We start from the raw sequence: 72089 nt of genomic DNA, 5'->3' as shown, positions 1-72089 counted from the left end.
CTTTTCATTTCTTGAACTCAAATTTTTTGAACGATTTCTTTTTGTGCCCATTCCCTTTGATGACAAAAATATGGTAGAACATGGATGAATGATGGTTGCATGGTTTCAAGGGTCACCTTGGAATAAACGGTAGCCAAGGAGTTATCACACCATAAAGTACTCTTGACTAGGCCTTAATCCATGGGTCAAAGGATACTAGAATGACACATCCTAGGGTGTTTTACAAGTATTCTAACAAGCAAAGTCTTAAGAAGAAAACGTATCTACAAGGGCCTTATATAAACTTGTCATGTTTCCCAAATAGATGCTTTCACAAAGTTTTTCTAACATGCAACTATATGCCATGATGCAACTAACATTTATAGATCCTAATGCATATGTTTCTACCAACTAGTATGCCAAATAATCTAAATGCAATCCTAAATTCACATTGTTTATACCGCATCAATCAAAATAAAGCCACATAGTCATTAACATAAAGGGAAAAAAGGAGATTGGAAAGATCATACCATGCTGTCTTCAATATCCTCATGTCTCGGATGTGGCGTAGTTAATCAATGTGAAAAAGGATGAAAAAACACTATATATACAAAACAATATATACAAAACTATACTATAAAGGAAATGAACCTATTTTTGGGTTTTTCAATTTTTCAAATTTTTATGGTTTTTATGTTTATGAAACAAAAAGACATGTTTTTGAAATTTTCAAAAAATTTCAATTTTTATGTGTTTTTGGAATATAAATTCCCATCCCCCACTTTATTTTGGACATTGTCCTCAATGTACATGTAGGAGTAGTAATGAAAAAGAAAAACAGGTTTTTGGATTTTTTTGATTTTATGGAAATTGAAGTACAAATGCAATGATATGATATGAATGAATGCATGCTCTAACTAAATGCAATTCATTCTATATGACATATATAACAAATGAATGCAATCCAAACTATACTAGATGATGCATGATTTCTATTAAACTATGGTCACCTATGATCAAACCTCCCCAAACCTAGTTAAACACTATTTCTAGTGTAGAAAAGAATAGGATTGGTCATTAGTGACTATGCATGAATTATAGTCTATATGCAACTATCTATATGAGGTATATCACAATGCAAATTATACTACATGAAGATGCAATATGAAATATAATACAAGTGCATGTGAAGACTAAACTAAATGTAATGCATTATACAAAAGAGAGGGGGAGAGAAGAGTATCATATAAATGGAGGTGGTGAGGTAGGCATCTCTCACTCGTCATCATCATCTTGGGGGTATCCATACCTACTAGAGGTTCCTCCTTGGTCATACCCTCCTCCTTGACCAGAGTATCCTCCACCTTGACCAGAGTATCCTTCACCTTGACCACCAAAGTTCCCGTCTTGGTTCCCTTGATTAGAGAACAAAAGATGTGGTTGAGCCCAAGATGGGTGAGGGTCATTAGGGTCGATGTACCCTTGTTGTGCCATTTGATAATACTGAGGATAAAGGGCCATGTAGTTGTCGACCCTCCCTTCATGCACCCCAAGATCAAGTCTATTCATAAGGTTCATCAAGTCATGAATACCCGGGGTATTGGGGATTTGTGGTTCGAATTGCGTATGTGGAGTAGGGTACGGTGGGATAGGCACATAAGATAGTGGGGGAATGGGCCTTGCCGGTATATTGTGGTGGTTGGCGGGGTGCTTCCTCTCTTAGAGGGGGGTTGCCGATGATTTGGATGTCGAGAAGGTAACTCGGCCTAGGAGAATATGGGCTCAACCTTGGGTCGGTACCGGGTATATTCCACCCCGAAAGAACAATAGAAGTGCACCCTTTTGTGAACCATTCTACACTCCCTTCTTGAGTGTAGGCACACCACCGGTGGTGGTTGAAGACGGCGTCTTCATCAATCAAAGTACTCCCCTCAAGGGGTGTATAAGTCCCATACTGGTTGAACCCGGGACAAAGGTAGTTTGCCAAGATAGTAATTAGACCTCCCATCACGAAGGTCTTAAGTTAGGTGTTTCCTTGAGAGAAATCAAAGAATCCCGTAAGCATCTCAAGGGGGGTATTGAAGTTGTACCTCCTTGTCCCCCGGACATTTAGATAGGACTCAAGGTATGTCAAATCGAGGAGAGTGCACCTATCTTGCTCATATCTCCCATTAATTGCGCCGGCTACGAAACGTTCAGTGATCTGAATCACCGGGTGTTGAATAGCAAAGGTGTAGCATTGTTTTTGGTGAATGAAATCCCTCCCGGAAATAGCCTTCCATAATAGGTGCACATCAAAATCGGAGGATTTGTTGATGTTGTTTGTTGGCACAACAAGACCAAAAATTTAAGCAAATTGGTCAAGTGATAGGCTATGGTCAATGTTGCACAACCTAAACTCCATACCAACATTCACCCTCGTGTTCGAGACAATACGAAGGCTACTCAAAAATTCCAAGGTGAGGCTAAGGTACGTCTCTTCATGGGCATGGAATAATTTCCCTATCCCTAGAGCGTCAAAGAACATTTCGGTCTGGTACATTATCCCTAGGGTTTCTAGCACCCTAGTATCAATAAACTGAGTTGGTTCGTAATGCTAACTAACAAACTTACAAACTTGGTACGGTGGGCATCGGATGTGAAGAGTACCTTCGGATAGTACTCAAGTTGCTCCACCCCTCCTCTTATCACGGGATGAGGGTTTCTTGGTATCACCATTTGTTGAGGGGCTGAAGATGATGAGCCCTTGCGTTTCTTGGTATTGGCTTCAACAAGTCTTGGCCTTTCCCTTGATGTTCATCATTTACGATTTGGGAAAGTTAGGGTTTTGTTGTTTTTGTTGAGAAGGGAGTGTTTTGGATGAAGATGAGTAGATTGTGTTTAGATAAGATGAGGAAATGAGGGATGGTGGGGGTAGTTTTATAGAAAAGAGGGTAGGAGGAGCGGCTTCGGGTCGGTCCCGGGCGGATAATCTGAAAAATTGTAGGAATCTGAGCGTCTTTACGTGTGGGACGAGCGTCTTCTCTTAAGTGGTCCGAGCGTCTTGCAAGAAATCCATTCGGATTTCGTTACAGGGTCTTTGCTTTTTCTGGGAGCAGCAAAAGACAAGCGTCTTTGGTTTGAGACGAGCGGCTTAATCTGGACGGGCGTCTTCTCCAAAAATCCGCTTGGATTTTGTCATAGTCCCAAAATTTTCTTCTGGTGTCAAGCAGGCCGAGCGTCCTACAAGGAATACGGCCTTCTTTTTCAAGACGAGCGTCTTCTCCTACAATCCGCTTGGATTCTGCTACAGAAGTGGACACCACATTAAGGGAGGCTCAGGACGAGCGTCCAGGCCTCGGGACGAGCGTCTTCCTCTGTTCTTCCAAATTTTCTTTCTTTTCTTTTGCAAGATCGTACCCTTGTACCCTTTTGATATTCCTCCTTATCTTTTTCTGAAATTTTGCTCAATAATAATGTAAGAAAACTCTCTCTCACTACTCTCATGTAATAAAATGCGAAACTGTGCAATATTATACAAGGTAAAGGTCCTAGAAATATCTTACAAATGGTGGTTTGAGATAGGACTCCACCAAACTAATTCAAATTGTAGAGGTTCTTGTCCATAGAGCTCAAGGCTCTTAGTAGAAGATCAAAAGCTTGTGAACAAGCTCCAAATAAGCATAAGTATGGTTTGCTTAACATCAAGACGAAGCTTGGCCAAGGGAATTTGTCATTCATTCTTCTTTTCTTCCTCTTCTTGGCACTTGGATATTCACGATGCTTCAAATCAATTAGCCCATGATTCTTGTCATTATAAGGTAAGAAGTATGGTTCATGGTTGTTCGGAGACTTCCACTCACTACCTTCTTTTTCAACTTTGGTGACGATGATATCATTTGAATCTATCAATCCTTCAAGAGTAGAAGGAGAATTCTCATAACTTTGATGACTGAGTTCCTTAGAAGTAGACATTGTGGGTGCCAAATTTCCACAAGTAGCTTCACGTGCAAGTTTTTCTTTGAGCTTTTCCACCAAGTACCCTTTGTATGATACTTTGACCTTTTGAAGAAGGTCCACCATATCCTCTCCAACAATCATTGGCTCCATGGTAGGTGTCAAGTAGTCTTCATGAGAAATAGGGAAAGGACATTAATCTTCATGATAAGATATCTCGAATGTCTCAAGGATAGGCTCCTCAAGCAAGGTGATATCACAAGTCCATTCCTCTCCCTTATTCCAAAGGTCCTTGTAAGACACGTATTCTTCATAAAGGCTAAGAGTATTTGGCTTAATCAACATCCCAATGTTCACATCAAAAGACACACCCTCATACTCATAAAGGCTAAGAGTATTTGGCTTACTCAACCTCGTGTCTTCTTTATCAAATATCACACTTTCATACTCATAAGAGCTCAATGAAATTGGTTCTTCCCACTTTTCATCAAAGGTAACTCCTTCAAACTCGCATTCACGATCAATGTCTAAGGAATGGTGAGGAGTAGTTACTTGGGTTTCTTTTATTTGGGCAATTTGAATTTCCAACTCCTCAACTTGGGTAACAATGCCTTGAAGAACAATGTCCCTTCTTTGGCTCTCTTCTAGTATTTTTTTTGAAGATGTTTTGTTGATCTCCCATCATTTGGAGAATCACATTTTGAATGGGCTCATCTTCTTGTTGTGGGTAAGTGTGACAGTGGTTCTATTGTGGCAATTGAAATTCATTGTGAAGTGGGTATTGGGTGGTTGGTTGTTGTGGATATTGGGTGTGGTGATTTTGGTGAGAAAATTTGGGGTAGTAGTTAGGATTTTCATTGTATGAATAGTAAAGTAGGTTTGTGTTGACTTGCTCCTCAAACTCCCCATACCCATAATCATACTCAAAAGATCCACCACATACTCCATATGTAAAGTCTTGAGCCATCATAGCTAAGACAAGGAAACAACTACAAGCATGGAAACTACACAAAAACAGTAAGAACAATCCTTGAGGAACAAGATCCTCAAGATGAAAGCAAAATCAAAATAGACAAACAAGTAAGAACTTAATCACATAGCACCATCCCCGGCAACTGCGCCATTTTGATCGTGAGCGTGTCGTTGTACACCCAATCAAACACATTTATAATACTCAACAAACAACTAGTTAGTGGTAAGTCGAGGTCGATCCATGGGACGGTGTGCTTTGGGTTCTAAGTCTATCTATCTCAATTTATGCTAGTGTCACAATTTGTTTGGGTTTGTAGTTGTGTCCTAGAATAATGCAAGCAATAAAGTAAAACAAGCAAGATGATTAAAAAGAGATGTAAACAATTGATTAAAAGCACTAGGATGTCATGGGGCCATATGGGATTCTTGGTGTTGATCATACAAACATGTTTACAAAGTTGCAAGCAATTAATGTTGTAAAGGAACCAAGTGTGTTTATGTCTTACGGTTCTTAGGAAGAGTTGGGTCCCGGAGCCGAATCGATTAGATTGTACAACACCTACAAGTCGACTTACTTTCCTCCTATTCAACTTCTATGCATGGTCTAACAAGACTCGAGTTGGTTTATATATTACAAGTCTCATTGAAAAGTAAGTGATGGTTATAAATGCAAGGATTCATAGGCTTAGCATTTCATCAAACATAACATGTGCATCGGTTCACATCACAACAAGCAAGCAATTTAATTATGAAAACATATTAGATTAAGCATGACTAATCCCATGTTGGTTTCCCCTAATTACCCACTAATCCTAGTCAAAGAACTACTCACTCATTATCATGGGAAACATGTCATTAATGGTGTCAATCATCACAACAAGTATAAACATGATAATAGAATGAAGAAATGAACAATAAAGAGTAAAGAGTAAAGGAATTATACCAAACTTGAGATGATGCAAATATAAAGCAAAGAATAAATGGAAGAGAACTTGATTGATTGATGAAGGGTTGTCAATCCTCTAATAATAACCCAATATTCTTCAATTACTCAAAAGTAGTAAACTTGAACAATAATTAAGGAGAGATTAATGTGAAATTTGTGGAAAGATTAAAGAGTAATCTATTCTAATCTACTCCTAATCTAATCTAAGAAGAATTTATAATATTTAAGCCCCCTTTGATTATCATCAAAATGGGGTATTTATAGTAGTGCTTCATTAGGTTAACTAAGGCTAAATTAGTAATTAACAATTCTAAGTTCTAAGCAGGGAATCGCTAGTATTTCGGAGAGATGGGCATATTTGCTGAGGACGCCACAATCCGCTCGTCCAAGGGGTGAATCCGCTCGGATTGTTGCATGGATGGATGGGCGTCTTAAGGGCATGGACGCTCGGATTGTTGGCTTCTTGGACGGGCGTCTTTGCTTCTTGGACGGGCGGATTCCTCTTCAGAATCCGTCTCTTCGCAACTCCTTATTCTCGCAATGTTAGTCTTTGGTTTTTGCCCTTCCTTCAATGCCCGTTCAACCAAGATCGTCAATGTTCTTCCGAATAGGCTCAAGAGACAGGAATTTTCCGCCTAATTGTCTCATTTCCTACAAATCAAACACAAAGCAATAGGAAAGCAAAATAGGAAGCATTTGACGGGAAAAATGGCTATGAGACGCTATAATAATATGCAAAATAGGTTCAAGTCGGGGACTAAATGTGCGCAAATAATGGTCACATCAATAACCCCATAACGCAAAAGGTATTTTGCTAGGCTAATCTCGATAATTGTCGATCATTTTCTTGAGGATGTTGACGACATTTTTGTTAGCTGCCTTCACCGCGCCATTATTTTAAGCTCTATAAGGCGAGGAATGGTGGTGTTTGATTTTGTATTTGTATAGCAATTGTGCAGCTTCGGCTTAGAAAAGTGACCCATTGTCACTAATGATCTCATGTGGGCAACCATATCGACAGTTGATATTGGTTTGTATAAACTTTACCACATGTTTATCTGTAAGAGCAGGGTAGGATTCTGCTTCGACCCATTTGGTAAAATAGTTGATAGCTACCAAAATGAAATAGTCACCTCCTGTTCCAGGGGGAGTGATCTTCCCAATGATATCGATTCCCCAAGTAGAAAACGGCCAAGAAGATGTCATGGTGTAAAGCAATGAGGGAGGGACATGTTGGACATTCCCGAAGATTTGGCAATTATGGCAATGTCTGACGTATTTAATACAATCTGACTCCATTGTGGTCCAGTAGTATCCTAGACGCGTGTTTTTCTTTGCCATCATGGGTCCACTCATGTGAGGACCGCATTCTCCATCGGGAACTTCTTCCATCACTTTTTGTGCCTATGAATGATCAAGGCAATGCAAGACTACTCCAAGAGGTGTTCTTTTATACAACTCTTCTTGTATGAGGAGGTATTGAGAGGCTAGTAGATGTATGGCGCGTTGTCTCCTCTTATCCATATCTGGTGGGTATGTACCATTGAGTTTAAAGTTTAGAATGGCTTGAAACCAAGGTTCCTCTTGACTTTCTTCTTCATCAGAGAGGAGGTTTACATAAGCTGGTTCTGACCGCCGTTCGATGTATAAAGGCATTTCTATCATGTTGTCTGGCATATTAATCAAAGATGCAAGATTTGCAAGAGCGTCTGCAAATTGATTCTCTTCACGAGGCAGGTGTAGGTAAGTGACCTGATCGAAGAATTGGGCAACTTGATCTATCCTAGCCTGATAGGGCGCTAGACTTTCACTTCGAATTTTCCAAGATCCCGTAATTTGGTTAATGATCAAGGATGAGTCTCCGTGAACTCGAAGATTCTTGATACATAAACTTAGTGTTGCTTGTAGACCAATTAGCAAGCTTCATATTCTGTTGCGCTATTCGTCACCTCGAAGTCGAGTTTCACAGAAAGTGGTGTACGCTCGCCTTCAGGAGAAATGAGCAACACTCATATTCCAAATCCTCTTAGATTTAATGCCCCATCAAAATAAATATCCCAAGAGTATACACTGGTTTGCAGGATATCCTCGTCTGGAAACGACCACATGTCTATTGCTTAGGTGTCGTTGATAGGATTGTGTGCAAAAAACTCGGCAACGGCGCGTCCCTTTATGACCTTCAGGGGTACGTATTTGAGATTGAACTCTGAGAGCATTAAGGTCCACCTTGCCAAACGTCCGTTGAGAACGGGTTTCTCGAAGAGGTATTTGACGGGATCCATTTTAGAATACACCTTAACAGAGTAGCTAAGCATGTAGTGGCGTAGCTTCTTTGTTGCTCACATAAGAGCAAGGCATGTCTTTTCGAGAGGTGTGTACTTACACACGTATTCTAAGAACTTCTTACTAAGGTAGTAGATAGCTCTTTCTTCCTTCCCAATAATTTGTACGAGCATAGCCCCCATGGCTATTTCGGTTACTGTGAGATATAAACCAAGAGGTTAATCTCGTTGGGGAGGCATTGGCACTGGTGGCTTAGCCAGTATCTCCATAATCCTGTCAAACGCCTTTTGACAGTCATCATCCAATATGGTGTGATCTGTTTTCTTGAGCTTCTTGAAAATAGGTTCGCAGATCATAGTAAGCTTCGATATGAATCGGGTTATATACTGTACCTTGCCTAGAAACCCTCTAACCTCCTTCTCCGTTTGGGGTTGCGGCATTTCGATTAACTTTGATCTTAGACGAATCAATTTCTATTCCTCTGATCTCGACATATCCCATAAGCTTGCCTGACGTTACCCCGAATGCACACTTCTGAGGATTGAGCCTCATGTTGTACTTGTGCAATCTAAGGAAGAATTTGCGAAGATTGTCAATATGCCCTTTCCTATCCTAGGATTTGACGATCATTTCATCTACGTACACCTCTACTTCTTTATGCATCATGTCATGTAGCAAAGTGGTCGCGGTACGTTGATATGTAGCTCTAGCATTGATTAGCTCGAATGGCATAACAGTATAACAATACGTGCCCCACTGAGTGACAAAGGCCCTCTTATATATGTCTTCTATGGCCATTTTGATCTGATTATACCCTGCATACCCGTCCATAAAGGATAACAATGCGTGATCCGCTGTATTATCTACCAATATATCGATGTGTGGTAGAGGGAAGTCATCCTTGGGACTTGCTTTGTTCAAGTCTCTGAAATCAACACAAACCCGGATTCGTCCATCCTTTTTAGGTACGGGGACTACGTTAGCCACCCAGTTTGAATACTCGGAAACTTTGATGAACCCGGCTTTGAATTGTTTATCGACTTCTTCTTTGATCTTAAGAGCCCATTCGGTCCTCATCCGAGGAAGCTTCTGTTTTACAGGTTTGAAACCTGGTTTTATTGGAATTCTATGCTCTGCAATATCCCTGTCGATTCCTGGCATGTCTTTGTAGGACAAAGCGAAAACGTCCTTGAACTCGTGTAGGAGGTCTATGAAATTGGCCTTTTCAGTTGGGTTTAAGGTCGTCCCTATTCTAAGTTCTTGGGGTTCTAGTTCGGTTCCTACATTGATGGGTTCGGTGTTTTCAATAATTGGTGCCCCTTCCCTCTCTTGTAGTATCTCTTTAACTATGTAGGGAGGTCATTCGACTGAGTCTGGGTTAGGATTATCGTCGTAAATAGAATTATATTCAGAATAAAACAAAGAGTAAGCAAAATCTGATTTATTCATATTAAATTTTGAAAATAGCTGAAACAAACAAGCCATCTGTTCAGTAGTCAGTGGCGGTAAAAGGGACAGCTACTGGGACATTTCCCAAGATACTGTTACTATTTGATGCTATGTTAGGAGAAACAAGGGGATGGGGAGTTACGACAGAAGAAGACTCTTTAGCGACTTCTCTAGACTCAGACTCTGATTCCGACTTTGACTCCGATTCTGACTCGAATTCGTTGTCTTTAGGTTCTCCTTTGAACATCTCTCCTTCTCTAGTGGTGACTTTGAAGAGCTTTCCTTGGTTATTAGTCCATTTGATCGATTTTCTCCATCCTTTCTACTGGTTTGAACTGGTGTCAGTGATCAATGTTGTGGGGTTGAAATGGTCATCTTGAAGTATCATGGTAATGATCTCATCCTGTGATGCTTTGACAAATCGGTCCTCTCAAAACAGAAGGCTAACAGCCTGTTTGTCTAAACAAGGTGTTTGACGAGTTTTAACGGTAGGAACCGTTTCTGGAGGGATGAAGTAGCAATCGTGGAAGACCTCGATTCCAGCTAGTTGCATTCCTTTATAGTGCCAAGGTTCGGGAAACCCGTGAAAGTATTCCTGATTCCCTTCTCTAATGAAATATCCGTTTAGAGTGGGGAGATAGGGTCGCATCTGGATTCCGCTATCCTTACGGTTTTGGAATTAGGTGAGCATTTCTAAGGCTTCTTCTTTTGTGAGCTTGTATCTCAAACCTAGTGGTATCCTTCGAGAGTTTCCTTGCTTGTAAGGTGCGAAGGTATTTTCTTCGTAGGGTTTAATGGCATTCCTGGGAAGTATCCCTGGGACTTGAGCATGTGATTGACCACTAAATTGGAGTATGGGTTGAAGTATAGAGATGCCAATCCGCTCTCTACAAGGTTTATGCTCTGAAAGCCCCCAAGCTCATATACTGGATCTCTCACTAATTGGTTGCTTGACATTTTCTCTATCACAGCCTTGATAGGTGACGAAGTGATCGTCACTACTTTGCCATTTAGAGGAATCTTAATCTTCTGGTGTAAGGTGGATGTTACCGCTTTGAAAGCATAAATCCAAGGCCTTCCCAGAAGTATATTGAACGATGGTTCGATGTCCACTATTTGAAAATTAACCTTTCGCTCGATTGGCCCCGTGGCTATAGTGAGGTTGATTAGCCCTACTACTTTACGTCGTGTTCCATCGTATGCTCGAAAACCTTGGTTGTAAGGAGTCCAATCTGATTCTTTTATACCCAACTTGTATGTTGTCTTTAATGGTATGGCGTTGATTGGAGAGCCATCATCCACCAAAGTCATTGGCACGTTCTTCTTTAAGCATGTGACTGTAATGTATAGAGCGAGGTTATGACTGGCGCCGAAGGGAGGCAAATCTTCATCTGAAAAAGTAACTGGATTACTTAGTTTAACTGAATCTTGGAAGACAAAGTTGACTACGTCGTCAGGCATAGAGTTGTGCGCTACGTTCAATTTAGCCACTGCTTGCAGTAAAGCTTGATGATGAGGAAATGAACTCGCAACTAGTTGCCAGACTGAAAGATCAGCCTTTGTCTTCTGCAGTTGCTTTAGCAAGTTGTCGGTAGACGTATCTTCGCCATCATTTGGAGTGATGACATTGGTGTTAGTAACTGGACCATAAGCCGTGGGACCGTTCTGAGAAATATTTTGATATGGATGCCCTGAACGAGTAAGGTGGTCTATATCTTGATCTTCGCTAGTTTTGAATATATCCTCACTAACCTTGTCTAGATAGTGTTCTGTGAGGTATTCATCTTCATCATCATCGGCCCTATTCCGTTGACGATACTGAGCTCTCTTAACCTGATGATCTTGGCTTCTAGACTGATTATTTGGTCGACTAGACTTTCATCTACGACGATTACCTCTTGAATTTTAGACTCTTGAGATAGACTTAGTGGCACGTTTCCCTGCGTGTGGTACCTGGATTGCGTAGGGATGCCACTACATCTTCCAGCTCTGAAACTTGCCTATTCACACTCTTTGGCCATGCGATAAAATCGGCAATGGTAGGAGAAATGGTGGAATAACTCCCCTCATCTTCTAGTGCATGAATCTCATCCTCAACTGGAGAAATTAGGTGTGAACAATCCAAGGTGGATTCTTCATCTGTGATCATCAGAACTCCAAGAGGATTCTGAGTATTGTTAGGTTTACCTCCGGGATGTATGGGTAGATGACCATCTTCGATCATATCTTGAAGGACATGTTTCGATATAAAACATTTCTCTGTATCGTTGATCGAGGCCATTTCGTGTTCACAATTAAGCATATGTGGTCGTTGGTCAATGGTCGATACAAAACACAATTTATACTCCACAAACAACTCTACAATTAGTAAAGAGGCAAGTAAAGGTCGGATCCCAAGGGACGGGTATTGAAATGAGAATTCTATTGTAACTAGTAGTGTCTAGGGGGTGTCACAAATTGGGTTGATGTAGAAGGTCACTAAACTAAAATAGCAATGAAAATAAACTAGCAAGATGAATAAAATAAGGGGTGTAAACAATTGATTAAAGGCACTAGGGTGTCATGGGTTCATAGGGGAATCATGGGATATGGTCATACAAACATGTTCTCAAATTATAAGCAAGCAATTATTGTTGTGATGGATCGAGTTGGGTTATGTCTTACAATCCTAGGAAAGTTTGGGTCCCGGAGCCGAATCGGTTAGATTGTACAACACCTACAAGTCGACTTAATATTTCCTACTCAACACATGCATGGTCTAACAAGACTCGAGTTGGGTTATGTCTTACAAGTCTCATTGAAAAGATAGAAGATGATAGTAAATGCAAGGATTCATAGGCTTAGCATTTCATCAAATATAACATGTGCATGTATTAAGATCAAAACAAGCAAGCAAATAAGATATGAAAGCATATTGATTTAAGCATGAATCATTCCCCATGTTGGTTTCCCTAATCACCCATTAAACCCTAGCTAAGAGACTACTCACTCATTATCATGTTGATCATGCTAGCAAGGTTGTCAATCATACCAACAATATGAAACATGATGAATAAATGAAAGTAATTAGCAATAATTAAAAAGGGATTAAGAGATTATACCTACTAATGATTCCAATAATAAAGCAAGAATAATAGAAGTACTTGAATCCTAGGTTGAGAGGTTGTCAATCTCCCAATAATAACCCAAATAATCTTCAATTACCCAAAATAAAGGAAGAACAAGAGAGATTAAAGAACTAAAACTTGGATTAAAACTTGATTAATACTTGATTACAATATTGAAGAGAGATTTGATTGATATTAACTACACTAATTATTGATAAGAAGAACATGCTCCTCTAATTAGACTAATGGGGTATTTATAGTGAAAATTAGGGAGGATGCATTAGGGTTAACTAAGGGCTAAACTAGTAATTACACTTTTTAAGTTGAGCAAGGAGGAGCCGGTATTTTCTGAGAGAAGGGCTTCTCTTTTCGTAGCTTGAAGAATGAAATCCGTGCTTTGTCATGAAATCCGCGCGGATTAGAGTCGGGACGGCCGGATTTGGGCTGGGCAATCCGAGCGGATTCAGGAGAGGGACGCTCGGATTGTTGAAGGGGAATCCGAGCGGATTCCAAGGAGGGACGCTCGGATTGTTGAAGCCGGACGGACGGATTATCCGCAATCCGTTCGGATTGTTGGTCGGCGTCAATTCTTCTTCTTTTCTTCCCTTTTCTTCATAAATTCCTTGGGGATTTCCTTGGGGACGCAAGGATCCTTTCTCAACATTGTTCTTCTACTATGATATGTACAAAGGCCTTCTAGTCTTGTCTCTTCTTGATGCTTGGTCATTGAATACAATCAATTTAGCCTCGTTTTGCCATGAAAATGCAAGATTCTTACTCCTTTCCTACCAAGGGATCAAAATCTCAAAGAATATGCAAAACAAAGAACTAAAGATAAGAAATGACCCAAATAGGCACTAAAAAGCATGGAAACAATGGTAATTCGGGGGGCTAAATATGCGCCCAATTATGGTCACATCAAATATCCCCAAACCGAACCTTTGCTCGTCCCGAGTAAAGAGGTGACAAAGACTAGGGCCAAAACTAACCTATCCTAATAATAATAGCCGATATGAGACAGTTAGCGGGTCTCACTCCGCCCCTTCAACTCACAACAAGACAACCATGAGGTAGGATGCCTTCTTGCAAGGCAAGGTGGGTCTTGCCAAAATGGCGACACATCCAAACATTAAGCACATAAAAATCACATAATGGATGCATCTACAAAAAGAATAGCCACTTTCCTCATCTAAGTGGCGGAAATTATCTACAAGGGAAGCAATTCAAGGGTACACAATCCTTCATAGATGCAATTTGTTCAAACTACTAAGCCTAGAAGGATACCAATAAATCACCTCCAAGTTGTGTCAAGCTAGGGTACCTTTGTCCTCAATCGTTAAATGCTTTCGTCAAGAATAGACTCCCTATGGTGTTAGAAACACTGGAGGATCGCGGAATTCCCCCTCTTGCCTAGACAAGAAGAAGGGTCGTCCCCTCTCTACCATGCACAAAAATGGATACGATGGATAAAGGGATCAATAGATATTTGAGTTTCACTATGGGAGTTTGCTTTTGTTTTTGTTTTTCCCCCCAATTTCTTTTGGCATTTGACATTTGAGAACACTTTCTTTGCCATTTCTTTTTGATTTTTGGCATTTCAATACTTGACAACTTTTTGCATTTCTTTTGAACATTTTCAAAGTCACCCCAATTAGTAACGAGGGTGCCTTGTTTTTTAAGCTTTTGGAGTCTATTTTTGCTCCTCTTTTCATTTGATGCAATTTTGCAAACTTTCTTTCACTTTTCATTTCTTTGAACTCAAATTGATTTCTTTTTTTGTGCCCATTCCCTTTGATGACAAAAATGTGGTAGACCATGGATGATGGATGTATGGATGCATGGTTTCAAGGGTCACCTTGGAATAAACGGTAGCCAAGGAGTTATCACACCACAAGGTACTCTTGACTAGGCCTTAAACCATGGGTCAAAGGATACTAGCATGACACATCCTAGGGTGTTTTACAAGTATTCTAACAAGCAAAGTCTTAAGAATAAAAAGCATCTACTAGGGCCTATATACACTTGTCAAGCTTCCCAAATAGACGGTTTCACAAAATTTTTTCTAACATGCAAACTACATGCCATGATGCAACTAACATATACACATCCTAATGCAAATGATTCTACCAACTAATATGCCATATAAACTAAATGCAATCCTAAGTTCACATTGTTTTTCCCGCATTAATCAAAATAAAGCCACATAGTCATTAACATAAAGAGGAAAAAGGAGATTGGATAGATCATACCATGCGGTCTTCAATATCCTCATGTCTCGGATGTGGCGTAGTCAATCAATGTGAACAAGGATAAAACAAACACAATATATACAAGACAATATATACAAAGGAAATGAACTTGTTTTTGGTTTTTCAATTTTTCAATTTTTATGATTTTTTGAAATTTTTCAATTTTTATGGTTTTTTGAATAAGAGTTAAATGTTAGAATTCCCATCCCCACACTAATATGGGCATTGTCCTCAATGGCCAAAATGATGGAAATTATGCAAAGATGATGCATGATTTCTATACTAAATGCAATTCTATACTAAGCTATACTACATGATGCATGGTTTTTGTTATGACGGAGAGGATAATTTAGATTACCTCCCGTTGTGTATGCATCAACTTCCCCAAACCAAATAAGACACTATTGCTAATGTCAAAGCATTGGGGTAGTTCATGCACACACTATGCTATGCATGAAACTAGATTGTCATTTTGGATTTTACAAAAATGGGAACAAAAAGTAAGAACACCTCAATGGAACCGAGGTGTGAGTCCTTTGATGTTGCTAGGACTAAACCAACAATGATCAAAATGAAATAAAATACAAAGAGATATAGACAAACCATGGGAGTGTAGGAGTCTCCAAGGCTTGCTAGTCCTCCATCATGCTATCATCATCATCACTTCCCTCATGAGAAGTGGTCACATTGCCACTTTCCTTGGCACTTTCTTCTTCACTTTCTTCCTCATCTTGTTCATCATCATCTTCACCATCTCTTTCTCCATCTCCACTTGCTTCTTCCTCAATATTATCATCAATTTCTTCACCATTTCCAACAACCTCATTGTCTTCCACCACGTCCCTAGATGCACCCGGAAACAAGGCTTCTTTATCCGCCCAACTAGGCAAAGGACAAGATGGATCAAGGAGTCCTTGCCTAGCTAAATGTAGGAGGGAAGGATATTGAGCCAAATAAGCGTTCTTCCGATCTTCATAAGCTTGCTTGTGCATGGCTTGCATAAGAAGAGTGACATAGTCTTTCCCAATTTCAACTCCTTCCGGTTTGAACTCTTCATACACAAAGGGGTAAGGCGGTATAACAATGGAAGAGGAGGGGGTTTCATGATCACCCTTTTGTTGTTGAATGATGTACTCGGCTTCTTCGGATAGGGGAAGTAGATAGTTGGTCCGGTGGACACTTAGGCGACAAATGTTCGAGGGTAAGGTGAACGATCTAGCTTCACTAGTTAGCCATCCATATTTAGTGTCAAGGGGGTTTTGAGCAACCCACTTGAACTTGTTAATCATGATAGGCATATAAATAAGATGGCCACCTTCCTTTGCCTTGTACTTGCTATCCTTATTGAAATTAGGTTTAAAGTGCTTGGCTAGGACCGTGACTAGGCCGCCATTAACAATAACGGTTGTACCCTTCTTCCCACTATCAACATGGAGCCATCTATCAACCAATAGCCTTAAAGAATTGAAAGGCTTGGTATGGATTCTTCCGATATTCAAAGCCGATTCAAGGAGAATAAAATCAAGTCTTGTGAAATGATTGGTGTCTTTCCTAGCAATTATGGTATTTCCCACAACTTTGTGCCATACTCTTATGCCCGGATGATGGACCAAAAGAGCACGACAAGCATGAAAATCATCAAATTTCTTCCCGGAGATTGCCTCCCAAAGAGGCTCGGGGTCATACTTTCCATAATGCTTAAGATATCTCGATTCATCGCTAAGACCCAAAATTTCACCTAATTCCTTAAAGGTAATGCGTCTACTAATGTTAGCTAGACGAAACTCAAGATTTTCCCTATCCTCAACTTTGGTGACTTTTAAAGAACTTAAGAATTCCAAGACAAGGGAGGGGTATGTCAATTCCTTTGTTTCAAACAATTTCTTCAAACCCATGGCATTGAAAAAGGCTTTTGTTTGTTCAAGAACACCCAATTTCTCCAAAGCATCTTTACATATGAATTTGGTGGATTGAATTGATTTCATAGCAAACATGGCAAATGTCTTTCTATGGGTATCGGAAATAAAAGTTACCTCCGGATAATGCAAGAGTTGATCGATTACCGGAGTAGAAGGTGATGCTCCCATAGAAGTTTGTTGTTGTTGTTGCACTTCCAAGTTTGGTGTTGATACCACCATTGCCAAAGCTTTCTTTGTTTGGAGAGCTTTTTGCCTTTGAGAGAGAGCCTTTGCCTTTGGTGCCTTTGTTGCTCCCTTTGTCCTTGCCATTTGATGAACTAACCAAGAAAAGAATCAAAAATCTTCAATTTGTAGAATGCCCAAATCGATTTGAAGGTGAAAGGCTTTGCCTTTATGAAAACAAAAATCGACTCAAAGGTTGAAGATTTTGTTCTTGGTTTTGATTTTTATTGAAGATGGAGTGATTGATTTGTTGTTTGAAGGATGGTTTGATTTGATTTTGGTGGATTTTGTTGAGGGTTTTTGTTTTTGTGATGGAGAGGATGAGGGTTTTGATGTTTAGGGTAGTGTTTATGAATGAATGGATGAAGGAATGAAGGTGGGAGGGTATTTAAAGAAGTCGAAATTTTCGAAAACGCAGGGGCAATCCGTGCGGATTAGGCCCAATCCGTGCGGATTCTGCAGCTTCAAAATTTTCAGAAGCTCGCCTAAAGACGGGCGGATTACGGGAATCCGCTCGGATTCTTCTGTGATGGGACGGGCGGATTTGCTTTGCGGGACGGACGGATTTCATCCAGAGAAATTTCTTTGTTTTCTTCAACAAAAGACGGGCGTCTTGTTCACAAGACGGACGGATTCTCGTGAGACGGCGTCTTTCCGGAAATCCGCTCGGATTCTTCAACAGTCAAGAAATTTTCAATTTCAGCTCAGCTCAGGACGGGCGTCTTCTCAGCAGGACGCTCGGATTGTTGAAGACGGGCGGATTCTCAGGAATCCGCTCGGATTCTGGTCCTTTGTACCCGGATTCATTTCATTCGTGCACGATGCATTTCCCTTTACCATTCTTCCATTCTTCTTCATTTCTTGTGTTCTTCATTGTGGAGGCACTACTAAGGCATGAATAGCCTAGGCAATTGCCATCCCCATACTAAGGTAAAGCACTACACATCAATTAAAATTGTTAGTCCCTCCCTCACTTCTCTCTTATATGACAATTATTTTGATCAAAGTAAATAAAAATCCAAAAATGACAAAAATGCAATACAAGAATTGAAATGTAAGTTAGGGAGTTAGAATTATTTACAAGTGGTGGTTTAGGGAGGACTCCACCAAACTCTCATTCTTGATGAGATGTCAAGGGGGCATGTCCAAGGTGTTGTTGATGTTGCTCAACACCTTGAAGAAGTAATCAAAAGCTTGTTCATTGTTATGGTACAGGTCCTCAATAGACCGTGCCCCTTGTTGTTGATCATGATCGATGGCATGCCCAATGTAGGGATTAAAGATCCCTTCAAATTCGTCGTCCCAAAGACCACAAACTTCATTGAGTTGATCATTGAAAATCTCTTGCTTAGATGGAGACAACTCTCCCAATTTCTTTTCTTGGCCAATGAGGCCATCCTCTTCTTCCTTGGTTGATTTTGATGAGCTTTGCAAGCTCTCCTTGTCACAATTCACTTGCTCTTTGAATGGAGCATCTTCAACTTTCTTCTTCCATTGGAGTTCCGATTTCTTCCTATCATCTTTCCGGCTATAATGATCAATCATGAAACATGGCTCATGCAAACGAGGAGCTCTCATGGTTTTGTCAAGATTAAAAGTTATGCTTTCATCTCCCACTTCTAGAGTGAGCTCTCCATGTTTCACATCAATCACCGCACCCGCGGTGTGTAGGAAAGGTCTTCCTAAGATGATTGGAATGTTGGAATCTTCCTCCATATCAACAATGACAAAGTCTACCGGGATGAAAAACTTCCCAATTCGCACGGGGACATCTTCCCATATCCCTAATGGTGTCTTCGTCGATCTATCGGCCATTTGGAGTGTGATATTGGTGCATTTAAGCTCTCCCATTCCCAACCTTTTACTCACCGAGTACGGCATGACACCCACACTAGCCCCTAGGTCACATAAGGCTTTGTTGATCGTCGTGTCGCCAATGGTACACGGTATTGAGAAGCTTCCCGGATCCTTTAACTTTGGAGGTGAACTCCCTTGAAGTATTGCACTACTCACCTTAGTGAAGGCGATAGTCTCAAGTTTCCGGATCGACTTCTTCTTTGTGAGGATATCTTTCATGTACTTCGCATAGGCCGGTACGTGATTGATTAATTCCGTGAAAGGAATTGAGACTTCTAAGTTCTTCACAATTTCCATGAACTTTCCAAGTTGATCATCAAATTTGGGCTTGGCTTGACGACTTGGAAAAGGAAGTCTAATCACAATGGGCTCCTTCTCTTTGGCCTTGTCTTCATTTTTCTTTGAACTTTCTTCTTTTGATGATTCCCCTTCTTTGGGGCTTTGCACAATTTCTTCCTTTTCACTAGCTTCCACAACTTCATCCTCAACTTGCTTCTTCGGTGCTTCATACCTTGTACCACTTCTCAAGTGAATGGCACTAACCGTTTCATGTCTAGGGGGATTACTTTGAGGTGGTAATTGCCCCTTTTGTCTTTGTGAGCTTGAAGATGCTAGTTGAGTCAATTGTGTTTCCAACATCTTGGTGTGAGCTAGAATGTTGTTGATGGTGGTGTCTTTTGCTTGGCTATCTTTTTGCATTTGGGTGAAAAATTCTTGTTGATTCTTTTGCATTTGGAGGACCGCTTTTTGGACATCAAAACCTTGGTCATTTTGGTGATTGTATGGATTTTGATTTTGGTAACCTTGGTTTTGATTGTAAAAGGGTCTTTGATTTTGGTTCCTCATGGGTGGTGGAGTGTATGTTGTTTGAGGGTTTTGAACATTTTGGCTTTTGTATGAGAGATTTGGATAGAACTTGGTGTTTTCATTGTAAAAATTTGAATAAGGGGTACCACTTTTGTAAGCTTGGAAAGCATTAACTTGCTCGGTTGTTCCCCTACACTCACTTGGGTCATGACCCAAAGTTCCACAATTCTCACATATCCCACTTGGGATTGATGAGGATGCCGTCATGGCATTGACATGATACTTTGATGATTTCGAGTTTTCCTCAAGTCTAGCCATAGCTTGTTCAAACTTCAAGTTGATTGTGTCAATGTGAGCACTAAGTTGAGCACCCAATTGAGTAACGGAGTCCACTTCATGCTTTCCTCCTCTAGTAGCCTTGCGAGGTCTACTATATTGTGAATTATGGACCGCCATTTCCTCAATCTTGTTCCATGTTTGATTGTCATCAACTTCGGTGAACATTCCATTTGATCCCATATTGAGAATGTTCCTTGAATCTTCATATAAACCGTTCCAAAATTGTTGCACTAAAAACCATTCGCTAAGTCCATGGTGAGGACATGAGCGACAAACATCTTTGAACCGCTCCCAAGCTTCATAAAAAGATTCTTCATCCCTTTGCTTAAAACCCGTAATTTGAGCTCTTAGCATGTTAGTCTTTTCCTGGGTAGAATTTTTGTAGAAAGCTAGAGCTAACTTCTTCCAAGAATCTATTCCAAGGGTGGCCTTATCAAGGCCCTTCAACCATTGCTTTGCGGTGCCGATTAACGAAAAGGGAAATAAGACCCATCTAATTTGGTCTTGAGTCACGCCCGTTTGAGAGATAGCATCACAATAATCGCAAAAAGGTTTCCATATGAGAATGAGGGTCCTCACTAGGCATTCCCCCGAATTGGCTCCTCTCAACTAGTTGGATGAAGGCGGACTTGGCAATAAAATTACCGGTGAGATGTTGCGGTGTAGGAGTACCATTTGGTAGATTCTCCTCGGTGGGTATAGAGTGTGACGAGAATTTAGGCATTGTAGGTGGATTTTGTGGGATATTGTGTAATGGGTTTTCTTCTCCTTCTATTGCGAAAGGATTGACAAACTCACTAGTGGGTTGAACAACATCACCAACACCTCCCAAATTCCTCCTAACAACTCTCCTATTATTCGTCAAGGTTCTTTCGATTTCGCGGTCAAAAGGTAACAAATCACCTTGTGACCTTCTAGACATGCAAAATATCAAACAACTCGAAAACAATTAGAACAAACCTTGAGGAGTTTTACTTCCCCAAGGTGAAGAAAGACACAACTAATAACAATAAAAAGAAATCTTAAATCAATTAAACACCGTCCCCGGCAACGGCTCCATTTTTGATCGAGGCCATTTCGTGTTCACAATTAAGCATATGTGGTCGTTGGTCAATGGTCGATACAAAACACAATTTATACTCCACAAACAACTCTACAATTAGTAAAGAGGCAAGTAAAGGTCGGATCCCAAGGGACGGGTATTGAAATGAGAATTCTATTGTAACTAGTAGTGTCTAGGGGGTGTCACAAATTGGGTTGATGTAGAAGGTCACTAAACTAAAATAGCAATGAAAATAAACTAGCAAGATGAATAAAATAAGGGGTGTAAACAATTGATTAAAGGCACTAGGGTGTCATGGGTTCATAGGGGAATCATGGGATATGGTCATACAAACATGTTCTCAAATTATAAGCAAGCAATTATTGTTGTGATGGATCGAGTTGGGTTATGTCTTACAATCCTAGGAAAGTTTGGGTCCCGGAGCCGAATCGATTAGATTGTACAACACCTACAAGTCGACTTAATCTTTCCTACTCAACACATGCATGGTCTAACAAGACTCGAGTTGGGTTATGTCTTACAAGTCTCATTGAAAAGATAGAAGATGATAGTAAATGCAAGGATTCATAGGCCTAGCATTTCATCAAATATAACATGTGCATGTATTAAGATCAAAACAAGCAAGCAAATAAGATATGAAAGCATAATGATTTAAGCATGAATCATCCCCATGATGGTTTCCCCTAATCACCCATTAAACCCTAGCTAAGAGACTACTCACTCATTATCATGTTGATCATGCTAGCAAGGTTGTCAATCATACCAACAATATGAAACATGATGAATAAATGAAAGTAATTAGCAATAATTAAAAAGGGATTAAGAGATTATACCTACTAATGATTCCAATAATAAAGCAAGAATAATAGAAGTACTTGAATCCTAGGTTGAGAGGTTGTCAATCTCCCAATAATAACCCAAATAATCTTCAATTACCCAAAATAAAGGAAGAACAAGAGAGAGATTAAAGAACTAAAACTTGGATTAAAACTTGATTAATACTTGATTACAATATTGAAGAGAGATTTGATTGATATTAACTACACTAATTATTGATAAGAAGAACATGCTCCTCTAATTAGACTAATGGGGTATTTATAGTGAAAATTAGGGAGGATGCATTAGGGTTAACTAAGGGCTAAACTAGTAATTACACTTTTAAGTTGAGCAAGGAGGAGCCGGTATTTTCCGAGAGAAGGGCTTCTCTTTTCGTAGCTTGAAGAATGAAATCCGTCTTTATCTTGAAATCCGTGCGGATTAGAGTCGGAGACGGACGGATTTGGGCGGGCAATCCGAGCGGATTCGGGAGAGAGGGACGCCGGATTGTTGAGGGGGAATCCGAGCGGATTCCAAGGAGGGACGCTCGGATTGTTGAAGCTGGACGGACGGATTGTCTGCAATCCGTTCGGATTGTTGGTCAGCGTCAATTCTTCTTCTTTTCTTCCCTTTTCTTCATAAATTCCTTGGGGATTTCCTTGGGGACGCAAGGATCCTTTCTCAACATTGTTCTTCTACTATGATATGTACAAAGGCCTTCTAGTCTTGTCTCTTCTTGATGCTTGGTCATTGAATACAATCAATTTAGCCTCGTTTTGCCATGAAAATGCAAGATTCTTACTCCTTTCCTACCAAGGGATCAAAATCTCAAAGAATATGCAAAACAAAGAACTAAAGATAAGAAATGACCCAAATAGGCACTAAAAAGCATGGAAACAATGGTAATTCGGGGGCTAAATATGCGCCAATTATGGTCACATCAATCGTGTCCCTTGCCTCTATGACATTCGCAGTATGCATTCTCATCCCAGAATTTAGACTTCTTTTCTGGGTCAGGCGTAGGTCCTATGGGTTGGAGCTTACCTTATTTTATCAACCTTTTCATAGCGTTGGAATATGAATCATCAATGTTCGTGAACTTCCTTTGCGGGTTATTCTTCTTTGATGATCCGACAAGGTTAACCTCATCTGTGTTGCTAGTAGAGCCATAAGAACGACTCGTTGAGCCTTGATATCCATGACCTACTGTTTTGGACAAGAGTCCTTTACGGATGTCATCTTCAATTCTCGTCCCTAGCACAGTTACGTCTTTGAAAGACTTTATGTTTTGGTACCTCAAATGGTTTGCAGAAATAGGTCTCAAATTATCCATGAACGTTACCAAAAAGAGTGGCTTCGTCTGGACATTCAACAAGTTGTGTGGTAGTCTTCCTCCACCTACTTAGGAAGTCGGTGAAGCCTTCTTTCACATTTTGGGTAAGAACCTCTCAAGAAGTGCGCATGTTGACTTGGATCTCAGCATTATCCGCGTATTGTTTAGTGAACTTAATTGTGGCATCATCCCAAGTGGCAATCTTCTTATGCTCCAAAGAGTAAAACCATTGCTTAGGAATGGTGTCGAGAGATGAAGGAAAGATCCTTAGGAACATCTCGGGTTTGATGCCTTTGATAGACATGTAATCTTTGAAAGCACGATGTGGTTCAAAGGGTTTTCATGCCCCTTGTGTGACACCCTTAATAATTAGCGATAATTAAACGCGTAAATTCTACAGAAAAACTGACAGGATATGTTTGTAATTGGTTCAACTAGACAAAACCTGTAAGATTTAAAAGGTTTACTACAAAAATAGCCAAACTAGGTCCAAGGTTCCTTATGCTCACTAGCTCGTCTGTGACCCCATCTAAATCTTCAACCTGTCAATCGCATTTTATACAAACACGAAAGCCACAATTCAGTGGGGAGTAACTTCGAGTCCTCCCAGCCACGAAACGTCAAATTTAATGTAACATGTAGTGTAACATGTAAACAACATGATAAATAATCTAATTTCCAAGTATTCTAACATATGAATACTAAACTGACCAATTTAAACTATCATGTGAAACATATAACAAGTAGTAATCCAAACTTTATCAATCAGAATCGCTTACATCTCACCTATTACAGTTCATAAAGTCACCATACAAGAAAGGGCAATATATCAAAGACAGGCATAAGTTCTTAGCACCGTCAATAGTCACTCTGTAACTCGAGTCTATACCACGAGGTAGGGAAGGTAATCGAACCGGTATCTTGGCTCAGCGGTTAATATTAATAAAACATGGCCAAGACACAACACAACCCTAGCCTAAAATCTGCCTTGAGACCTAGACATGCGGATACACACCACCGCACCCAAGACCCACAATTTTTCTAAAACAAAGTGAGTACCCTAAGGAGTCCACCAAAGGGTTGGCTAGTACTTAAGCTGACCACTTACTATCAAAATAAGTAACGAGGTCATGCCCCAACTTGGATATAAATCCACTAGTCAGGAACACAAAGGCTATTAAGCAGTGAACATATACTCGTCAGAGACTATAAAGACCTATCTATGACAAACACAACAACCTGCAAGAAAGTATTTAATACCAATACCATTTCTAGAAATATTAACAATATTAAAGGCTTCAGGGAATCTAGGGCCGTTTCTACAATATAAGAAACTATTAAATTCAACCAACTATACATGTGAACTAAAAACTTGATAAATGGCCTAAAACAAGAAAAAGGCCGATTATCCAATCCTTAACACCTATAAAAGTTTATACTTGAAATAACTGTAGCTATGAATAGTTTTACCTCAAGCTTCCCCTCTGCCATTGGATTTCACCTTCTAATCACAGCCCTCCATTTCTCTTTTACTTCCTAACCACTCCTTTACGACATACCACTCTCATCCACTCCTTTTCAGCTTACTCCTCCTCACTCCTCAATAATTCATCAATGCCTCTGGCTTTTGATGTTCCTTTTATGATGGTAACAACTCTAGCAAGGAGATCTCTCCAGGGAGTTTCTCACCAGAGATATTTGCTTCTTCATATCTTATTCTTATTATGAGATGTGCGTTGCTTTTTTGTTGTTGTTTCGATTTGATGTCGGCATTGTTAGGTATCATGATTTCATTGGTTTCGATTGGGGTTTATGATCAGCTTTGTCTTTGAAGGTATGTTTTCTAATTGTGTTCTGATTGATTTGAACGATGATTTAGATATTATACTTATCATATTTTATGTTGCTAATTATGTTGTGATCTGGTTGTGTTTAATGCTGAACAGAACTGAATTGAGTTGATTGTTTTCATTGTTGTTTTTGTTCAGTTTAATTCTATTTGATCCGATTTATTGATAATTATATTGTTGTAGTTGAATTAGGCGATCTTTAAAAATTAGGGTTTGTTGATTTCCCCTTCTTTAGTACTATTGATTGATTGTTTTCATTGTTGTTTTTGTTCAGAAGAGCATGAGTGCCAAGGTGCGCAAGTGCAGTTTTAAACTCGTGGTACTAAGCTTTTGGCGTCTATAGACCTGTATGCATTCATCTCTCTAGCTGTTTGTGTTCGGGCGTTGATGTATGCGAGTCAACCAGTTCCACTTATGTTGTATTGTCAATATGCAGATATATCTATACAGGCTCGGTGAATGCAAGTTTGGATATTGCGCAAGACTTGCTTAGAGCTGCAGATCAGTATCTACTAGAGGGTTTTAAACGACTTTGTGAGTGTACTATTGCCCAGGTATGATAAATTATTCTCATATAGGTTTCTAATTCCTATCTAACGTGTGATATTTGGCTTCTTTAATGCAATCATTTACTACTCAAAACTATATATTTAATCAGTTACACTTTCCCCGTGTTCAAAAGTTTCCACCAAACCTGCAGGATGCACAAGCGGATAGAGAGGCTTTGGGAAAGAAACATCCCTCCATCTCCGAAAATTATGTATAAAACGATTCAAATGAGCCGCTTCCCTGGCTAGGTCAACTTGAGACAACATGAAAACGGAAAATTGCTGGACACTTTCATCTAATCTCAACCATTTCAATGCAGGTATAAATGTTGAAACTTTTGCAATTGCGTTGTTTATTATAGCAAAGTCCCTTCTGATTGATTCACCAATTCCTGGATGTCTAACATTTACTGCAACTTCAATGGGTTTAGTAGTTTCACGAAGATATCGATGTCGCTCAACTGCTCGATGAACCTGCGCACAATAGTACTCCCTTCTCAAACCCTTGCAGCTCTAACTGAAATCGGAACATTGAAAATCCTCTCAAAGGTATTTCTCCTGAATTCCATTTTTTACATTTATCGTTCCCACAACTTTAGCTTGTTCATCTGTTCACTCTGAAATAACCATTTCTGAAATCGTGCCCAATTTTGAAATGGTTATTTTGTGGGGTTAGAGTTTTGGAAAATAATGGTTATCTCAGTATTTATTGTGCTTGGTCCCGAGAAACGAACAAGCTTGTTCATGTGTTCATCTGTTCACTCTTTGTTCATTTGTCTATTTATTATTGCGCCGATTTCTGAAATGGTTATTTTGTGGGGCTAGAGTTGTGGCCAGGAGCTTGGAGATGGTGATGTGTTTAGTTCTCCTAAAAGGTTAGCGATTTAGCGGCCAATGGCCATGTATTGCTTTTGTTAATGTGGATTTTGTGATTTTGATATTTCTGATCTCTTTGTTTTGTTGTTAACTGCGGTTATAATTAGTGTTGTGGTTATTGTTGCTGATATTTGCAGATTCTCGTTTTGGGATTGGCATTTTTTAAGGTGGTTTTCCTTAAAGATGTTCTCTCATTTGTAAGCTTGTTACTTAGTTACCCCCTTTAGCCTCCTAACGATTTTTGTGTTGCTCTATTCAATCACAAATTGGCCGATTCGATTATCAATTCCTCGTATATGTTGGTGGATATGTGTGTTTTGACTTTTTTTTTTTTTTTTGATTTACCGAGTTTTATTTTTGTTGCTTTATCAGGTTTTGTACTACTCTTCGATGGATATGCTGTCTCATGTAAGAGGGCCCTCTAATTTTCAAGATGTGTCATCAACTCGAGTCTTTGACTACATGAGTATTATTTTCTTCTTTGTTATTCGTGTTATTATCGGATGCTTTTTATTTATCATAGTAGTTATATTAATGTTATTTGGTTATGCCTTGTTGGTTTTGATATAAGTTGTGATTAGTTTGCTAATTTTTCTCCCTTCTATGGTTAATGGTGATATTTTTATGAGCTTAGGGTGCGATAATTGTTGATGGTCGCTACTCACTCGTGGGCAAATTAAACTTCCCGCTTTTCTCTCACAATATGGTAGGTGCTCTTTCACTTATGAATGTATCTAAGTTGATTACACTGGAGATAGCCAAGCCCTTCACTATACTGCAATTGCAAGTATATAGTTTACTTATAACCACTAAAAAAAAATAACTGAAATGATGTTCCGGGTCACTTGGTTTACTTATAACCAAACTTGTTCTCCGCGCCCCCGAGGTTATGATTCAATTTTAATCTCCTCGACTGCGCAATCCTTCGCTACAAATCTGGTATAATCACATTTTTCCCTTTCACTTCGGCGTTTTGATTAATTATCTTCATCTTATATCTGAATTCCTCTAAATTTATTTCAGATGTTAATTTCAATCCCTACGTACCTAGATTGCTCATTTAGTTTAATTTTTGTGAATCAGCGCTTTACATTCTGTTGAATTTGTATGTCATCTCACTCCGTAAATGCTCTCGCAAAACCTAGCAACCTTGATCGTAAATCTCCTCAAAGGTATGTGGCTGTGATTCTAAATTCCCTTTTTCTTTTTTTAAAATGTTTCGCATCTATGAATTTCTTGGTTTTTTTACGATCTGCTATCATTCCTCCTCAAGTCTCTAATTTATTTTTTATTTGGAGGTTTCAATTTGATTAGGTTGTTGTTAAGGTCCTTTTCAAGTGTTAATCCTATTAGTATTCTTGGGTTTTAAAAACGATCTTTTCCCATTGTATTATGGGGTTTTAAAATGATTTATTCAGATTGTATTATGAGGTGTTTAAAACGATTTATTAACAGTGAATTGTAAGTTATTTGTAATCTTTACAATCATATTATATCTGTTTCTGCAGTTGTTGTGAACTTTAGAAATTAGAGTTGCAGTTGTTGTGAATAGAAATTGTAGTAGGAGTTGACAACTCTAACACTACCTAGGTATTTAATCCTAATCTTAAATCCTTTTAGTGTTAACCTTTTCTTTTCACCGTCTTTCTTCTTTTCGCTGTTTTTTTTTAATGGTTTTTTTTGTTTAGTAATTTGATTTTTATCTTCGTTTTCTAGGTTTTTTGTTCGTTTTCAAGGTTTATTTCCTCATATATTAGGTTGGTGCCCTATTGAATTTAAGTAGTTTGTTTGATTTCAGTGTCTCACTTTTAGGATTTCTTTATTTTTTTTGTGTTTCGGTGGTGTGCCCTGTTAAATTTTAGGATGTCCACCATTTTGAGTGGTTTTTTTTTTGTGTGTATGCCAATGCGAGTTTTGAACTTATTTTTTGTTCTAAAGTTGCAGCTTTCAGCTCCTTATTGTTTATTTTTTTTGTTTGGTTAGGGTTATACCGTACTAATACTCTGTTTGTATGTTTCTTTGCGAGGTTTATAACTTAGTTTTTGGTGGGTGTTGTTGCAGTTGTTTCGGGAGTTGTTAAACTTGTTTTTAAGGGCTACAAAAGTCGGCCTGGAGTTCAGGTTATAGATATGTACAACAATTGCATTTACAACAAGATTTTTGGCATCAATTTCAATTAGCTCTTTCTGTTAACATAATTTAGTTGCTTTTATATATGTTGATTTCTTTTGTTGTGGGTGCGGGATTCTCGGGAGTGGGGTGAGAGCTTGAGCTTAACACAAGAAGTATTGATTCTAAACCTAATTAGTTTTGTTTTACGTATTTCCTTTTGCGTTTCTCCGTCTTATCGTTTACTTTTTTGATCCTGGTTTTTTGGGTTGGTGACTTAAAGTTTAGACGTGTTCATATGCAGGACAATCTTCCATTTGTTTGGAATGTCTCCCTGTTATTTGTGTCGACTCTGGATTCCCTAGGGTTTTAGGTTTACCACTTCCCCTGCAATTAATAGGTGATCCATTCAGAACTGTTTACTTCCTTTTATTGATTTTATATATTTTAGATTGTCGATGTTGTGGTTGCAGTTTTGCGGGCTGTGGAGTGAACGCTACAGCTCCAATCTGGGTTTCAAAATCAGATGAAACCCATATTGGAATGGTTCTCAGTAATAAAGTTTCTATCTTTTTCACGTTTTTTATGTTGTTTTTGTTATTGTTTTTTGTTGTAGGTAGATGCGGCTCCTTCTACTGATATCGAATCTGCGAAAAAAGTAGCTTTGGATCATTCTTATTGTTTAAAGTTATGTTCTTCTAATTGAATTTGTTGTTAATGGACTATAAAGGTGGTAATTGCAACAACAAGAGGCGCCTTTGGTGATACGAGTCGTGTACATTGAAAAGGTGTTCTTATATTAGGTAAGATCTGTTTATTATACCTTATGGTTTACTTATAACCAAACTTGTTCTCTTTTAATATCGTCATTCTTATTAAGCTAATTGATAACCCACACACTGATCACTTCTATATGGGTATTCTCCACCACCTATTCAATTACCCTTATCATCTATGATTTACATGCTTTTGCCATTGGAAAACCATTGTTATTTAGCTTGTTGATATTGTTCTTCTTCTATTTAGTTCTCTATTACATTGAGGAGAGTCCACCAGCTGGTATTAGGGGAGGCTATTGCTACAAAATATCTACACGATATTGTTCTTCTTCTATTCAGTTCTCAATTATGTAAGTTCCTTTTAACACTATTATAACGTACGTCACTTTCAGAATACATGTTTTCTTTAAATAACCGGTCCTATAGAGTTTATAAAAAAGCTAATTAAAGCAGAAGGAGAAGTAGAGAGAGGAGGGAAGGATGAAGAAAGGAATGAAGAGCGAAGGGAAGGAGGGTCGGGAAAGGATGAATATATGTAGAAAAGCCATAAGAGAGGGATACAGCTATGGACTGAGGGATCGAGAAAGGATGGAATGGATGATATGTGATATCTAAATACTTTTCGCATAATCTGCTTAGACTTATAACCTACAATATTTGAGGATAACGTAGGTTGGTGGGTTGTGAACTATAAGTGTTTCTAACTTTTCATTTTCATAACCTTCTCGCTTAACGAATAACGACTCACTTATTTGAAGCTGGGCTAATAAACTCGATTTTTATAAAGGTAAGCACCTCTTGATGGCTTGGTGCATGATTGCAGTGATTAATCTTTATTAGGGGTGTTAATAAGGCGGGCGAGGGCAGTGGTTTTTATTTTTAATGTTCGCCACCTCTCGCCTCAATGACATTCTCACGTGAGTCACGTCTTTTATCTAAATAGTTGTCGTAAATGGTTTTAGATTCCTGAAATGCACGCCTTGCTGCAGGCGCCAGTTAATTTGCAACATTTAAATCTTAACGGTTTTTTATCTGGGTTGGCAAGGAATTTTGATTCATGTCTGTTGTTTCGAGAATGGTATCAGGGTTTTGGTTCATTTGTTATGCTCAAGTGGGTATATTTTCTTATAAAAAATTAACAAGTTATTTTGTTATTTCCGTTATTGCAAAAGAATTTAAAACAAAAAACCCACATTTTAGTATGTTATTTTGAAAATGGTATTTGACTTTTATTGCTAGACCTGGTTAACCTGATAAGCTCGATATCAGACCCCATAGAAAATCCTAAGCATGACTCGAAACCCGATTTATCTTAAATTGGTCCAACTAGAAAATATCACTATTTGCCTATTTTGGAGATGTAAAGGTTTTATTTTGTTCCGGGGAGATTCAAATTGAAAACTAGAGGATGAATTTGATACGTTTACGATTTCAAAAGCTGTTGATCTTGCTAAACATTTTGTTCATAGTCAGCTAAAAGTTTACGTTATTCTACCTTGTATCATTTTGGGATGATGTTTCGTGTTTATAAAAATGAGTTAGTGGTCGGGAGTATGGGGTTGGTACGCTCATAATAGTGCTTTTTTACTGTAGGTGGTGCTTTTGCTGTGGGTGGTAATAATGACATACTCACATGAGTTATTATATTGATCTTCAAATTGATTTCTGTGGCAGGGATGATGTCTGAAGATGATGTAGAGTTCCGGAGCTAGAGCTTGTGCTGAGATCTATGGAGAACCTTCTTTGGATTGACTCTACTGTGTTTGTGTATCTCGTTTGGAATGACGAGTGTAGTAGGAGGTAACTATCTGTCTGAAATCTCGGTTTTTATCTACTTCGTGCTTGTTCTGCATTTGTCCGTTTCAGCTAACACCAATTGGAATAGGAAATAGATTTGTGATCTTGTTCCTCGACTAAAGATGTTTTCTTGTCTAGATATCTGCCAAATTTCTAAAAGCGGATCTGAAATTTAAAAAAAAAAAAGATTATTACTAATGTTAGCGACTTAGATACATTGGCATGCCCTGTTTTGTGTCCGATAAGGCCTGTTTTCATCCCTGGCATCGTACACAGCTGCAGCAGTTTTGTGATACACCTCTAAAATTCTATCCCTTCCACTTTTACATGTTGTTGCGTGTCTACTAACTTACTTTGTTGTTTTCCATGGATTACAATTTAGAAATTGGTTATGATGCATGTTTAGATAAACTAACTGGGTTCATTTATCTTAGATTTCACACATGTTTATATGAATCATCCCATTTTTCTCAAAATAGGAAGGTATGTGTTTATGTGAATCATTCCATTTCTTCAGTCTTTCTATGTAGCAAGGACTTAAAGCATTATTTCAAATGTAAATGGGAGATGTTGTTGGGGTTTTTCTTATGATGGACATGGCACTCATAGGTAGGCTTGTTTCTGCCTACATGGTTGGTGATCCATTCGAGTAAGAGTGGAGGAGGAGACGGAGGGGAAAAGGAAAGGAAAGTAAGACAAGGAAGAGAAGGAGGGAGGAGGAGATGAGGAGGATATGAGGGAGGAGAAATGGAAAGAGGCTGAGGACTAGAAGGGGATAGGGGAGGAGGCTGAGGAGGTAAAGAGAAAGTGGAAAGTGAAGGGGGCACGGAGGAGGAGCAGGAGGGGGATGGTTGAATTATGAGAAATATGTCGACCTTTAGCTTGCTTTAAAGTAAAAAATTTCATAACAAGGGAGAATGATGAGAATGATGTTGGCCTTTTGCATGATTAAAAGTAAGAGTTTTTAGCAATATTGTGAGTTTTTTTTTTTTTAAAAAATAGCTTTTAAGAGTCAAATTTTAGAGGAGGACTAGAGGAGATGGAGGTGTAGGTCTTACAAAGGAAAACTTGACTCATCTAGGAAGAGACAAACTTATTAGGGGATTAAATAATCATGCATGTTACCAAAATGCCAGCAATCTTATCATTCTTGTCATCGAGTATTGTTGTATGGTGATAAAGTGGAAGTTGTACCGTGTCATTCTCCTTATAATAGGGTGCGATGTGTGGAGAAGTGAATCTGGAAATTTGTGGCTGTTGCTATAGTGTTGTTTGAGAGTTGTGTATAGGTTATAGTGTATAATGGATGATATTTGCTTTTGTTATACCTGTGTAGTAACTCTTCTTTGTTCTCATTATTTTGTAATGAGAAACTCTCCTTCTTTACATTTAAACGACATGTTGATAAAGATGATGAGATGATGATTGAGTATTTATTGCCTTTGTAATGTTCTTAGTTTAGAAACCTATGGTTTGCTACCTTTATTAGATTTCTATCCTGGTTAGATTTCTGGTTGTATTATCCGTATTTTCTCGATAATGGCATTAATTTGTTAAATGTCAATTATAAAGGTGAGACGACTTTTAGCAGAATCACTGCCAGAACGTGATTGAAGGAGCTAAGAAGAAGGCATATCAGAAGGTAAAAGTTGATATAAGTTTCTTCTTTGTTTGTTTTACCACTCCGGTTCTCCCAATTGATTGACTATAAGTTGATTCAATGACTTTGATGAACTTCATAAGGTATTGTCAAACTATTTGCCTCTTAACCTTGCGATGTGGATGAGAAGTCTGGTTATAGGAGAGGGAGAACCACTATTAGGTTCGGCTTTGGGAAAAAATAACGTGGGTTTAATCTCTCTCATTTTTTACCTTTCTTATATTTTCCATAGTTCTATTTTTGATAAGTAGTTGGTTTCTAATCATCTAATCTTGCTTTAGTAAATAGTACATGGTAACTCACAATAACTAAGGTAGTTTACCAAAATTTCCAAAAAATGTTGCGATGATCGATGATCCGTCACAATACTTACGTAATTTCACAATTATGTGCAGGTAGGGCTGACGTATATGAAAGTATATAATTAGTATATGCAACTTCATCGAACTTTTGATACTTGATTTTATTCACGCAACATTATTGACAACATTGTTATGTCAATTTTAGGCCAATTATAAAGAAATGTAACGTGGGTTCAAGGAGCAAGGAAAGGGCATGCGGCTGACGTTTGTGTTGGTGAAGCGGACTAGGTTTCAAGTTTATTTATTGTACGTGTTGTAGCTTAGAGAAGTTATTTGTTATTATGCATTTGCGAACATTTTCGTAGGTTGATCAATTAGTTCTAGATTAATGTTGGTAGAATTAAGCCACTGTAATTTGACAAACTTTGTTTAGATAGTGTGGTTTAATTGGAAAACATTTAATTAATTTATTTATGATTTGGATCATGGTTTGGGTGGAATGTTAAATTGTTGTCATTATCTACTTGTTTAATTAGTGTTTAATTGGAGCAAAGATTATAAGCGTATGAGAAAAGTAAAAACAAAAGATTTATTGCATAATATACTAAGAACTATGGAAGAAACTAGACTTGTCAAACGGGTCGCTCATACTGGTCGAATAAAACGTGACGTACAACTCAGGTCAAAATATGTTATGCTAAATAATATGGGGTGTTGTTGCTCCTTTATTACATATACTCGGGGACATTAACTAAAAACAATTACCGCAATCATTATATTAGTGGTTAGTCACGTTTTATTTGATGTCTAATATGTATAAATAACTAATCTTTCTAATATGTATAAATAACTAATCTTTCTAAAAATAGTAAGATGTTTCCTTCTTAGAAGCTAACTACACTAACGATATACCTTAAAAAAACGAAAGAACATTCACACGAATTGGGGCTCCGCGCCCGGTAGGGCGCGGCGCAACAACTAGTTCATATAAAATTTCATCCAACCGAATTTTTACCCGCAACCCCAGCCCTGCGACAGGTACGGGTTAAATTGCGGCTGACCAATCACTCAATTGACTGACATCGAATCAGTCAAAGGGACTAAGGCTCAGGTTTCGGCACAATCAACAAAACATTACAATTATCACTATAAAATTCATTTTGAGCCTATTCATTACAATTTCATTTTATAATCTATTCTAACATGTGATAACTACCAATATAAACATAATTTTTACCATTAACGTAATTTTTACTACTAATATGATTCAATGCAAAAGTGTACTCATATGTAACTTATACTAACTATAACATTAATGAACCTAAAACGATGAACAAAGCATGAAAAACCACGAAACAAGCGACGGACCAACCCGGGCCAAGCACGGGCCTGCCGCGGCCCGTCACGGGCCTGTTTCTCAGCTGTGAACAGTACCGCGGGTCTGTGAACAGTAACTTTTCTATAAATTTTTCGGTAAAACGACGCCAAATACTCATACGGACTCCGAATTGAGTGATTCAAGTGGCTAAACCACCTAATTTTTCGACGCCGTTCAATCTGTCATATTTTTGGAAACATTGGAAAATGTCTCGGTCCGGTACTGACACGTTCCAGCCAACCCGCGGATTTGTCCCATCAAATAATTACTCATCCAAATTTGTTCTAAACTATAATATACAAATGGTTAACTTAAACTAACAAAAGACAAGCATTAGACATGCATGCAACCCATTTTATCATGTGAAAATTTACTACTCAAACAAAAATCATAAAAACATACAAAAAGCAAAGAATGTGACGATTATTCGTCGAGTAACTCGAAATATGTTACCTTAAGCTAGAAAATGAGCAATTAGCACCTTAAAAACCAAACCCTAACAAGCAGCTAGCCACTATCTTCGACAATATACGAGTCCCCAAACTCGTCCTCCAATTCTTCACCTAATTAAACAATAAAAACACAATAATAAGTATAAAATACCGAAATTATACCAAAATTCGTCTTAAAACAACTTCAAGAAAACTGAAATTAAAATATACCAGGAGGTAGATCTCGACGAGAGGATTCCGGAAATATAAATTATGTGAAAATCCGATAAGAAATGAGGAAATTATGGTGATTTTAGCTTAGAAAGATGATAAAATGGTGTTTATGGTGATGGAATGATAAGAATGTAAGAGGAAGATGAAGATAGGCATGAAAAATCAGAAAAAAGGAAGGGGAAGGGGGTATGCCACGTGAAAGGAAGAAAGGAAAGGAAGGGAGCGGGTTTAAGTCGGGATTTTACGAGTCGGTTTTGACTCGTTTCGATAATAATTAGAACCGCTTGTCAAACGTAAATTCCGACAAGACCAAAGTTCTTAAACACGAGATTACAAGAAAATTGAATACTCATACGACCCATTTCCAAAATCGTTTACCCAATTTTCAAAAGAGTTGTCATTTTTCCCCGATATGCCCTTATTTCGAATTAAAAGATTTTTACACGGTTAAAACTATTTTTAAACATCACAAAACTATCAAAATAAATACTTTTCTTCAAAATATAATAAAATTATATTTCTTTGAATTATTATTACTTCAAATACATTAATATCAAATTTTACTTGATTAATAAATTACTTCCGCAAAATAATAATGGTTCGAAATTACGGGGCGTTACAATCACCCCTCCTTTTAAAAAGTTTCGTCCTCGAAACTTAGAAGGAGAAATTATAATATACAACATCTTAATAATATAATCATAAGAAAAATATAGGTATCTTTTCAATGAAACGGTGATACTCTTGTTGATCAGACAAGAACATCCACATTCATATCAAGATATAAAAAAAATATTTCTACACCAATAAATGAGAAAACCCATTATTGGGACGTCTCCAACAACGAGATTTAACACTCATTAATGTTAAAACCATTAAAAATCATAAAAGCATTTTCAAAATTTTAGTTTAAAGTTCTATAATAAGAATAATAATCAAAAGAGCTGTGTGAATTTCATGAGGTAAGAATTGAAGTCGAACCTAAATGGGTGTCAAAGATGGAGTTTCATAGGTTACCAACATCAAACTTATGAGAGGAGTATGATGAAGTAAGGAAAAGAGGTATGAGCGGTAACGCTCATGATCAAGGAAGAAGGAAAATTAGACAACAAGGAAATGCCAGACACTTTTATCACAAACTACAACCACACCCAAAACGGTTCCAAAAACTTCCTAACAACAAAACTCATAACCACATCACTCCCAAGGGTTTCCTCAATTGCTTATGTTACCTCATCCTAATCTATTCCCTGAAACAAGGTATTCCACTATAAGTGTGATCTCATCGTTCCAAATCCTCAAACATCCAGAAACAACTTCCACAAGCCTAAGGTCAAGGCTTCCAACAAAGCTATATTCGTATCCAACTAGTGTCAACTATGGTTTCCTCAAAAAGTAAACCTTCAGTCAAGAATCCCAATACCAAGATATAAACTCCAAGAGAAAGTTCCTCAAATATTCCACAAGATTCTCATTTCAAAACAAGGTAGTAACATACCAACCCCAAACTCTGAAAAATCAATAGGATCTCAAGTTTTCTATCCTTTTGCTTATTAAGGATTGCCAAAAGCGGATCTACACTCAGCTACAACATCATCCCATCATCTCAAGTACTCAATGCGACCTCAAGGTCTATAAATCTATAGGGTTAACAAATTCTTCTCAACACTAAGTCTCTCTCAACTCAAGAACTCTCAAGAGTCAACTAAAATACCAAATCACATCACCAAACCATTATGGTCATCAACATCTCAAGGAATATTCATTCAAATTTGACATCCTAAAACTTACTTACCATCAAATTCCCAAGGAACAAGGTCTTAATTGTAACAATACTTTATCACCTCAAAGTTCCTAAAACCATAAGTGAAACTATGTTCTTTAACCTAACAATTGGTGTCAACCAAACCATTACCCTTTCTAGTTACCAAAACAAGTGCTAAGACTTCCCAACAAAGTAGCTTACTCTCACTCTCATAACATACTTCAAGTAGTAATCAATATCACTCACTAAAACCAACAAATAATCCCACATTTAACATTTCCCACATGATAACATATACATTATCAAACCCTCATATCCAAAGTGATTATGGAAGCCAAATCCAAACTCGGCTACTTAGTCAATTCTATATCCTCAAATCACATCTCACTAACTCTGTAAACATGGTCAACAGGGTACCAACTATACTAAGGAGATAAGGAGTAATAACGGGATAGAGAAACGGTAAAATATTTTCAAAGGGTGCATGAACCTGACAAGTTAGGAAACTAAGGAGTCAGACCGTAAAGATAACGGTTGACAAAAATAAGAGGTATTCGAGTTAAGAAGATATCTAGGGCAAGAAGAAGATACGTAAACTTTGGCATAAAAACAGGGTTCAACAAACGTTAAAGAGAAGGGAAGGAGAACAGAAGCGGCATAATGAAAGGGTTACCGCTTACCAAACACTCATCAAAGCTTATGATCAAAATGATACGGTTACATCACTAAGGTGCTCAACAAAGCCTCAAAAGTCTACCAAATCATAGGACTAACAATGGTAGGTTTTCCTAAACTCAATTGGTTCCAAGAGCCAAAATCAATTCACCACCCAAATTCATTTGTTACCACCCAAGCCCCAAAGTATCTCCTTTACAATTCTCGTCATTGAACTTCACTTACTATGTCATCCCCAAGTACCATAGCTTGTCTACTCCATCATCTCACCACTTAATACTTCTAGTCTCCGATACCATAAATTAGAATCACATCCTTGAACTCACGAACTACATCGAACAACATTCCACCAAAATTCCCAAATCCAGATATGATGAATAAGGTCAACCACGTGTTCTCAAATTTCGAAAGGTCAACAAGGGCTACACTATACTAGATTTGGTCAACTCAAAAGGTTTAACAAACTAACTAATTCCAAAGTACGATACCAATCCATTAAGCAACGTCAATGTCCTATTGTATTCCTTTCAAGGCCTACAAGGATTAGGGCTAACTATCATTCCTTAATTTTTCCACAAGAAACATTGAGACTCTCAAATGAAGTAGCTCAGGTTCATTCCATCTTATGTACTAAGGTAGTACCCATGCTCAATCATCTATAACAAACAAGCTCTCAATAGTCATAAATCCCAAGGTGTTTCTCAACTCACTAGGCTCCCATATCAAGCACAACTAACAAGACTAACCAAAGGATCCCAAGTTATATTCTCCTATACAACTCAAACCTTAAACAATCAATTTCTCAACTCGTTCACGCCCTCCAATGTTACATTCTCTCAAAACCGGGTTCTCTTGAACATGGGGACTATCCTGCGGAATAAAAGGAAGGTGTCCACATGGACTTTTGTTATAAGGAGAAAACGAACCAAGGATGAATCAGGAGAAAGAATTGAAGAGTAGTTACCAAGGCGAGATAAGAGGAATTTGAAAGACGAATGAACAACGAAATTGGAAGATTAAGGTAAGATACACTGAATACGGAAAGAAATATCGAGAAAGTGGAAGCACTCTTCATTTGGCATAACCAATCTTTAACGGCACCAAATTTAATAACTAACAATCAACAAACCTAACAATTAGCAATCACAAACAGACTACCACATAAAATCCTAACTCTACCCATCCTACCCATCTCTCAAGGTTATTATTTAAAGGTCAAATGATTTTAAGTGGGGTGCACAAACGTGCGTCGGGAGCAACAAGCTCTGATACCAACTGTGACACCCTTAAAAATTAGCGATAATTAAACGCGTAAATTCTACAGAAAAACTGACAGGATATGTTTGTAATTGGTTCAACTAGACAAAACCTGTAAGATTTAAAAGGTTTACTACAAAAATAGCCAAACTAGGTCCAAGGTTCCTTATGCTCACTAGCTCGTGTGTGACCCCATCTAAATCTTCAACCTGTCAATCGCATTTTATACAAACACGAAAGCCACAATTCAGTGGGGAGTAACTTCGAGTCCTCCCAGCCACGAAACGTCAAATTTAATGTAACATGTAGTGTAACATGTAAACAACATGATAAATAATCTAATTTCCAAGTATTCTAACATATGAATACTAAACTGACCAATTTAAACTATCATGTGAAACATATAACAAGTAGTAATCCAAACTTTATCAATCAGAATGGCTTACATCTCTCACCTATTACGCTTCATAAAGTCACCATACAAGAAAGGGCAATATATCAAAGACAGGCATAAGTTCTTAGCACCGTCAATAGTCACTCAGAACTCGAGTCTATACCACGAGGTAGAGAAGGTAATCGAACCGGTATCTTGGCTCTGCGGTTAATATTAATAAAACATGGCCAAGACACAACACAACCCTAGCCTAAAATCTGCGCAGACCTAGACATGCGGATACACACCACCGCACCCAAGACCCACAATTTTTCTAAAACAAAGTGAGTACCCTAAGGAGTCCACCAAAGGGTTGGCTAGTACTTAAGCTGACCACTTACTATCAAAATAAGTAACGAGGTCATGCCCCAACTTGGATATAAATCCACTAGTCAGGAACACAAAGGCTATTAAGCAGTGAACATATACTCGTCAGAGACTATAAAGACCTATCTATGACAAACACAACAACCTGCAAGAAAGTATTTTATACCAATACCATTTCTAGCAATATTAACAATATTAAAGGCTTCAGGGAATCTAGGGCCGTTTCTACAATATAAGAAACTATTAAATTCAACCAACTATACATGTGAACTAAAAACTTGATAAATGGCCTAAAACAAGAAAAAGGCCGATTATCCAATTCATATAAAATTTCATCCAACCGAATTTTTACCCGCAACCCCACCTGCGGCAGTGCGGGTTAAATTGCGGTGACCAATCACTCAATTGACTGACATCGAATCAGTCAAAGGGACTAAGGCTCAGTTTTCGGCACAATCAACAAAACATTACAATTATCACTATAAAATTCATTTTGAGCCTATTCATTACAATTTCATTTTATAATCTATCCTAACATGTGATAACTACCAATATAAACATAATTTTTACCATTAACGTAATTTTTACTACTAATATGATTCAATGCAAAAGTGTACTCATATGTAACTTATACTAACTATAACATTAATGAACCTAAAACGATGAACAAAGCATGAAAAACCGCGAAACAAGCGATGAACCAACCCGGGCCAAGCACGGGCCTGCCGCGGCCCGTCACGGGCCTGTTACACAGCTGTGAACAGTACCGCGGGTCTGTGAACAGTAACTTTTCTATAAATTTTTCGGTAAAACGACGCCAAATACTCATACGGACTCCGAATTGAGTGATTCAAGTGGCTAAACCACCTAATTTTTCGACGTCGTTCAATCTGTCATATTTTTGGAAACATTGGAAAATGTCTCGGTCCGGTACTGACACGTTCCAGCCAACCCGCGGATTTGTCCCATCAAATAATTACTCATCCAAATTTCTTCTAAACTATAATATACAAATGGTTAACTTAAACTAACAAAAGACAAGCATTAGACATGCATGCAACCCATTTTATCATGTGAAAATTTACTACTCAAACAAAAATCACAAAAACATACAAAAAGCAAAGAATGTGACGATTATTCGTCGAGTAACTCGAAATATGTTACCTTAAGCTAGAAAATGAGCAATTAGCACCTTAAAAACCAAACCCTAACAAGCAACTAGCCGCTATCTTCGACAATATACGAGTCCCCAAACTCGTCCTCCAATTCTTCACCTAATTAAACAATAAAAACACAATAATAAGTATAAAATACCGAAATTATACCAAAACTCGTCTTAAAACAACTTCAAGAAAACTGAAATTAAAATATACCAGGAGGTAGATCTCGACGAGAGGATTCCGGAAATATAAATTATGTGAAAATCCGATAAGAAATGAGGAAATTATGGTGATTTTAGCTTAGAAAGATGATAAAATGGTGTTTATGGTGATGGAATGATAAGAATGTAAGAGGAAGATGAAGATAGGGAAGAAAAATCAGAAAAAAGGAAGGGGAAGGGGGTGTGCCACGTGAAAGGAAGAAAGGAAAGGAAGGGAGCGGGTTTAAGTCGGGATTTTACGAGTCGGTTTTGACTCGTTTCGATAATAATTAGAACCGCTTGTCAAACGCAAATTCCGACAAGACCAAAGTTCTTAAACACGAGATTACAAGAAAATTGAATACTCATACGACCCATTTCCAAAATCGTTTACCCAATTTTCAAAAGAGTTGTCATTTTTCCCCGATATGCCCTTATTTCGAATTAAAAGATTTTTACACGGTTAAAACTATTTTTAAACATCACAAAACTATCAAAATAAATACTTTTCTTCAAAATATAATAAAATTATATTTCTTTGAATTATTATTACTTCAAATACATTAATATCAAATTTTACTTGATTAATAAATTACTTCCGCAAAATAATAATGGTTCGAAATTACGGGGCGTTACACCTTGAATTTTGGAATGTCGGTCATGTTGAAGTTGGAAGGCAGTTGAGCATTTACCGCCTCATACTTGCGATTGTTCTCCCTATTGATGTCATCTCCCTTAAGGTACATTACTTGTTCCTCCAAGTATTGGAGTCGTTTTTCAGCTTCAGTCGGACCTAGTGGAGGGTTGACTTCTTGTTGTCCCACAAAGGGTGGAAGGTTATCGTGCACGCTCATTTCAGGAACATCATTCTCTGCAGGAGAAAGCCTAGTTTCTACAGCAATAATTCGGCCTTCAATAGCATTGAGGAGAGCATAAGCTTGGTCTTGGCTTGTTTGGAGACGGGCGAGCGCGGCTAGGATTAGATCATTACTATTTTGGGGTTGTCCATTAACACTTGAATGAGTAGTTCCAGGCATCTTGGAAACTGGGGATAAGAGATCGATGACGAATCAAAACATGATCAACCATTTTAGCATACTTACTCAAAAAAAGACTCAACTTGTGAAGTGGGAGTGTGCCACTGTGTTAAGTGAGGTTTGAAAATGACAAAGTTTGAAATGTTTGTCCTTGGCAACTGTAGTGTAGTTGTAGGAGTGCTGACTCGTGGTGAGGTTTTTTCTTTTGAAATGGGTTTTGAGGCCCGAAGTTTGACTGGACATTTGGACAGAGTTTCGACACATTTTGCGGTATTTTAGGCCACTTTCGAAATATTTACATTTTTTAAAGGGTTTTATTTTACAGAAATTTCATCATGGTTTTATTTATAAAATGGTGATCACATACGATACAAGCAATCATACATGCATTATAACGGTATGATGAGTGCATTTAAAAGGGTTTTGGCTTAAAAGGTGGGTTGCCATACCAAGCAATCAAACCCTGGTCTATGGAGAGGTCCGTGCCAAACATGATTAAGGTTGGTTCCTAGTCCATTTCCTTGAGTAGTGAAAGCCCTTGATACAAACAAGAGTATGTACCACGGTATGGTTGACATCAATAACTATCTATCCTTAGGCACAGATAAGAATTTGGATCGTCCAGACGGGACGATTGGTCGAATAGATTGGGTTGGGTTGGGCCTAGGAAGGCCGAATAAAACGACCTAAGAAGGTCGAGTAATGAACACCGACAACTTTCTCCTATAAACTATTCTCTAACCTCGTTCAAGTTTCACCCTGGGTAACATATAAGTGTATATCCCCAACGGAGTCGCCAAACTGTGGACACGGGTCACGGGGGCGCTTGGAACGAGAGTTGCATTTGTGGAGTCGCCACCAATTTTTATGGGAAATTGGAACCCTTCGAATACCTCGTGTCATGTCAAGACACAAATTAGTGACATGAACACTAAGAGCTCGTTACCCTTAGCATTCTATGTCTAGAATGACTCTCGTGGATGCTAATGAACGCGGATGTTCACAGAGATCTGGAGTAAGTGGTGAGGGTACGTATTAAGAACTCCTTTTACTGAACACCTAATCCCGCCCGCCTCGATAGCGGCCTATACTAATGATTGGGGAAATCGTTCGTACTTGATATGTCTCCGATTATATGTATACAATGCAACAAATAATATATTAATCCTAGCATGTGAATTAAACTAAGTCGGTGAACAAGTAATTAGCAAACAATGTGGTCGAAATTGGAAGTTAAATTAATTTACATGTGAGAAACAAATAAATAAACCATACATAATAAATATGATAAATAAATAGCGATAATTAAAATAACAATAAATTACAATGGATTAACTGATTAACGTCAAAAACACACTCCAGACGGAAATTTGGAGAAAAGAAAGAAAGTGAAAGAGTTTAAAATTAAAGTAACAAAAATAAGACAGATTGATGTGACCATAATTAGCGCATATTTAGCCCCCGAATTAGCCTTGTTCCCATGCTTTTTAGTGCCTATTTGGGTCATTTCTTATCTTTAGTTCTTTGTTTTGCATATTCTTTGAGATTTTGATCCCTTGGTAGGAAAGGAGTAAGAATCTTGCATTTTCATGGCAAAACGAGGCTAAATTGATTGTATTCAATGACCAAGCATCAAGAAGAGACAAGACTAGAAGGCCTTTGTACATATCATAGTAGAAGAACAATGTTGAGAAAGGATCCTTGCGTCCCCAAGGAAGTCCCCAAGGAATTTATGAAGAAAAGGGAAGAAAAGAAGAAGAATTGACGCTGACCAACAATCCGAACGGATTGCAGACAATCCGCCCGTCCAGCCAGCACAATCCGAGCGTCCCTCCTTGGAATCCGCTCGGATTCCCCCTCAACAATCCGAGCGTCCCTCTCCCGAATCCGCTCGGATTGCACAGCCCAAATCCGGCCGTCCCGACTCTAATCCGCACGTTCACCTTGCAGACAAAGACGGATTTCATTCTTCAAGCTACGAAAAGAGAAGCCCTTCTCTCAGAAAATACCGGGTCCTCCTTGCTCAACTTAAAAAGTGTAATTACTAGTTTAGCCCTTAGTTAACCCTAATGCATCCTCCCTAATTTTCACTATAAATACCCCATTAGGCTAATTAGAGGAGCATGTTCTTTTTATCAATAATTAGTATAGTTAATATCAATCAAATCTCTCTTCAATATTGTAATCAAGTATTAATCAAGTTTTAATCCAAGTTTTAGTTCTTTAATCTCTCTCTTGTTCTTCCTTTATTTTGGGTAATTGAAGAATATTTGGGTTATTATTGGGAGATTGACAACCTCTCAATCTAGGATTCAAGTACTTCTATTATTCTTGCTTTATTATTGGAATCATTAGTAGGTATAATCTCTTAATCCCTTTTTAATTATTGTTAATTACTTTCATTTATTCATCATGTTTCATATTGTTGGTATGATTGACAACCTTGCTAGCATGATCAACATGATAATGAGTGAGTAGTCTCTTAGCTAGGGTTTAATGGGTGATTAGGGGAAACCAACATGGGGAATGATTCATGCTTAAATCAATATGCTTTCATATCTTATTTGCTTGCTTGTTTTGATCTTAATACATGCACATGTTATATTTGATGAAATGCTAAGCCTATGAATCCTTGCATTTACTATCATCTTCTATCTTTTCAATGAGACTTGTAAGACATAACCCAACTCGAGTCTTGTTAGACCATGCATGTGTTGAGTAGGAAAGATTAAGTCGACTTGTAGGTGTTGTACAATCTAATCGATTCGCTCAAGGCCCAAACTTTCCTAGGATTGTAAGATATAACCCAACTCAATCCATCACAACAATAATTGCTTGCTTATAATTTGAGAACATGTTTGTATGATCATATCCCATGATTCCCCTATGACCCCATGACACCCTAGTGCTTTTAATCAATTGTTTACACCCCTTTTTATTTATCTTGCTTGTTTATTTTCATTGTTATTCTAGTTTAGTAACCTTCTACATCAACCCAATTTGTGACACCCCCCTAGACACTACTAGTTACAATAGAATTCTCATTTCAATACCCGTCCCTTGGGATCCGACCTTTACTTGCCTCTTTACTAATTGTAGAGTTGTTTGTGAAGTATAAATTGTGTTTTGTATCGACCATTGACCAACGACCACATATACTTAATTGTGAACACGAAATGGCCTCGATCAAAAATGGCGCCGTTCTTGGGGACGGTGTTTAATTGATTTAAGATTTCTTTTATTGTTATTAGTTGTGTCTTTTTCACCTTGGGGAAGTAAAAACTCCTCAAGGTTTGTTCTAATTGTTTTTGAGTTGTTTGATATTTTGCATGTCTAGAAGGTTACAAAGTGATTTGTTACCTTTTGACCGTGAAATCGAAAGAACCTTGACGAATAATAGGAGACTTGTTAGGAGGAATTTGAGAGGTGTTGGTGAAATTGTTCAACCCACTAGTGAGTTTGTCAATCCTTTCGCAATAGAAGGAGAAGAAAACCCATTACACAATATCCCACAAAATCCACCTACAATGCCTAAATTCTCGTCACACTCTATACCCACCGAGGAGAATCTACCAAATAGTACTCCTACACCGCAACATCTCACCGGTAATTTTATTGCCAAGTCCGCCTTCATCCAACTAGTTGAGAGGAGCCAATTCGGGGGAATGCCTAGTGAGGACCCTCATTCTCATATGGAAACCTTTTGCGATTATTGTGATGCTATCTCTCAAACGGGCGTGACTCAAGACCAAATTAGATGGGTCTTATTTCCTTTTTCGTTAATCGGCACCGCAAAGCAATGGTTGAAGGGCCTTGATAAGGCCACCCTTGGAATAGATTCTTGGAAGAAGTTGGCTCTAGCTTTCTACAAAAAATTCTACCCACCGGAAAAGACTAACATGCTAAGAGCTCAAATTACGGGTTTTAAGCAAAGGGATGAAGAATCTTTGTATGAAGCTTGGGAGCGGTTCAAAGGTATTTGTCGCTCATGTCCTCACCATGGACTTAGCGAATGGTTTTTGGTACAACAATTTTGGAACGGTTTATATGAAGATTCAAGGAACATTCTCAATATGGGATCAAATGGAATGTTCACCGAAGTTGATGACAATCAAACATGGAACAAGATTGAGGAAATGGCGGTCCATAATTCACAATATAGTAGACCTCGCAAGGCTACTAGAGGAGGAAAGCATGAAGTGGACTCCGTTACTCAATTGGGTGCTCAACTTAGTGCTCACATTGACACAATCAACTTGAAGTTTGAACAAGCTATGGCTAGACTTGAGGAAAACTCAAAATCATCAAAGCATCATGTCAATGCCATGACGGCATCCTCATCAATCCCAAGTGGGATATGTGAGAATTGTGGAACTTTGGGTCATGACCCAAGTGAGTGTAGGGGAACAACCGAACAAGTTAATGCTTTCCAAGCTTACAAAAGTGGTACCCCTTATTCAAATTTTTACAATGAAAACACCAAGTTCCATCCAAATCTTTCATACAAAAGCCAAAATGTTCAAAACCCTCAAACAACATACACTCCACCACCCATGAGAAACCAAAATCAAAGACCCTTTTACAATCAAAACCAAGGTTACCAAAATCAAAATCCATACAATCACCAAAATGACCAAGGTTTTGATGTCCAAAAAGCGGTCCTCCAAATGCAAAAGAATCAACAAGAATTTTTCACTCAAATGCAAAAAGATAGCCAAGCAAAAGACACCACCATCAACAACATTCTAGCTCACACCAAGATGTTGGAAACACAATTGACTCAACTAGCATCTTCAAGCTCACAAAGACAAAAGCGGCAATTACCACCTCAAAGTAATCCCCCTAGACATGAAACGGTTAGTGCCATTCACTTGAGAAGTGGTACAAGATATGAAGCACCGAAGGAGCAAGTTGAGAATGAAGTTGTGGAAGCTAGTGAAAAGGAAGAAATTGTGCAAAGCCCCAAAGAAGGGGAATCATCAAAAGAAGAAAGTTCAAAGAAAAATGAAGACAAGGCCAAAGAGAAGGAGCCCATTGTGATTAGACTTCCTTTTCCAAGTCGTCAAGCCAAGCCCAAATTTGATGATCAACTTGGAAAGTTCATGGACATTGTGAAGAACTTAGAAGTCTCAATTCCTTTCACGGAATTAATCAATCACGTACCGGCCTATGCAAAATACATGAAAGATATCCTCACAAAGAAGAAGTCGATCCGGAAACTTGAGACTATCGCCTTCACTAAGGTGAGTAGTGCAATACTTCAAGGGAGTTCACCTCCAAAGTTAAAGGATCCGGGAAGCTTCTCAATACCGTGTACCATTGGCGACACGACGATCAACAAAGCCTTATGTGATCTAGGGGCTAGTGTGAGTGTCATGCCATACTCGGTGAGTAAAAGGTTGGGAATGGGAGAGCTTAAATGCACCAATATCACACTCCAAATGGCCGATAGATCGACGAAGACACCATTAGGGATATGGGAAGATGTCCCTGTGCGAATTGGGAAGTTTTTCATCCCGGTGGACTTTGTCATTGTTGATATGGAGGAAGATTCCAACATTCTAATCATCTTAGGAAGACCTTTCCTACACACCGCGGATGCGGTGATTGATGTGAAACATGGAGAGCTCACTCTAGAAGTGGGAGATGAAAGCATAACTTTTAATCTTGACAAAACCATGAGAGCTCCTTGTTTACATGAGCCATGTTTCATGATTGATCATTATAGCCGAAAAGATGAAAGGAAGAAATCGGAACTCCAATGGAGGAAGAAAATTGAAGATGCTCCATTCAAAGAGCAAGTGAATTGTGACAAGGAGAGCTTGCAAAGCTCATCAAAATCAACCAAGGAAGAAGAGGATGGCCTCATTGGCCAAGAGAAGAAATTGGGAGAGTTGTCTCCATCTAAGCAAGAGATTTTCAATGATCAACTCAATGAAGTTTGTGGTCTTTGGGACGACGAGTTTGAAGGGATTTTTAATCCCTACATTGGGCATGCCATCGATCATGATCAACAACAAGAGCCACGGTCAATTGAGGACCTCTACCACAATAATGAACAAGCTTTTGATTACTTCTTCAAGGTGTTGAGCAACATCAACAACACCTTGAACATGCCCCCTTGACATCTCATCAAGAATGAGAGTTTGGTGGAGTCCTCCCTAAACCACCACTTGTAAATATTTCTAACTCCCTAACTTACATTTCAATTCTTGTATTGCATTTTTTGTCATTTTTGGATTTTTATTTACTTTGATCAAAATAATTGTCATGTAAGAGAGAAGTGAGGGAGGGACTAACGATTTCAATTGATGTGTAGTGCTTTACCTTAGTGTGGGGATGGGAATTGCCTAGGCTATTCATGCCTTAGTAGTACCCCACAATGAAGAACACAAGAAATGAAGAAGAATGGAAGAATGGTAAAGGGAAATGCATTGTGCACGAATGGAATGAATCCGGGTACAAAGGACCAGAATCCGAGCGGATTGTACCAAATCCGCCCGTCTTCAACAATCCGAGCGTCCTGACCAAAAGACGCCCGTCCTGAGCTGAGCTGAAATTGAAAATTTCTTGACTGTTGAAGAATCCGAGCGGATTTCTGGAAAGACGCCCGTCTCATGAAATCCGTCCGTCTTGTGAAGAAGACGCCCGTCTTTGCAGCTGAAGAAAACAAAGAAATTTCTCTGGACTGAAATCCGTCCGTCCTGAAGCAAATCCGCCCGTCCCATCACAGAAGAATCCGAGCGGATTCCCCAAAATCCGCCCGTCTTTAGGCGAGCTTCTGAAAATTTTGAAGGCTGCGAGAATCCGCACGGATTGGGCCTAATCCGCACGGATTGCCCCTGCGTTTTCGAAAATTTCGACTTCTTTAAATACCCTCCCACCTTTATTCCTTCATTCATTCATTCATAAACACTACCCTAAACATCAAAACCCTCATCCTCTCCATCACAAAAAACAAAAACCCTCAACAAAATCCACCAAAATCAAATCAAACCATCCTTCAAACAACAAATCAATAACTCCATCTTCAATAAAAATCAAAACCAAAGAACAAAATCTTCAACCTTTGAGTCGATTTTTGTTTTCATAAAGGCAAAGCCTTTCACCTTCAAATCGATTTGGGCATTCTACAAATTGAAGATTTTTGATTCTTTTCTTGGTTAGTTCATCAAATGGCAAGGACAAAGGGAGCAACAAAGGCACCAAAGGCAAAGGCTCTCTCTCAAAGGCAAAAAGCTCTCCAAACAAAGAAAGCTTTGGCAATGGTGGTATCAACACCAAACTTGGAAGTGCAACAACAACAACAAACTTCTATGGGAGCATCACCTTCTACTCCGGTAATCGATCAACTCTTGCATTATCCGGAGGTAACTTTTATTTCCGATACCCATAGAAAGACATTTGCCAAGTTTGCTATGAAATCAATTCAATCCACCAAATTCATATGTAAAGATGCTTTGGAGAAATTGGGTGTTCTTGAACAAACAAAAGCCTTTTTCAATGCCATGGGTTTGAAGAAATTGTTTGAAACAAAGGAATTGACATACCCTTCCCTTGTCTTGGAATTCTTAAGTTCTTTAAAAGTCACCAAAGTTGAGGATAGGGAAAATCTTGAGTTTCGTCTAGCTAACATTAGTAGACGCATTACCTTTAAGGAATTAGGTGAAATTTTGGGTCTTAGCGATGAATCGAGATATCTTAAGCATTATGGAAAGTATGACCCCGAGCCTCTTTGGGAGGCAATCTCCGGAAAGAAATTTGATGATTTTCATGCTTGTCGTGCTCTTTTGGTCCATCATCCGGGCATAAGAGTATGGCACAAAGTTGTGGGAAATACCATAATTGCTAGGAAAGACACCAATCATTTTACAAGACTTGATTTTATTCTCCTTGAATCGGCTTTGAATGTCGGAAGAATCCATACCAAGCCTTTCAATTCTTTGAGGCTATTGGTTGATAAATGGCTCCATGTTGATAGTGGGAAGAAGGGTACAACCGTTATTGTTAATGGCGGCCTAGTCACGGTCCTAGCCAAGCACTTTGATCCTAATTTCAATAAGGATAGCAAGTACAAGGCAAAGGAAGGTGGCCATCTTATTGATATGCCTATCATGATTAACAAGTTCAAGTGGGTTGCTCAAAACCCCCTTGACACCAAGTGTGGATGGCTTACTAGTGAGGCTCGATCATTCACTTTACCCGCGAAGATTTGTCGTCTAAGTGTCCACCGGACCAACTATCTACTTCCCCAATCCGAAGAAGCCGAGTACATCATTCAACAACAAAAGGGTGATCATGAAACCCCCTCCTCTTCCATTGTTATACCGCCTTACCCCTTTGTGTATGAAGAGTTCAAACCGGAAGGAGTTGAAATTGGGAAAGACTATGTCACTCTTCTTATGCAAGCCATGCACAAGCAAGCTTATGAAGATCGGAAGAATGCATATTTGGCTCAATATCCTCCCCTCCTACATTTAGCTAGGCAAGGACTCCTTGATCCATCTTGTCCTTTGCCTAGTTGGGCGGATAAAGAAGCCTTGTTTCCGGGTGCATCTAGGGACGTGGTGGAAGACAATGAGGTTGTTGGAAATGGTGAAGAAATTGATGATAATATTGAGGAAGAAGCAAGTGGAGATGGAGAAAGAGATGGTGAAGATGATGATGAACAAGATGAGGAAGAAAGTGAAGAAGAAAGTGCCAAGGAAAGTGGCAATGTGACCACTTCTCATGAGGGAAGTGGTGATGATGATAGCATGATGGAGGACTAGCAAGCATTGGAGACTCCTACACTCCCATGGTTTGTCTATATCTCTTTGCATTTTATTTCATTTTGATCATTGTTGGTTTAGTCCTAGCAACATCAAAGGACTCACACCTCGGTACCATTGAGGTGTTCTTTATTGTTCCCATTTGTAAAATCCAAAATGACAAAACTAATCTCATGCATATCATAGTGTGTGCATGAACTATACCCATCCTTGAACATTAGCAATAGTGTCTCATTTGGTTTGGGGAAGTTGATGCATACACAACGGGAGGTAATCTAAATTATCCTCTCCGTCATAACAAAAACCATGCATCATGTAGTATAGCTTAGTGTAGAATTGCATTTAGTATAGAAATCATGCATCATCTTTGCATAATTTCCATCATTTTGGCCATTGAGGACAATGCCCATATTAGTGTGGGGATGAGAATTCTAACACTTAACTTTTATTCAAAAACCCATAAAAATTGAAAAATTTCAAAAATCATAAAAATTTGAAAATTGAAAATCCAAAAACAAGTTCATTTCCTTTGTATATATTGTCTTGTATATATTGTGTTTGTTTTATCCTTGTTCACTTTGATTGACTACGCCACATCCGAGACATGAGGATATTGAAGACCGCATGGTATGATCTTTCCAATCTCCTTTTTCCTCTTTATGTTAATGACTATGTGGCTTTATTTTGATTGATGCGGTATAACAATGTGAACTTAGGACTTGCACTTAGATTATATGGCATATTAGTTGGTAGAATCATTTGCATTAGGATGTTTAAATGCTAGTTGCATCATGGCATGTAGTTTGCATGTTAGAAAAATTTTGCGAAACCGTCTACTTGGGAAGCTTGACAAGTGTATATAGGCCCTAGTAGATGCTTTTTATTCTTAAGACTTTGCTTGTTAGAATACTTGTAAAACACCCTAGGATGTGTCATGCTAGTATCCTTTGACCCATGGATTAAGGCCTAGTCAAGAGTACCTTGTGGTGTGATAACTCCTTGGCTACCGTTTATTCCAAGGTGACCCTTGAAACCATGCATACATCCATCATCCATGTTCTACCATATTTTTGTCAACAAAAGGGAATGGGCACAAAAAAGAAATCAATTTGAGTTCAATGAAATGAAAAGTGAAAGAAAGTTTGCAAAATTGCATCAAATGAAAAGAGGAGCAAAAATAGACTCCAAAAGCTTCAAAAACAAGGCACCCTCGTTACTAATTGGGGTGACTTTGAAAATGATCAAAAGAAAATGCAAAAAGTTGTCAAGTATTGAAATGCCAAAAATCAAAAAGAAATGGCAAAAAGAAAGTGTTCTCAAATGTCAAATGTCACATGAAATTGGGGGGAAAAACAAAAACAAAAGCAAACTCCCAAAATGAAACTCAAATATCTATTGATCCCTTTATCCATCGTATCCATTTTTGTGCATGGTAGAAAGGGGACGACCCTTCTTCTTGTCTAGGCAAGAGGGGGAATTCCGCGATCCTCCAGTGTTTCTAACACCATAGGGAGTCTACTCTTGACAAAAGCATTTAACGATTGAGGACAAAGGTACCCTAGCTTGACACAACTTGGAGGTGATTTATTGGTATCCTTCTAGGCTTCGTAGTTTGAACAAATTGCATCTATGAAGGATTGTGTACCCTTGAATTGCTTCCCTTGTAGATAATTTCCGCCACTTAGATGAGGAAAGTGGCTATTCTTTTATAGATGCATCCATTACTTGATTTTATGTGCTTTAATGTTTGGATGTGTCGCCATTTTGGCAAGGCCCACCTTGCCTTGCAAGAAGGCATCCTACCTCATGGTTGTCTTGTTGTGAGTTGAAGGGGCGGAGTGAGACCCGCTAATTGTCTCATATCGGCTATTATTATTAGGATAGGTTAGTTTTGGTCCTAGTCTTTGTCACCTCTTTACTCGGGACGAGCAAAGGTTCGGTTTGGGGATATTTGATGTGACCATAATTAGCGCATATTTAGCCCCCGAATTAGCCTTGTTCCCATGCTTTTTAGTGCCTATTTGGGTCATTTCTTATCTTTAGTTCTTTGTTTTGCATATTCTTTGAGATTTTGATCCCTTAGTAGGAAAGGAGTAAGAATCTTGCATTTTCATGGCAAAACGAGGCTAAATTGATTGTATTCAATGACCAAGCATCAAGAAGAGACAAGACTAGAAGGCCTTTGTACATATCATAGTAGAAGAACAATGTTGAGAAAGGATCCTTGCGTCCCCAAGGAAGTCCCCAAGGAATTTATGAAGAAAAGGGAAGAAAAGAAGAAGAATTGACGCTGACCAACAATCCGAACGGATTGCGGACAATCCGCCCGTCCGGCCAAAGACAATCCGAGCGTCCCTCCTTGGAATCCGCTCGGATTCCCCCTCAACAATCCGAGCGTCCCTCTCCTGAATCCGCTCGGATTGCACAGCCCAAATCCGGCCGTCCCGACTCTAATCCGCACGGATTCCTGCACAGCACGGATTTCATTCTTCAAGCTACGAAAAGAGAAGCCCTTCTCTCAGAAAATACCGGGTCCTCCTTGCTCAACTTAAAAAGTGTAATTACTAGTTTAGCCCTTAGTTAACCCTAATGCATCGTCCCTAATTTTCACTATAAATACCCCATTAGGCTAATTAGAGGAGCATGTTCTTTTTATCAATAATTAGTGTAGTTAATATCAATCAAATCTCTCTTCAATATTGTAATCAAGTATTAATCAAGTTTTAATCCAAGTTTTAGTTCTTTAATCTCTCTCTTGTTCTTCCTTTATTTTGGGTAATTGAAGATTATTTGGGTTATTATTGGGAGATTGACAACCTCTCAATCTAGGATTCAAGTACTTCTATTATTCTTGCTTTATTATTGGAATCATTAGTAGGTATAATCTCTTAATCCCTTTTTAATTATTGTTAATTACTTTCATTTATTCATCATTGTTCATATTGTTGGTATGATTGACAACCTTGCTAGCATGATCAACATGATAATGAGTGAGTAGTCTCTTAGCTAGGGTTTAATGGGTGATTAGGGGAAACCAACATGGGGAATGATTCATGCTTAAATCAATATGCTTTCATATCTTATTTGCTTGCTTGTTTTGATCTTAATACATGCACATGTTATATTTGATGAAATGCTAAGCCTATGAATCCTTGCATTTACTATCATCTTCTATCTTTTCAATGAGACTTGTAAGACATAACCCAACTCGAGTCTTGTTAGACCATGCATGTGTTGAGTAGGAAAGATTATGTCGACTTGTAGGTGTTGTACATTCTAATCGATTCGGCTCCGGGACCCAAACTTTCCTAAGATTGTAAGATATAACCCAACTCAATCCATCACAACAATAATTGCTTGCTTATAATTTGAGAACATGTTTGTATGATCATATCCCATGATTCCCCTATGACCCCATGACACCCTAGTGCTTTTAATCAATTGTTTACACCCCTTTTTATTTATCTTGCTTGTTTATTTTCATTGTTATTCTAGTTTAGTAACCTTCTACATCAACCCAATTTGTGACACCCCCCTAGACACTACTAGTTACAATAGAATTCTCATTTCAATACCCGTCCCTTGGGATCCGACCTTTACTTGCCTCTTTACTAATTGTAGAGTTGTTTGTGAAGTATAAATTGTGTTTTGTATCGACCATTGACCAACGACCACATATACTTAATTGTGAACACGAAATGGCCTCGATCACAGATTAAGAGTGATATTATGGTTAATAGTCAATTAATTACTTAATTAAAAGCTAGGTCAAAGCAAGAATGGAAGTTCAGGGACAGAACTCATCCCAGAACAGGCGCAGCATTGTTGCGTCCCTTGGAAGAGGCGCGACTATCACTGCATCTGTTCCTAGGTTGAATTCTGGCTGTGAAGTCAGAACCGCGGGTTCGTTAATGTTCGTTAGTGTGTTTAATGGTTTATTATTGAATTTTGACTCAAGTGAAAGTGATTTAATATTTAATATGAAGCCGTCATAAAAGCAATGAACATGAGTTAAAATGAATTAAAACGGGTTAGAAACGAATTATAAACGAATTAGGGCGAATTATGTTTATTTACGAAGACGGAAACTAACTTGGAAGAACGTAATAAACTGGAAATAAGCAATGGAAATATGTACAAAGGCCGAATTCCAGACACTTGATATGAACAAATCGAGTTTCTAAAATCCGGGTTTGATTTAATGACGAAAACCTGCAAATATTGATTATAAGGGATCCAAGTCATAAATAAAACATGATAATTAAAAGGAATATAAAAAAATTTATTTATGTACAAAGAAAAGAGAGAAAATAAGAAAGGTAAAACAAAAGAACAAGAACAACAGAAAACCGAGGAAGAAGAAGAAGAGCAGAAGCAGTGGCAGCCTCTGGAAGAGGCGCAGCAGTTGCTGCGACCCTTCAAAGAGGCGCAACAGCTGCTGCGTTTCTTCTCGACCTCTGGTTGCTGCTGATCCATAAAAACGGTTTGATAATAGGGTTTTAGAAGTCGGTTATGAACATATTTTTGACGTAAATCTTACATTAATTGATACAGAAATAAAATACAATAAAAAGATGGGATTTACACCCTCAGACTTACATGATTGACGAAACGAGATTGACTAAGTTAACGTTTAGTGATTGCTCGACTAGAATATATGTAGAAAGTGCCCTCGTTAGAGGATTCAGATTAAGTTGATTGATGTGTAGTGGTCAAATTGGCCGGTCATGCAACATGACTGGAACTTAGAATGATCAAATAATCCTATCACATATTCACAACAAAATATGTTCCTATCCCATACTACATGTTTTTCATTAAACACCATCTTATTAAAAGCAACACATCGACACGCAACGATACACATCCGAACGACCAGCAACGATACATATCCGCGAAAGTACACGACCCGCACGTCCATACCGAGTTGTTCAAACGCACGTTCATATAACTTAAAATGTAACATAGATCCAATATACACAAATGCAACTTCAGTAACATGTACCATAAATGTAATTTCAAATACTATAGACATAATTTCATCATTTGCTTTTGCGACATTACTCTTCCCTTCATAAAGGAACTTCATCCCCGAAGTTCACTACTAACAACTTCCCCGTTCCCAAAATCAACACCTATATCCTAATAGTGACATTACACACAAACTGCGACTAACATTGATTCATGCTACGAAACTTAATTTATGACGTTACACAATTACGACCCATAGCAATACAATGTGACGGAAATTAAGTAATCCATATATATATATATAGAGATATTGTTACCGAATAATAGTAACTCTATCAATTAACCGTTATCTAGTGACGTAACGACCATTATGTTTCCCTCATCCAGTTGGACCTGCTATAATTGTAACCAATTACTGACACCACAGAAGATTGCATTAAATAACCAAGCATATATACGTATAGGACTTATGACAGCTACGACACTTTCTTATCATTACGTCATCATTCACACATCATGTATATATATGTTTATATACCGAATTGCAGCACCTTGAACAAGATAAGAGCCTTCATGTTGACCATGGCAAAGTGACGAAACATTCATATTTTGACATATCATCCAAGCACATGCATACATGTAACGTGATCGTAGTTCATTCTTGGACAAATGGTTACGCTAAGCAACACTATGAGGCACCCACACACTTTGACGCAGCAATATTCAGATAGATCTGATGGTTCGGAAATATCAAACACAAAAGGTTCATGTAACAGTAACATTCGGCCGAGTATGAGTGGCTACTCGGTCGAGTATAACAGTATACTTGGCCGAGTAAGCTTTACTCGGTCGAGTAGTGTCTTTACTCGGTCGAGTTTAAACAGGCAGAGAGCTTTCTGAGGCACTTCAACACAATGCATCCTCGAATTCACCTGCAACCAAACTTACTACCACACTACTAAATATAACCAAATCAAACGAGTCACTACACAATAAGCTAAATAAGTACCGGCCTTATGGTCGAGTACAGTCATCCAACAGTAAGAAATAAATCCGGAAAATAAACATCCAACACAAAAGAAACAAATATAGGAAATACAATAAAAGGATCAAAAGTTAGGACCCTCCTCCATGTTCTCATCATCACCTCCACCAGAAGTACCTGCACTCGAGCTACCTGCTCCCGGAAAACCTGCTGCTGCTGAGTAGTCGCCTTCTTGTTGGCTGCCGTAGTTGGCTCCCCACGGCCCCGCGAGGCAGCCAAACTCGGTCTCCTCAGGTGGCCTCCAAAAACCGGGATCAACTCCGTAGCTGTGGAAGACTCATGTGTCCACTCCAGGTCCTCTCCACCAAACAGGATGCTCTAGCTGTGCCCCTATGCTTTGATTAAGGGCCATCTCGTGCATGTTGTGGAGCACCAAAGTAGTGGAGATCCGCTCAGTTAAGTTACTCGGCTGCATCCTAGGGTCATACATCGTGGGGTAAGGCGAGTACTGGTGAGAGTAGAAGCCAGGGGCAGAGTAAGAGGGCTCAGGTTCGACTGGGTCTGCCCTGGACTGCCTAACCCTACGGCGCTCACGAGCTGGGGGAGGTGCCTGCTAACCCTCAGGTACCGTGACAGGCTCAGGTAGATCCAAGAGAATGGTAGGATCAATCAGATAGGTCTGGGCTCTGGTCTAGATATAGCGCAGGGTTCCCACTCGGCCAAGTGGTCGACAACAGGGAGATGGGCAGGGTCAGGAAGTACCATCCACATAGATCCCCTCACCCTCCAGGCATAAGCCCCGTCATCCATCTTCCTCAACCATCTGTTCTGAAGCCAATACTGAGCGTCCATGGTAGGAACGGTCTCAACATACTCATCCCTCTCTGGAGGTGGGGCCTCAAAATCAGCCAGACGCTGAGCTAGGCGGGTCACTATGGCCCCGCAAGCAATATGTCGGGTTTCGGACTGTGCCATGCGCTATAGACTAGAGCACACTATCCCCGGAGCACTATAACAGAACGGCTTCCTACGATGCTGGTTAAGGTAAGACATAAGCAACATGACCTCATGAGAATTAATTTTGCTCACATCATCTCTCGCATACAACAAACAAGTCATCATCCTTAGGAACATACGAAGGGAAACATGTTGCACATCATTGATCAGCATAGCACTGGCACTAGGGGCAGGTCGGCCAGTCAAGAAAGGAAGATAGAGAGGGGAACCACTGTTCTTGGACACGTCACTAAGGTATCCCGTCCCCTCCTCCTCCAAACCTAGATGGCCCGCAAACTCATCCAAAGTCAGCTCGTGATCTTCATTCATGAGGCGGAAGGAGACGGTCTTCCCCTTTGCATCATACTCGTACGAGCTCAAGAACTCCAAGGTCAGGTGGGGGTAGGACTTCTTCCTTCAATGGTATAACCCCTCCATTCCCAAAATCTCAAATATATGAATTATGTCTCCCTTAATCCCCCAAGGTCTCTAAAATCTCTGGGTTCAGACACCGAGTAGGTCGGAAAGGACGTTTCATCAAGGCTACGAAGGCCTTGCGCTGCTTGAAATCAGAGAAAACTACCGATGGATATGCCTCCACCGGTGGAACCACGGACTCATTGCTAGACTGACCCGTCTCAAGTTGAACATTTGGACGGATCCTTTTGTTTGTTAGAGCTCTGGTTTTCACCATACTGCAAAGAGACAAGCTTTAACAAGGGAATTGACAAACTAACAAAATTGCAAAAGATGGACCGTTTTTCAATTGTATACAATTTTGAGACGAACTTTTAAGATAATTATCTCATCAAAACACCAATTACTTTACTTAAAACATCGTTACCGTCATCCAGAAGCTTGAAATTGAATGGTACTCGAACAAAAGATAAGGCATTTCAATTTTAGCAAACCCTAAAACTCAAAAATCCATTTTAAACCATGAAATTGCTCTAGTAATGATATAGTCGAGGTTTATATACAATAAAATCCAAGGAATAACAAGAAGAAGACTTAATTTCAGTTACTCATGATGAAAATTTGGAATATTGACAAAATTATACCATAACTTTGAAAACAAAGGAAGAAATTGAGTTAAAACCTTACCTTTAATTGATTTGTGGCAAGTAAGAACAAGTTGACCACCAAGAATTTACCCAAAGAGCTTGAGGAAGGAGAAGTGTAGTGTTTTAGAGAGATGAAGAAGAAGAGATGGGAGGCGGAAATAAGAAAAGAAGGGACGAAAATAGGGTTTTTGTATAACCCGGATGAGTCCCGATAAAGCAGTACTCGGTCGAGTACTGGGTATACTCGGCCGACGGCAGAGTGTCGACTACTCAGTCGAGTATTCTACATACTCGGTCGAGTTTTCAAGAACAGTAGCGATTTTAATTTCCACAAAATGAGCACTCGGTCGAGCACATTCATACTCGGCCGAGTGTGGTCTAATCGGCCGAGTATGAATTTCTATTCGGTCGAGTGTCTAAGAGCTGAGATGAAATATGAATTTTTAATGTTCCTGCAAAACAAATAGCATTGTTCAGAGTTCCGTGCAAACGGCTCATCACTGTTAGAGTTTACTTCTACCACATAAACACGCATCAACACGAATTTTTGCACATCCATTACCAATTCGATCATCATTTCTACATACATTCCTTACTTTGCTATAAGAAAAACTTACATGTCACCCTTAAGTATATGTAACAATTAACTACTGCACCCGCAAAGTTTAACTCATATACCACATTATTACACATTCCACTGATCATATTGTACTCACCTTAAACTAAGCGTTTACAAGACAACAATCATCACATAAAGCAGCCATTGTCAAATGAATTATATGACTTACCCCTTGTCACACATTTCAGCAAACCCCTTCACCGATTCTAGGCTTTTCTACGCACATTGATACACATTATTCTAACCACAGATGCACACAACAACCATCATTAAGCAACGACTCTTACTAGCTACCCTTCTTCCCGTGTTTGGCTTAACGACGATAGGGCCATGATTTCGAAATGAGGGCGCCTACTCATCCAAAACCTAGCATCCGCTGGGGCTCCCAACGCACATATACAAGGTTCATTTTAGTTGACACCCTACATTCTTTAGATTCATTGGTTCAGGTTCCAAAATCGTCGGCTCTGATACAACTTTGTAACACCCCCGTACACCAGGATGCCTTACCAAGGACCATCCCAGTATATGGAGGTGTTACCATCTCGGTTACCCGAGGTAGTAGATTAAATAGACAATACAAGAACATTAATAATATTATTAATAAATTACTGTACTCTTTACAACTCGATACAAATCTAATTACATATACTGATATAAACTATTATAACTCGTGATGCTGCACTCCTATACCGGTAGAGTGATGACCCGAACCCTCCAAGCCCAGCAGCTACAAACCCACAGTACCTGCCCAGCCAGCAGTTCACTATCCTCGAATGGATCACAACGGATACAACAAAATAACAACACGGGGTCAGTACTGAATAATCAATATAAGACAAGCAAACAATGTAACCAGCTGATCATTCTCCACAGTAACCGACTACACACCGGAGTGTGTAGCCCTGCCAGATTACCCATTGCAACAGGTAATCCACTCCTTCAGTGGGGGACCGTAGCCCATCCCCACCAAGTCCAGCTCCTCAATGAGCGACTAACAATCCTTGTCCCTTAATGTGCACATCCCCTCCCGTGACGGGTTCCACAGAGGGCGAACTAGGTTGTGAAGCCACTACCGCAAGTGACTCCACCACAAACACACACACCACCGCATCACAGCTGTCACAACACCACAACTGTCACAACACAACCACATCAACACCGTCACCACAACACCCATCCTCCAATGATCAGCAGTTAGCAACAATTATGAAATAAGTACAATCACAGTCTTAAATCAATTATCAGTAAACTGAGTAGGAAAACCCTACCTCGTCGCAAATCATGAAAGACATCCACACACAGCCAAGCAAGACTCCAATATGCATCCTACAACGATAGACATCCCCTATTATACAACTATCCTCAATAATCTACTAGAAGATACAAGCCAGAGACTTACCTAATAATGCGAATCAATGATGACACGGACGACTACCACACACGCAACCTTCCTAAGCGAATTCCATCTTTCCCATGGTGGAGATGTAGGATATATATCTTAGAGTGTATGGATGTAGGGGTGATAGGAGAGAGTGGCAGGCTAGGGTTAGGAAAAGAGGAACCGTCGAGAAAAAATGAGAAAATGAAATGAATCTCGCGAACTTGCGTCTTATATTAACACGTCAACAGCAGCAATACTCGGTCGAGTACTGGAGTACTCGGCCGAGTAGGCTCTACTCGGTCGAGTATAGACGATACTGGGCCGAGTAGCCTCTGCTAGTTCGAGTAACCAATCCTATAAGGTTCATGTTCCAAGCCTAGTCCCTCACCCATTCATCCCTAAGCTCTTTCTTGGTCAACAGGGTCGGTCAACAGAGTCCTTAAATATCCTGGGTATTACAGTTATAGTCATGAAACAAATGAAAAACATGATAGAAGAAGATTTTTACACCCTCATACTTACATGCTAGGCTTGAGACGAGAAACCGACGAAAGTGTATCAACTTGTTTGGCCGGAAAACTCGGTTTGAAAACCGTTTTAGCAAAGTAAATGAGTGTTTTAAGTTTAGTGATGGTGTAGTGGTCGAGGTGGTCGGTCAAGTGATTTAATGCACGATGACGGTACCAAACAATGTGTAAGGCTTGTGTTTACGATCGGTAGGTCGTAAACACGTGTCATTTTGTGACTTGAGAAGCCGAGTCTAGAATTTGAAGGGAGAAATGAGGGGGCAGACACTCGCGTAACTTTCAAATGGTGGCATTTGAGGGGTATTTATAGGAAAATGGGTGGTTGTGTGCATTTTGAGCGACGTGGCCGCATGGGCTGCTCGAAGAGGCGCGAGCCATTTCGCGGGTCTTCGAGGTGTCTTGTCACTATCACGCAAGTGCAATCATGATTTGTTCTATCCTAGGTTTTGGATGAACTTGATTTGTACTTGACCAATAAGGATTCCGGGAAACCTTAACATGGAAGTATTTGAAATGTTTTTTTTTTGTGTTTGACTCGATTTAACTCGTTGTTGCAGTCGGGATTTGAATTTTGGGTCGGTTTTTGGTCCGGTGTCAGTTTTGACTCTAATTAGTGTCATTACGACCTCGTCGTCTTGCATTAAAGACTCCGGGTACTTTTGAAATGTTTTATTTTCGAAATCGTTTTAAGTTTTCCTACGTATAGTTGTACAAAACTGTCGATCAAACGCTGCGATTCCTAAGCATGTTGTACTCCGATAATCATCAGGTGTTTGTTGGAGACTCAACAAATACTGGGTGTAACACCCCGATTTATGAAGGAGCCTCTAGCAAGACATTCCCTAATAAACAGGACTGTTACCATCTCGGTTCCCGAGGTAGTGAATAACAAAATAAACTCCAAGGCAAATTATATAATTACTTTAACTTAATTATTACAAAACCTCTTTTACATCAGATTACCAAGAACTAACATAAATAAAAGTGAAAGTCTTCTAAATGATGATCTAGCTACTAAGTCTTCTGATCAAGTGTCTCACGCCCATCAAGCTCCCATCCTGTCTCATAAACCTGTCAAGACTGCTCCCCAATATTTGGATCGTCACAGGTGTTCACGAATACACAGGGTCAACCACGAGATTGAGTAGGGAATACAATGAAACAACAAAATATGATATGCATGCTCCTCCGTCACCTCCATCTCCATCTCAACTCATATCACATAACCCGGAACACCCAGCCATAACGATCCCCGGTAGATTATATATCGACAGTAGCTGATCTGCCAGCTCGCAGCTGAGGACACCAGGGCAAGTCCTGCAGAACCCGCCTGGGCCTTATCACAACATCATCTTCACCACACCACATCACCACAACATCCTCCATCTCCAATGCATATGAATGCTCAAAATAAATTAATGCAACACAGTATATATATCATTGAACTGATCAATCATAAAATCATGCCGGTTACCAAATGTTGTGATAACATATTCAATACGATCAATTCAGTCAATCACCTTCTAGCATATGAATCATAACGTAAATCAACAACCACGAATCAACTCAACATTCACAGTTTGGTCATATGAAACACAAACAAGTCAACACAATTCAACATCAACGATAATAAGTCAAGTGTATTTCCCTACCTTTTCGCAATCCATGCACACACAAGCAATCAATTATGATCCTTCACATATCCATCACCTACATAACATAATTATGTATAATTACCACCTACTCAGTCAATTAATCATTCACATAACCTAGACTCATCATAATTTAATAGGAATATCAACTTAAAGAACAAACACGACTTTTCCTGATTTTCCTGCACATGGCAGACTCGGTATAAAATGAATAACTAATTCCAGAAAATTCGAATTGATGTAAGGCCAATTGAATTGGAACCCCATGAGTCTTAGCTACAATTTATATCTACCGTGTTTTTCTCAAATTCCAAACTTATCAAGGGTTTTCAGACTGATTTCCAAAAACTGACAGAAACCGTCGCATAAAAAGTAAAGACTCATAAAACGAGTTTGACAAATGATTTTTAAGTAAAACAAACGCCTAACTCATCTAAACTCTTTAAATTAAATATATGAAAAAGACCCAGCACCAATTCAATATCTAAATTATGTTTTAGAAGTAATCTTGTAGCCTCTACTGATTCGCGGACTTTTTAGATAGACGTTCACAAATAATTTCTTCAGGAAAAACTACACGGTGAAATGCTACCATTTTTCACAGGCATAAACTAGGCTTGGAATAAACATGAGTCTCTTTTTTAACTTTTTGTATCCCATGACATTAAGACAGGTAAAACACTCAAATAACACAGACCAACGAATCTGTAAATTGTTGTAACTATTCTATTCATTTATCTCATACAATTTATAATCAAAACCCCCAACCCAATTTCTAGGGTTACGAAAATCATTCCACTACTACTATAATTATGCTAATAATTGAATAAAAAGGTAATAGGATAGTCTACTTACGAAATAGGATGAGAATAGGCTGAGAAATCGCCTCGCAATGCCTCACGCGGCTCCCTTCACACACGGCTCCCTCTTCTCTCTTTTCTCTCTTTTCTCATGGTTAAAGTGAATATGGTGATAGGGAGATTAGGGTTTGGTTATATGAGTTATATGTATAGGATACGGGCCTAGCCTAGTTAGATTAATTAAAACCCGAGTCACATAGATACCCGAGTCACAAATACACTACAGGACCCAGCTGGTAACTCGGCCTAATATAATATCATATTAAAATACCGGGTATTACAGTCTACCCTCCTTAAAACAAACTTCGTCCCGAAGTTTACCCTCTCTACCAACCAACGCAAACGAATTATGAAACGCATATACAAAAGTATGTAAGGCACCCACCAAATTGAATATTAAACGCAGTATTACATTGCACCCACCAAATTGAATATTAAACGCAGTATTACATTCCACCCTCCTTAAAATAAACTTCGTCCCCGAAGTTTAACCATAACAGAAACACATCATGTAACACTCCAACATAACCCACACAACGCATAACCAATATAGCCAAACTGAGAAATCACCCATGAAGGTATAAAGATTTTACAATCCTACCCTCCTTAAACATGGTTACGTCCCCGTAACCTTCATTATTATAACAAAAGTTCTCAAACTACTGCTAACAACTGAAAGAGGATAAAAGATTCACAACTCACGCTCAAGTTAACTAATCCCTACTAAAGACAATCAATATACAAGCTCTCTCAAGGAAGCTACAGTTACTGCTGTTACAGCACATCACCACGGATCGGAGCAAAAGCCACGTTGAATAACTTAAGACATTTCAGTATTAATCTAGACACTCTTCATATCAATCAATACATGCAATAACATTCACAGGATCTGCTTGTCAATCTAATTTATACATTACTACTCAGGTTACAAAGATGAAGATGCTTAGGTGCACACATATGGTTCATGTCAAATAGCATATTTTCCAAGAAATATTGGTAACATTTATTCATGTGATAATCAAATTATGAATGGAACAATGCTTTACAAGGTTACCAGTAAAAATCATTAGTAATTATTCATTTCACTAATCATTGTAATCTCATACCTTAGAAACATAGGGAATCAATCAACATAAGAAAAGAATTAGGGTCAAAACTTAATAAATCGATTTATGAAAATTTGTAACCTAATAGGTCCTATCGACTTTCCTTTACATAATCGTAGATTTAGGTCAAGACACGAAATCACCAATAAAATGAAGACAACCAGTTTCAAAGACTTATCATCCTAGAAATATTTTTAATCCTCATAACAAAGGGTTTGGGATTTATTCACGAATGACGAATGCACATTGATTGGCAAATTTTACAAACTTATTGGTCGAGTCAATCAAGCGAGTAAACAGCGATATTGGAAAGTTAACATACAAGACTATCATACATAAAATTTCGTTCTTGGTGTTAACTATATTTAAACTGCACCCAACACAATGACATAAAAGATTAAATGTATTTAACTACACCAATTTTACAAATATTCATTACATATCATGCTATTATCAACATACCATGTTAACACATAACTCACTTAAATCACCACATTACATTTCCCGTTTTGACATTCGTAACTAACCACAACCCACCAATTCACTACATGAATGAACAACATGACTAAATTAACCCACTATTTGTGACTCCGTTCTAGCTTCATTCCTCCAGACTAGCAAATATCATGAAACCATACAACCAGACACTGGCTGGAAATTTCATTCATTTTAGTCCTATCTTTACTAATGAACGACTATTACCTCAACATCAGGATTTTAGTCGCACTTCTTTACTCAGTTATATTCACGGCTAACACGACTACAACATTTAATCGGAGACCTTTTAGATAGTACACATTCCATGGTGACGTCTCATCAAAGCATACGATTCGTACCATAATGTAAAGCAAGTAACTACAAATTAACTGTGTTCAATCAAAATTTTACCTCTTTATTACAGATCTATTTATCACAGGTTGCATGGTCACACAAAAGTATAAGTACCAACTCAATTACATGTTAAATTTTAAAACGATTTATCACGTCATAAGAACTAGACAAGAGTCTAACCATATAGTCAATATAAGAAGATTATTAGTTTAGATCGGAGGCACATTATAAAATTCTCAGTTAAACTCCTTACGGAACCATCGACTGTGCGTCATGAGTAATTAACTTAATAATGTGGAAGTCAAACAACTGAAATTACAATTGAGTATTAATAGTTATATGATTCACAATAACAACAAAATTACTTCCATATCACACATATGTTTAACATTTTAGTAACCATACCATTCAATTGTATCCATCAACTCAAGATAATTCATTTTCAAAGATAATAAAAGATATCGCATAAACAACTTAAACATGTACATATACCATCATATAACTTGTAAAACATTGTCTATGACAAAAGATTGGCAAGGTGAACAAGTTCTCTGGTTTGCACGGTTTGAACAAATAGGCAACTCGCGGCTCAATTAAACGTAACTATAACGACTATCATTTAAACATACGCATAACATGTGAATCATCAAAGGGTCGTCAAAATATAATTCATAGCGACGGTTCGAGAATATATTTCAAATATCGTAACTATATCAAACTATATTACAAATATCGTGACAATTGCAACCATCACCTTAGCATTTCATGACAATACAACTATGAACATATCCAATAAGGAACAACAACACTATTTTATTATCATATCATAAGTTTAGGTTCAACTGAAATAAATTAATGCAATGAAAGTAATAAGTATAACTATAGGCACACAGACTCACATAAAAGACATTAGAACTCAGATGACATCCTACATGTGTGAACATTTAGACATACTCATTACTACCATCCATGTGTAAACACTTAAACATAATTATTATAAATATTCATGCGAGTATATTAGAACAATCAAGTTAACATTTAACGCCACCAACTTTACCAAGATATGACAATACAGTTTTATATTTATATATATCCGACCACTATACAAATTTGATGAACACACCAGAGATATTACAACATGCCAAACATATATAAAATATGCAAACAACTGGACCGGTATAAAATATTTCACCCTCGATTAAGAATCAAATTAAGCTATTCAATTTCACTCATACTATCATGCCAACAATGTTCTCAACTAAACTTTAATTTTATCACTTGTTAAGATACATAACTACTGAACATGCGTACTACTATCATCATATAAAAACATTATAAGGTCACATTAATAAGGCTCATGAAATAACCAAACAATTGCATGAAAACTCAACATAGAACGCACATTTTACAATTTATGATTCACGTTGTAACTTCCGAAGACCACGAACAAATAACCGTTCGATTAAAACTTGATTCATATTACTTTTATAAAATACGGAGAGTTAAAAACACAGGGGAAAAAGAATTAGGTCTAAAGCACAAGAATTCCATTTTTAAAGAATTTTACAACTCAGTTGGTCCAAACAAGTATGTGACAGCAATTGGTCCAAAACTTGGGTCAGTTTTCAAAACTTACCATTTAATATAGAAACTTCAATAATTTTCGTGGCTTATCAATTTAAGAACATATGCGAATCTTCTTATCGATGGAGTTGGAATTATGCAAAAATTATTAATACAATTTAAATGAGGATTTTTACAAAATCGTTGGTCAAAACATCACTGCACAGGAACTTCCTGACCACAGCCCACTAAAATATTTATTACTCCGAATCCATATATCCTATAAGCATGAAACCAACGCCAAATGAACACTAACTCACGAGGCTATCTCTCATAAAATTTTCATCCATAGGCGATAAACAGAAAACGAATGGCAGTAAGATCAATTAGAGAGTAAGATCAAACAAAACGTGTTTCAGCACTAGGTCATTCATTTACTATGTTCCAAGCTCTTACACCACACTATCGATACTAACCTATCCTAACTTAAATCTCACGCTGTGTACCTTCATAACATCTACCCCATAGAATCCCTTCGCATCTCGATCTACTCCTTACATCTAAATCACGATTGCTATGACTAGAAACGTGCAATTCAATAGTGTTTCTCATTACTATCACAATACTATACTAGCATGGCTTCGGGATCACATAACCGCATATCACTAGACATAATAGTAATATCAACACATCATTCAACAGACATCCAGATAAATATCATCAATTCGCAATTATTTTCACGCTCGCGATTACCACAATCCAACACTTCATTGATTATCAACCTGAACACGAAAATTTTATTTCTCATCTCTACAACATCATATGACCACGCGATCATTCATACAAAATACTTACTGTAACGTTGTCCTGCAGCATGGTTAGAATATATGGGTCTTAAGGTGTACACCCACTCGATTACATCCAAGGTTTTCCTTTTAACTATCCCATTCACTCGATTTCTCTCGGGTTACCTGGTTCAAAACTGAGAGGGCAAAAGAGCACGCATTAAGGGCGCCTTCTTAACCGCACTGTGAGCTCCTAACAGTTTATTCCCAGGGGTTCATTTTATTTAGACACGTCCTACGTTCATTGGGTTCATTGGTTTAGGCCTGAGGATCGTTTGCTCTGATACCACTTTGTAACACCCCGATTTATGAAGGAGCCTCTAGCAAGACATTACCTAATAAACCGGACTGTTACCATCTCGGTTTCCCGAGGTAGTGAATAACAAATTAAACTCCAATGCAAATTATATAATTACTTTAACTTAATTATTACAAAACCTCTTTTACATCAGATTACCAAGAACTAACATAAATAAAAGTGAAAGTCTTCTAAATGATGATCTAGCTACTAAGACTTCTGATCCAGTGTCTCACGCCCATCAAGCTCCCATCCTGTCTCACAAACCTGTCAAGACTGCTCCCCAATATTTGGATCATCACAGGTGTTCACGAATACACAGGGTCAACCACGAGGTTGAGTCGGGAATACAATGAAACAACAAAATATGATATGCATGCTCCTCCGTCACCTCCATCTCCATCTCAACTCATATCTCATAACCCGGAACACCCAGCCATACCGATCCCCCAGACTATATATCGACCGTAGCCGATCTGCCGCCACTCGCAAACGAGGACACCAGGGCAAGTCTGCAGAACCCGCCTGGGCCTTATCACAACATCATCTTCACCACACCACATCACCACAACATCCTCCATCTCCAATGCATATGAATGCTCAAAATAAATTAATGCAACACAATATATATATCATTGAACTGATCAATCATAAAATCATGCCGGTTACCAAATGTTGTGATAACATACTCAATACGATCAATTCAGTCAATCACCTTCCAGCATATGAATCATAACGTAAATCAACAACCACGAATCAAGTCAACATTCACAGTTTGGTCATATGAAACACAAACAATTCAACACAATTCAACATCAACGATAATAAGTCATGTGTATTTCCCTACCTTTTCGCAATCCATGCACACACAAGCAATCAATTATGATCCTTCACATATCCATCACCTACATAACATAATTATGTATAATTACCACCTACTCAGTCAATTAATCATTCACATAACCTAGACTCATCATAATTTAATAGGAATATCAACTTAAAGAACAAACACGACTTTTCCTGATTTTCCTGCACATGGCAGACTCGGTATAAAATGAATAAATAATTTCAGAAAATTCGAATTGATGTAAGGCCAATTGAATTGGAACCCCATGAGTCTTAGCTACAATTTATATCTAACGTGTTTTTCTTAAATTCCAAACTTATCAAGGGTTTTCAGACTGATTTCCAAAACCTGACAGAAACCGTCGCATAAAAAGTAAAGACTAATAAAACGAGTTTGACAAATGATTTTTAAGTAAAACCAACGCCTAACTCATCTAAACTCTTTAAATTAAATATATGAAAAAGACCCAGCACTAATTCAATATCTAAATTACGTTTTAGAAGTAATCTTTTAGCCTCTACTGATTCGCGGACTTTTTAGATAGACGTTCACAAATAATTTCTTCAGGAAAAACTAAACGGTGAAATGCTACCAATTTTCACAGGCATAAACTAGGCTTGGAATAAACATGAGTCTCTTCTTTAACGTTTTGCATCCCACGACTTTAAGACAGGTAAAACACTCAAATAACACAGACCAACGAATCTGTAAATTGCTGTAACTATTCTATTCATTTATCTCATACAATTTATAATCAAAACCCCCAACCCAATTTCTAGGGTTACGAAAATCATTCCACTACTACTATAATTATGCTAATAATTGAATAAAAAGGTAATAGGATAGTCTACTTACGAAATAGGATGAGAATAGGCTGAGAAATCGACTCGCAATGCCTCACGCGGCTCCCTTCACACACGGCTCCCTGTTCTCTCTTTTCTCTCTTTTCTCATGGTTAAAGTGAATATGGTGATAGGGAGATTAAAGTTTGGTTATATGAGTTATATGTATAGGATACGGGCCTAGCCTAGTTAGATTAATTAAAACCCGAGTCACATAGATACCCGAGTCACAAATACACTACACGACCCAGCTGGTAACTCGGCCTAATATAATATCATATTAAAATACCGGGTATTACACTGGGAATCTACAAGGCCCGTTTTCCTCTGTGCTCGATCGATCACATTATTCTCCTCGATCGAGCATTTCTTCAACAAATTTGCTCGATCGACCAACAGAAACTGGTCGATCGAGTAGTTCTCGTGAATCCGTTACTTTTTCGTCAAACGACGCCTTTCCCTGAACAGATGCTTCAACCTCCGAGTCTGAAAATTCAAGATTTTCAATGGGCAACTCAAGTCCTTCGTAGGGAGGACCGCTCCCGGTATGAACATCATATACCGTCTCACGTTGCCTAAAAGTTCGGTCGGCAATTACTTGAGCCAAAAGAGTCCCAAGTCTCTTGATAACGTCATCTTTAGCTTGCATAATCTCTAGTGCTTGCAGTGCAAGTGTCTTTACTATAGTTGTCAATTCAATAATCTCTTCATTCTTTTTAGCAGGGGAAGGGGTTTGTTGTTGTGGCGGCTGATACGTGCATTTTATATAGTCTTTTTAAGTATCTTATGCACGTATTTCTATGCGATTCTCGTGGTTCTATGCTACGAAATGCCCCGAATATTCTACTTTGGTTTGTTTTGCTTTTTTTCCAGGATTAGACCTGAAAGTATCGGAATCAAGCTTTTTGTTGTCCATTTTGCTTGCATTTAGAGGATGAGTGGATTTAGAGCGGAAACGTTGCTGTCTTGGGACGTGTAAAGTTATTTCGAAAGCTAAATAAACAAGTCGACGCTGAAATCAATGAAACAAGTAGCTGGCTGAGTCAAAGTCACTCGATCGAAGGCTTTTATGATCGATCGGGCAGTTTTAGAGAGCAGAAGACTTCGATCGAGTGAAATCCATGTTCGATCGAATTGCGCATAATTGGAGTTCCTCGATCGAGTAGGTTTTATACTCGATCGAGAGGTTTTGCTATGAATCTATACGATCGAGTAGTTCTAAATTGCTCGCTCGAGTAATTCACTAATGGGACCGGGCTTCTTTAGTTTAATTTCGTTTTCTAGGTTTAATAATTATCTTTCCTATAAATAGGAAAGACGACATTAGGTTTGAGGACCACTTGATACATCACGATATACATTACTTTTCCTTTTCTTCTTTGTTTAATCTTTGCTTTTCTCTCTATTTGCCGGATCTTAATCTGTAATCCTCTCTTTACTCTCTCTTTAATTTGCGATGTTTATTATTTCTTCATCTTTCGCTCTTGCCTTATTTACTACTATGTTTAGCTAATTCTCCTTCTAGGATTTAGGGGATTCAATGAATTATAGTTAGTTGCTAATTAGGTTTATATATCATTCGTTGCTATCATGTCTTTGTTGTTAATCACTACAATTAACTGTAATTAGCTACCTGAATTGATGCTTATAGCTAATTTATTTGGTAAGCCTTAACCTAAACCGGAAGGTTGGAAGGGGTGAGACCTGCAGTGAACATTAGGATGCTTTAGTGAAGACGGAAGCTAAGCTAATACTATTTTAGGGCGAATTGAGACCGGAAGGAAATATTCGTTGCCCCTTAGACCGATACATGCGACCGATCTGTGACCTTAG

General features: G+C 38.5%; 1 protein-coding gene, 1 long non-coding RNA gene and 2 other non-coding genes across 9 annotated transcripts; 3 read left to right on the top strand and 1 right to left on the bottom strand.

Annotated features, from left to right (window-relative positions):
* The first annotated feature begins 20312 nt into the window (after positions 1-20312).
* Positions 20313-20419, top strand: LOC141625018 (small nucleolar RNA R71). The gene has a single exon (XR_012534818.1). It is a non-coding gene; the product is annotated as a small nucleolar RNA R71 (small nucleolar RNA).
* A 4373-nt stretch (positions 20420-24792) lies between these two features.
* Positions 24793-26994, top strand: LOC141621403 (uncharacterized). 6 transcript variants are annotated; one of them, XM_074437938.1, is made up of 7 exons: positions 24793-25111; positions 25402-25474; positions 25564-25681; positions 25828-26224; positions 26501-26550; positions 26689-26748; positions 26924-26981. In XM_074437938.1, the coding sequence occupies exons 4-7, from the start codon at positions 26072-26074 to the stop codon at positions 26961-26963; spliced, it is 303 nt and encodes a 100-aa protein (XP_074294039.1). In that variant the 5' UTR covers positions 24793-25111; positions 25402-25474; positions 25564-25681; positions 25828-26071; the 3' UTR covers positions 26964-26981. The 6 variants fall into 6 exon arrangements, 5 of the variants coding, with proteins under 5 accessions (XP_074294039.1, XP_074294042.1, XP_074294041.1 ...); XM_074437941.1 differs by having other exon boundaries at positions 24793-25474; positions 25828-25995; positions 26110-26224; XM_074437940.1 differs by having other exon boundaries at positions 24793-25474; positions 25828-25995; positions 26107-26224.
* A 2531-nt stretch (positions 26995-29525) lies between these two features.
* Positions 29526-33698, top strand: LOC141621402 (uncharacterized). Its single transcript, XR_012532295.1, has 5 exons — positions 29526-29577; positions 29687-29789; positions 31114-31239; positions 32809-32878; positions 33404-33698. It is a non-coding gene; the product is annotated as an uncharacterized LOC141621402 (long non-coding RNA).
* A 12296-nt stretch (positions 33699-45994) lies between these two features.
* Positions 45995-46101, bottom strand: LOC141625948 (small nucleolar RNA R71). Its single transcript, XR_012535688.1, has one exon. It is a non-coding gene; the product is annotated as a small nucleolar RNA R71 (small nucleolar RNA).
* Positions 46102-72089: the final 25988 nt, after the last annotated feature.

This window comes from Silene latifolia, chromosome X, assembly GCF_048544455.1.
Source record: "Silene latifolia isolate original U9 population chromosome X, ASM4854445v1, whole genome shotgun sequence".
Classification (NCBI taxonomy): Eukaryota; Viridiplantae; Streptophyta; class Magnoliopsida; order Caryophyllales; family Caryophyllaceae; genus Silene; species Silene latifolia.
The sequence above is the reverse complement of the archived record's forward strand: the minus strand, read 5'-3'. Positions and strand labels throughout refer to the sequence as shown.

What these genes read in the sequence shown, in the direction of transcription:
- LOC141621403 (XM_074437938.1), top strand. Translation starts at nt 26,072, where the DNA reads ATGTCTAACATTTACTGCAACTTCAATGGGTTTAGTAGTTTCACGAAG. An exon ending in CATTGAAAATCCTCTCAAAG is followed by an intron (nt 26,225 to 26,500) that starts GTATTTCTCCTG and finishes TTGTGGGGCTAG; the next exon opens with AGTTGTGGCCAGGAGCTTGG. An exon ending in TTAAAGATGTTCTCTCATTT is followed by an intron (nt 26,749 to 26,923) that starts GTAAGCTTGTTA and finishes TTGCTTTATCAG; the next exon opens with GTTTTGTACTACTCTTCGAT.